Source organism: Brassica napus, chromosome A3, assembly GCF_020379485.1.
Source record: "Brassica napus cultivar Da-Ae chromosome A3, Da-Ae, whole genome shotgun sequence".
Classification (NCBI taxonomy): Eukaryota; Viridiplantae; Streptophyta; class Magnoliopsida; order Brassicales; family Brassicaceae; genus Brassica; species Brassica napus.
In genome coordinates, this window is record NC_063436.1 from 30,866,020 (window position 1) to 30,928,811 (window position 62,792).

The window sequence follows — 62,792 nt, forward strand, 5'->3', positions numbered from 1 at the left end:
GGGATGTTAGCCCTTGATGAATAATTTTTTTTTTTGTGTGTGTGTGGACTCCTAGCAAACTTATCTATTACAATACTAATCGTATTCGGATTCCACATGGGCTTCCCGAAGCCAGGAAACAGGTCAGTTTACGGCCATTACTCTCAGAGCCGTGCCTGACATTTGTAAGATTAGAAGCAAGTAAAAAAAAATTTGGCCCTATAAACATTTTTTTTTACAAAAAAAATCAAAAATTTTATGATATACCGAAGTTCCGGCACCTTGCATATTCTACCCTTACATGTTTTACCACCTAAGCTAATAGATTCTTAACTGAATTGGCCCCTAAATTTTGTTTTAACTAGACAGGCCCTCAAGCTAATGCTTGATCAGCCTCCATTGAGGCACGGCCCTGATTACTCTGATCAAAAACTTGGTCGGAAACGATCGGTGGTTTAGTCTACGTACTCATTTTAATACATGAAACTTAAAGATATATATAACCTATGTTACATGGAAACGGAAGCGGGTACGTGGAAGCGGAAGCATAAGGAAGCGCAGAAGCGAGATTTTTTAAAATATTTAGAAGCGGGTACGTGTTGGAAGCGTATATCCATATATAAATAAAAATATATATATATTAATTTTTAAAAAAATTAGGACTAAAAATTATATGATTTAAATTTGAAATAATGCATTTATTTATTTATAATAATTTTGAAATAATTTTATATTAAAACTGTAAAAATACACATAAATGAAGTTTACAAAAAATATTATATTAATTATTTTTAATACTTCATAAATAATTGACACAATATATTTCAATATGTACTATATCTTTAATAAAAAATCTCAATGCATAAAGATAATTTATAGTATTATTTTTAATATTTGTATATTAATAACTCAATATTCATTACTATTAATTTTTTTATTTTCTATAGATTAAAACTATGGTTTTATATTTTATTGATATACATTGCATTTTTTTTTAAAACGGAAGCGTGATTCCAAAACGGAATCGCAAGCTTCCAACAAGTTTTTAAAGAGAATATTTTAGAAACGTTTTGGAAGCGAGATTCCGCAAGCTTCCACAAGGTTCCGATTCCGATTCCGGTTCCGAAGCGGAAAGCGGACGTCCGATGAAGCTTCCGTGCAACGTAGTATATAACACTAATGATTAAGAGTTATTTTATCTGATTTAAGCTTTAATTTTGCAACACCTATTAATACAACAAAACACCTCTACCAATATTCCTAGCAAACCATTCTCAAGGTCTATCAACCAAACGAACAAATATCAGCGTAGCTGTCAAATATCTTTAGATGAATGACTTCTGTTATATACATATTTACATGTCGATGAGATTTCTTCTAAAGCAAGTTGATTTATGAAAATCCAAATTCCTTTTTTTGTTTCCAAAATTTCTTGCATATCAGTTTTTATCCTATATTCACACAAAAAAGCACACGTTAACACATGGAGGTGATTGGTTGAGCTTTATTACTCTACTTTAGCTTTATTTATTTTTAAATCACTAAATTTTATCAATCATGTTGTAGTTTTATTTTTAAAAATTAAAGTATACATCAAGTTTTTATTTAGTTTTATCAATCATGCTTTAGCTTTATTTTTAAAGCTACATAAAAAAAATAAAACAAAACTTTTTCTTATGTATTTTAGACAAAAATACTACATCATCTTTTTATAAGCTGTAGAATCTGTAAAATGAAAAAAATATCTATAATATCAAATAAATTATATAATCATAATAAAACTTTTATAAATATTTTAATTTTGAATGTGAGTTTTTTTAAGTATTAAGATATTTAAATAATATAAATATTATTAACATATCACATTTTAAATTACAATAAATTTTGATAATTTATAAAAAATATTAATATAAATTATTTTATTTATATATACAACACAAATTTCATATATTTTATTTTGAAATATCTACAGCATATAACTTACAGTTATAACAAATTTAACTACATCAAAAGTCTATGTAGAAAAGTCTACAGTAACAACTTTACATCTACAACTAATTTATCTACAGCTAAACATTTACGGCTAAATTTTTAAAACCACAGTCGAACCAATCATCACCATTAATATACTATTTTCAGCATTATATATTGAGATTGGTATTTACAAAATTTCTAGTTTATATATCGAAAATGAATCCATTCGTTAAGTCTCTTCAGAAAGTTTGCAACGACAACTAAAAAAGTGCGATTAGAAATTACGCTATGCGTGTTTTGATTTCCTTCAATGTTAATCGATTTTGGGGGCAAAGATAATACTCCTTTACACAACTTGGGGTTGCTAGTAAAAGTTTTGTCTTTAACCGTGTTTACTTACACTAATGATATGCATACACTAATTAGATCACTGATTAATTAATAATATAGTGTAGTTAAGTATTTGCAATTAGAGATTAACGTCCCATATACATATTGTTAGTTTTATATTAATGTCAATGTATCACCACACAGGAGCGGATCTACGTGTTAGATACGGGGGCACGTGCCCCCTGCTCTTTTAGACAGTTGACTTAGGTATTAGGATAGCACTTGTTTTGTGTGGAACATTTGGTAAAGTGCCCCTGTCTAAATTAGGGCTGGGCAAATAAACCGAACCCGAAAATCCGAACCGAACCCGATCCGATAAAAATGAATCCGAACCGATCCAAACCCGACATAAATACCGAATGGATCCTGTTTTTTGGTATATTGGGTTATAAGTATTATCCGAACCGAACCCGGACCTAAATGGATATCCGATAGAACCCGAAACATTTATAATAACAAAAAGAACTTCTACCAAATATAATCTTAATTCTTAATATGTATCTAAAATACTGTAAGATATTATTGAACTTCTAAAATAATTATCTATTACATGAAGGTTGATGGTAGAATGTAGCGGTTGAAGCCTAAAGTTTTTTTTATTTTGGTTTTGTTTTCATTGAATAGTGTTTCTCATTTCATGAGAACTTAGTTTTTGTTTTATGATTTCATTTATCTAGTTTTCTTTCTATCATTAACTATGTTTATCTTTTGCTTGATTTTGAATGATCACGTTTGATGTTTTTATTTATTTTTGAATCGATTTTACTTATGTTTTGGCTATTAAAATATGTACAAATCATGTATTTTAAATCCGAAGAACCGATTTTATTTATGTTTTAGTTACAAAATAGGTACAAATCATGTATTTTTAAACCGAAGAACCGATTGAGACCCGAACCCGAAAGTACAATGGGTTATACCGGTTCTTTGAAGATTTACTAACCCCGACCCGAATCCGATATAAACCGAACCGGTCCCGAACCGAACTTTTATATAACCCGAATGGGGTTGATTTTGATAAACCCGAAAAACCAAAACCCGAATGGATAAAACCGGAATCCGATTGGGATCCCGAATGCCCACGCCTAGTCTAAATCATTCGTTTCAGGGTTTGAACTCCTGTATCCTATCTTTCCTGCTTTTTGTTTTAATATTAATTGATATACTTTTTATTGTTAACATACCCTTTTCATTTGTGTATTTCTCGTTGCGTAGTTATTGCTATTATATTTTCCTTTTTACATTTTATTTCTTTTCCTGAAGCACATTCTAAGAGCTTGATTGGTTTCCCCGCTACCACCCGCAAACGCAGCTTTTACGGTTGGTAGCGGTTGACAGCGTTTCGAAACAATCATCCAAACCGTTACAAATCGCTTCAAACCGCTCCGAACCTCTTAAAATCAAAAGCTGGTTCCAGCTAGCGTTTGCGGTTGCGGGCGGTTGCGGGAGGATAATTTTTTTTTCTTTTTCTTTAAAAACCATATAAATACAAAATTAAAAATATTCAATAAATTTTTTAAAATGGAATTATAAAAATACTAAAATATATCTATTATATTTTAATTAATATTATAAAATTTTAAAATAAAAATATTTTCTATAATTTTAAAAATTTTAAACTATAACTTTGAAAATATAATTTACATATTTATTATAATATTATGATTTTTGATATTTTTATAATTATCTAAAATGTAAATATTGTTAATTAATTATTTAACCGCTGCTGTATTTGGTAGTTAACCAGTCATAATTATCCCGCAAACGCACCAATTTTTAACCGCAGAACCAGTCGTACAAATCTCTTAAAACCGCTAGAAACCGCAACCACCCGCATCCGCAAACGCCCGCAGTCGCAATCGCAACCGCTGCGTTTGAACCAGTCAGACCCTAAGTCCATTATTTTCACGGTAGATATTCATTGTTTCTAGTAAACAAATAAAACTCATTAATTATAAATAGTTAACAGAAAAATTAAAATAGTAAATAATACATTATTTTTATTTAATATTGTAAAGTTTAGTTCTTTATAATATAATGACCGAAAGAAGCTACTATTTATTTTAACATATTATTATATATATAACATAAATTTAAAGATTTATGTATTTTAATTTAATTTTAACTGTAAAGTTTTCTAATAATTTCATTAGAAATTTTCATGTGTAAAAAATAAATATTGCATATTATTTTTTGTAGCTTATAGTAAATTATGTTTTTTGATTAACATTTCATAGCATATATATTTAATAAATTTTTATTTTATTTTATATTATTAAATATATTTAATATGTGCCCCGTCGAATAGTTTTTCTGGCTCCGCACCACACATACTTAAATCTGTTAAAATTCATATTAATTGTTAATATAGGAACAACTGACGCATTGTATGTCTAAATATAATATACCCCGTGGTGGAGTGTCGCAAATGTCGTGTTTAGTGTTGCTTTCTCCATTTTTAATGATTCCTTCGTGCAATATTAATATTGCATATCTAGCTAATAACAAAAGTTGAGATACAAATACTTTAATGGTAACTATTAGAGTTATATGTATATACCGGTTTAGTGTAACTCGGTATGGTTGGTTTAGTTTCCTTTAGCTTAAACCGACTATATATATAGACATGTATGTACATTGTAACGGATTAAGATGATCAATAATATCATTCATTTTCCTAAAGCAATCTTGCTTCTCTCGTCATCATCTTCCTCTTGATCGAGCTGTAAATCGTCTAATATGGTATCAGAGCTACTCTGATTCTCGTTCTTCCGCTTCGTTTCTTCATCTTCTCAACTCTGATCAGCTCTTATTCATCGATCATGAGCGTTTTCTTTCATCCTTCACTCATCGAAGTTTTCACGATTCTTCTTCGACAAGTTCTTGCGATCTATCGTTTCGGCGTTTTCCTCCTTTCTTTGATCCGTTGGTGAATCGCTTGCGCTTTGGATTGACGATTTTCCACTTTTGCCATGAATCCTCAAGATTCTGAAGCTTCGATTCCTGGAATGGCTCTGCCGTCGCTCTCCGATCCAAACTCCAATCCTCTTTTCGTTCATCATGCCGATCATGCTGGTATCTCCCTTGTTTCTGAGAAACTTGTTGGAATTGGAAATTTCAATAGCTGGCGTAGATCGATGCTTATGGCGTTAGGTGCTCGCAATAAGGCTGTGTTTGTTACTGGTGTGTTTCCGGATTTGGATGCGAATCATCCTGATTATGGTTCTTGGTCACGCTGTAACAACATTGTGAGTACTTGGATTGTGAACTCTGTTGACAAGTCGATTGCGAAAAGTATAATGTACTTGGAGACGGCGAAGCAGATGTGGCTGGATCTTCATGATCAATTCAAACAGAGTGATGGACCAAGGACTGCTGAAATTAAACAGCAGATATATTCGGAGATTCAAGGTTCACACACTGTGAGTGTCTACTACACCCGTCTTAAGCAACTATGGGAGGAGCTTAAGAATCATGATGCTCCCTACACGTGTTGCTGTGGCCAGTTGGATTGTGCGAGCCATAAACAGCTAGCTCAACGGGATGAACAAGATCATATTCTCAAATTTCTTATGGGCTTGAATGACACCTTCACGGCTACTCGGGGACAGATATTGATGATGGAGCCTAAACCATCTATCTCGAAGGTTTTCAACTTGATCTCACAAGAAGAACGTCAACGATCTATGAAGTCTGCAAGCAATGTGACTTTCCAGACTAGTCATGCTGATTCATCTCTGGAGCCGGTGGTTGCAGCTTACTCTGGAGGATACAATAAGCAGCGACCTCGTCCCATTTGTTCTCATTGTGGTCTCTCTGGTCATACTGTGAGCCGCTGTTACAAATTACACGGTTATCCTCAAGGATATAAGCCTCCCAACTCGGCGACCAAGCCACAAGACATGTCTTCTACCAGGTCTACCTCGCAGCAACAACATGGGTCTAAGGCTTCCACTGTGGCCAATATTACACATGAACCTGGAGGTATTACCATGCATGATCATCAGGGTACTCGCTTGGGGACAGTCACACTGGATCAGGTTCAGAAACTTCTGAATATTCTCAATACCAACTCTGGTAGTTCTGAGACCAACTATTCTCAGATTGCGGGAAGTGTACTTAAACTCTCTGATGGATCGGTCTCGACTTTTAAACCTCAACCTCATATTGTTCCTATCACCACTGATCATGCATCTTCATCTGGTAAACTTCTTACACATACACATTTTATTTCTGCGGGAATGAAGAATGGCCTTACTTTTTCGTCTCAATCTTGGGTGATAGATACAGGGGCAAGTTGCCATGTTTGTTCTGATTTGACTCTGTTTTCTAGCACTACAATGATTTCGAATACGGTTGTTACTTTGCCTGATGGTTCTCGCATTCCTGTATCTCTCTCTGGCACAATCATTCTTTCATCTCAGTTGATTTTAAAGACTGTACTTTTCATTCCGGGTTTCAAATTTAATCTTTTGAGCATTAGTGCTCTGACCAAAGATACTTCAATCTCGGTTTTATTCTCTTCTGATGCTTGCTACATTCTTCCTTTTAATCCCCTTGATTACATTCAGGAGCATACTCCGGATTACATGATTGAGAAGGGTAACCTCCACCAAGATCTCTATATCCTGGATCCTGATGCTCCTGAACTACATTCCACTGCTCATGTGCATCATATTTCTCAAGTTTCATCTGAAGTTTGGCATCAAAGATTAGGACATCCATCACCACACAAGATTCATATTCTTTCAAAAGATTTGGACATTTCTAAAGATAATATTGTTCATGATCACCTTTGTAAAATTTGTCCTCTTGCAAAACAAAAGCGTTTATCATTTTTCTCTTCGAATAATATGTCTCCTTTGGCTTTTGATTTGATACATCTTGACATATGGGGTCCTTTTCATGTTCCAACAGTTGAAGGTTATAAATATTTCTTGACGATTGTGGATGATTGCACTAGAGTTACATGGTTATATCTTCTTAAAGATAAGAGTTCGGTTTCTAAAGTCTTTCCTGAATTTCTTACACATGTTGAAAATCAATATAAGATTTCAGTTAAAGCAATTAGAACAGATAATGCTCCTGAACTTGCTTTCACATCTTTACTTCTTTCAAAAGGAATTATCCATTACTTTTCTTGTGCTTATACTCCTCAACAGAACTCTGTTGTGGAGAGAAAGCATCAACACATTTTGAATGTCGCTAGATCTTTACTTTTTCAATCAAATATTCCTATTGAATATTGGGGTGATTGCATTCAAACTGCTGTTTACCTTATTAATAGAACTCCTACGCCTCTCTTGAACAACAAAACTCCTTTTGAGCTTCTCACAAATAAACGTCCTAGTTATAAACACCTTCGTGTCTTTGGATGTCTTTGTTTCACTTCAACATTGTTAAAAGATAGAGATAAGTTCTCTCCTAGAGCATCCCCATGTGTGTTTCTTGGTTATCCACAAGGTTACAAAGGGTATAAGGTTCTTGATCTTGATACTAACTCGGTTTCTATATCACGAAATGTTGTTTTTCATGAAACTTGTTTTCCCTTTTCAGAACGTCTTGATAAACACTCAAATGATGAAATCTTTGGTCAACATGTTTTACCTATGCCTGTTCCTGATTCTCCATTTCCGGCTTTCTTTGATATAGGACAAAATACTTCCTCAGATTTTACATCATTTAGTGAATCTGATCCTGTTCCTGTTCCGTCTGCATCTCATGTTCCTATTGCTTCTGATCATAATTCTGATCCAATTCCTTGCAATAGAACTAGGCGCCAAACCAAAGTTCCTTCATACCTAGATCAATATCACTGTTATCTTCTGAACAAAACTGCATTTCCTTCTCATTCTAATCATACAACATCATACCCTATCTCTGCATTCTTGTCATATGATAATGTTGCATCTGAACATAGAGATTTTCTCATCAATATCACGACTGTCATTGCTCCCAAAACATATCAAGAGGCGATCCTTCGTGATGAGTTTAAGTTGTCCATGAAATCTGAAATGAATTCTTTGGAGGAGACTGGTACTTGGTCCATCTGTGAACTGTCTCCTGGTAAACACCCTGTTGGTTGTAAGTGGATCAATACTTACAAGTTTAATCCAGATGGAACAGTGGAACGACCGAAGTCTCGTCTTGTTGCTAAGGGTTACACTCAGTTAGAAGGTTTGGATTACTTGGATACTTTCTCGCCAGTGGCTAAGCTTGGTACTTTGCGTCTCTTACTAGCTCTAACTGCTGCGAAGAATTGGTCAACAGCACAACTTGATATCAGTAATGCCTTCCTCAATGGCGATTTGGACGAAGAGATTTACATGACTATTCCACAAGGCTACACTGAGTTGACAGGTCGTGCTTATCCTCCAAACTCAGTCTGTCGTCTACACAAGTCTCTTTACGGACTCAAACAAGCATCACGACAGTGGAATCAGAAGCTATCTCTTACCATTACTACTGCAGGTTTTAAGCAAGCGTCTTCAGATCATTCTCTTTTCATCAAGAGCTCTGGTTCACTTTTCATTGCCGCTCTCGTCTACGTCGATGATATCTTGATTGTTGGCAATGATAATGATGAGATTGACTCATTCAAGAAGGCTTTGCAGAGTGCTTTCAAGCTTCGAGATCTTGGCCCTGCCAAATATTTTTTGGGCTTTGAGATCGCTCGTAATGAAACTGGTATCTCCATTAATCAGAGGAAATACACTCTTGAACTACTTCAAGATGCTGGTTACCTTGGATGCAAGCCTGTTTCAGTTCCTATGGAACCAAACTTGAAGCTATCTGATTCTCCTACTTCTGGTGATCTTCTTACGGACGCATCTGTTTATCGGAAGATTGTTGGGAAGCTCCTTTACCTCACGCATACTCGTCCTGACATCACATATGCTGTTCACAAACTTAGTCAGTTTATGTCAGCTCCGCGTAATGATCACTTGAAGGCGGCTCAGCGTGTGTTGCGTTACCTGAAGAATGATCCTGCTCAAGGACTATTTTACTCTGCTTCTTCAGAAACTACTTTGACAGCTTTTTGTGATGCTGACTGGGGTGCTTGCCTTGACTCACGACGCTCAACGACAGGCTATTGTATATTCTTGGGTGACTCCTTGATTTCTTGGCGTGCAAAGAAACAGCAGACTGTCTCAAGAAGTAGCTCTGAAGCTGAGTACCGGTCAATGGCAGACACGACGTGTGAGCTTATTTGGTTGGACTATCTGTTGCGTGATCTTCACTGTTCTCTTACAGGTCCCGCTAAGCTGTTTTGTGACAATCAATCAGCATTGCATATCGCCTCCAATCCGGTTTATCATGAACGGACTAAGCATATTGAGCTGGATTGTCACGTTGTCCGGGAGAAATTGAAGAGTGGTTTTCTGAAAACAATGCATGTGAAGTCTGAGCATCAGCTAGCTGACGTCCTTACCAAAGCTGTCCAGCCTGCAATATTCCAGCGTTTGATACTCAAGATGGGACTACATCATTTGTTTGTTCCATCTTGAAGGGGGGGTATTAGAGTTATATGTATATACCGGTTTAGTGTAACTCGGTATGGTTGGTTTAGTTTCCTTTAGCTTAAACCGACTATATATATAGACATGTATGTACATTGTAACGGATTAAGATGATCAATAATATCATTCATTTTCCTAAAGCAATCTTGCTTCTCTCGTCATCATCTTCCTCTTGATCGAGCTGTAAATCGTCTAATAGTAACTAAATTTTTGCTTAGGATCATACCAGAGGCATTTATTTTAAAAAGACTTTAGAATAAATATAGCATATTTATTTTAAATCCTGGTGCAAACCGTAAACACTACAAAAAAAAGACTAGTTTACATCATTTATTTTATATATTTGCATTAGTTATAAATGATGTAAAAAACTTTTACATCAGTTAAATAAATGACTCTGAAAGTGGTGATGCAAATAATTTACATCATTTTAATCAAAACTGATGTAATAAAATTATATATTTACATCAATTATTTTAAATGATTTTAAAATGTATCATTTGTAAGAAAATGATGTTAACTTTAAGATCAGTTATGCGAAATGATTTTAGTATTAGTGTCAATTAGAAAAACTGATTTGAATTGTTAAATCATTTATTATAAACTGATGTAACTGTAACATCAATTCTTAGAAATGATATTAGTAATTGTATCATTTATAACAAGCGATTTTAAATAATATATCATTTTAAACAATTGATGTTAACCTTAAATCATTTTTTTAAAAGTGATTTTAATAATTATATCATTTAAAGCAAGTGATTTAAAGTATTATTATCATTTTACGTATTGATGTTAAATTTATATCAGTTTTAAGAAGTGATTTTTATAATTGTATCATTTACAATTTAGTGATTTAAATTTCTATCATCATTTGTATATAATTGATGCTAAATCTATATCAGTTTTCATAAATGATTATAATATATTTCACTTATATATAAATGATACAAATATTATTTTTATTTACATTTTTATAATTTAAAATATATATAAAAATGCAGGAAAATTAATTAAATGAATAAAACCTGATTTAGATAATAAATAAAGTATTAGAAATCAAATCAACTAATCCATCATGCAAATTCATAAAAATAAAATAAACTGAAAGTTACTGAAACTATTATTAAACTAATGTTGATGAAGATCACTGCCATTGCTTCCAACGTCTGAGTCTTAGTCTCTAACAGCATCATCACTCCGTTCCTGAAATAGAATTATACAACAAATCAGTTAATATTTTGAATAATTATTTATTATAAAACTAAAATTAATTATAATTTACCTGATTTGGATTTGGTGGAGATGGTACGTTGGCAAAAGCTGGGTTTGGTATGTTAACAAAAGCTACAGCAAAACTTGAAGCCCATACTCTTGCCTAAATAATTAGTTCAGCATATATTAGTTTACATATATCAAAAGTATAAAAATACAATTAACTTATAAAATATATTATTACCTGTTCACCAGTTGAAGTACCAATTACTTGTTGGATGAATGTAGTCATTCCCTTGACTTGATCTGATAATTCTTTCACTTGTGACTTCAGGTCAATAACCATTTCTGAATTCTCTATCTCTTGTCTCGTAACAGGTGAATGGTTCACTAATTTTGAAGGTGTAGGTCCACGACCAACACACCGTACTCGTCCTGGACGCTCTGGACCAAAAACTTGTGCATATTCATCATCCAAACTAGCAATAGCATTGTTTGTCACATGTGACTTTTGGCCCAACAACGTCGTAAGTTTTTCCTAAACCACAAATGAAGAATAAATATCAAGTAGAATTAACATACAAACCTATGATAATATTGACTGAAACTAACCGCCCGTGTTTTTGCTTCTTCACATACAAAGCTTCCATTAGGTTTTGTACGAGTCTCGATAAAAAACTCTGCTCGACATGGTCGTTTTCCAGTCTTGATTGTCTTTGTAACATGCATAAATATATATAATATTAGTATAGTAAAGTAGTTTATATCAATATATAATAAACTAACTTTACATTACTTACAATATCATTTCTTTTCCTTGAAAAACTTTTTCTTCCACATACATGAGGCATGATATTTTTCTTTTGGCTTTCTGTATTCCTCTCTTGCATTTTCTGTAATCTCACATACAAAAATATTGCTTGTATTTGATATAGAACTATGTATAAATATCTAACAAATAAAACTGTACCTTCCACTTTTCAGTGAATCTCATGTGAACGAAATGACCCCATTGATTTTCAGGAACATTTTCTGGTCGATTGAGCAATGTCTCACTTAGACTGTCTCGCTTGTATTCTTTCCAAAGACGTAGTTTGACATCTTTGCATCTGCTACCTAATGCACTCATCACAAACACTTTTCTTGTCGCTGGATCATCAAACCAGAATTTGGACTGAAATAATAAAAAAAAAAACAAACCATGTTCATCATACGAATATATTATCTTACATCTCAAAGTTAAAAATTTATAAAGAGATTAAATGTTATGTATTACCTGTATTACTTCCCAGACTTTATTTTTTATGTGAGGATTAACCATTCTCCAGTCACTGTAGTTAATGGGTAGCAAATTCACATCATTGCTTAGTTGACCTAACCATGACCCTAGTAGACCTCCCGACTCTCCGATTGGCTGGCCACTAACTTCGTCAAAATGAACAATCACTTTGTTATTTTGTGTTTTCAGGTTAGCTTCTCTTTCTGTTGCCCAAAATTTGAAACCATTGACATTGTAAGCTGTGTACTTTAAAACTTTCTCAGACGGACCCATAGCCAAGCATCGTAAATCGTCAGTTATCCCATCTATCTCATTAGTCTGTACTTTCTGTCTGATCCATTCTGAAAAATTAATATGAACTTCTCGGTCAATGTCGATAGCACGATTCCTCCTGCCCTGATGAGATTGTTTTGTCAACAATTCATTTTTGTATTTCCTATACAAACAGTTAAAAAACATGTACATTAGGACGTCAAGAAAAAATAACTAAAATAATTATAGAACCTTACTCTCTTAAGTGATCAAGAAGTTGACAGTTGACTAATATATGTCGATGTGCTTGCTGCCTCTCTACATGATTAAGAGAATAAACTTGACCTGCTCCAACAAATCTTCCATGGTTTGGAAAAATATGTGGAAGTTCTGAATTTGTTCTTATACTAATCTCAACTGGAGGTTGATCATCAACGCGTCCAATCCGATTAAATCGTGTCTCTATATCATTTAGATACATTGAGCAAAATGTTATACACTCATCAGCTAAATATTGCTCACTTATAGAACCTTCAGGCTTGGCACGATTTCGAACATATGATTTGAAGTATCCTAGAGTCCTGTAAATAACTGAATCATGTAAGTTTCCAGTTTTGTGTATATACATATACAGACATATACATAATAAAAAAAACGCACCTCTCAATCGGATACATCCAACGAAACGGAACTGGTCCACCAAGTTTTGCTTCTTCTGTCAGATGTACTATTAAATGTACCATCACTGTGAAAAACGATGGAGGAAAAAACATCTCCAGACGACATAAAGTCATAACAGTACGATCTTGTAATTTATCAAGCTCATCTATATCAAGAACTTTTGCAGATATATCTCTAAAAAATTGGCAAAGCTCGACAATGGCTGATGACACATCTGTAGGGAGCAGATTCCGAATTGCGACTGATAATAAATCTCTCATTATCACGTGACAGTCGTGGCTTTTTAAACCTGATAGCTTTCGACTGTTAACATCAACACAACTTGACAAGTTAGAAGCATAACCATCTGGCAGTTTAACATTCTTTAAGACACTTAAGAAAATGTCTTTCCCATGATTGTTAAGAGAAAAACATGCAGCTTGATATTTTTCATTATCATCAGGCCACAAGTCAGAACGTATATTTAGCTCACGAAGATCTTTTCTGGCATTCAGATTATCTTTCGATTTTGTTTTGTCATCCAACAATGTGTAGACTAAATTATCAAACACATTCTTCTCTATATGCATGACATCCAAATTATGTCGCAACATTGTAAATTCCCAATAAGGCAGCTCAAAAAATATGCTTTTTTTCTTCCACTGCTGAGTACTAGATCCTCCGGCATCACTTCTGTCTCTCTTTCTTCCAACTACCACAGACTTATCTTTTTTACCAAGAGTAACATTAACTTGCTCTAATTGATGAATAATTGTGGAACCTGTCAATTTGGCTGGTGGAGATCTGGTTTCTAATTTTCCATCAAAATCTGTTCGATTCTGCCGAAAGCCATGATCTAGAGGAAGAAAACGACGATGACCAATAAAACAATTTTTTTTCCATGTCGTAAACGTTGTCCGATTCCATCAAAGTTACAGGTTGGGCAAGCTGATGCTGTATACGTATTCCAACCCGACAAATTTCCTAAACCCGGAAAATCGCTTACTGTCCACATGATGGCTGCTCGCATGTCAAATGTTTGTTTTGTGGAAGCATCTAGCGTTTTAATACCATCAGACCATAGCTCCTTCAGATCTTTGATAAGTGGCTGCAAGTAAACATCAATATCATTACCAGGCATGTGTTTTCCGGGGATAACCATCGAGAGAATCATTGACGTCTGCTTCATTGACATCCACGGTGGAAAGTTATAAGGAAATAATATCACTGGCCAGATGCTATAACTACTACTCATTGTACCAAATGGGTTAAAACCATCAGTCGCCAACCCTAGTCTGACATTTCTTGGATCAGATGCAAAGTCAGGATATTTCTTATCAAACTCCTTCCAAGCCCTTCCGTCTCTTGGATGTCGTAGTTTACCATCATTGTTAGTAGCAGATCCATGCCATCTCATGTGGGCAGCAGTTTTTGATGACATAAATAAACGCTGTAACCGTGGCTTCAGGGGAAAGTAAAGCAAAATTTTTGCAGGAGATCTCTTCTTTTTTTTTCCTGATCCAGATACTTCTGTGCTCTTTGTATCTTTCCAACGAGAGGCCTCACAGACTTTACAAACTTCCCTTTCTGCATCAGCTTCCCAATATAACATACAATCGTTTGGACATGCATGAATTGACTCATAAGTCATTCCTAATTTGCGAATAACCTTTTTCATGTCATTAAATGAATCTGGCAATTTGGCATGTGAAAATGCTTCTTTCATCAAATCAAGCACCATGGATATCCCCTTGTCACTAATGCCACACATACATTTTATATGGTATAACTTCAGAATAAAGGACAACTTCGTGAATTTATCGCATCCAGGATATAGCTCTTGATTGTAGTCAGCAAACATCTCATCAAAACCTTCTCTTTTTTTAGAATTTCCACTTGAAGCTGATGGTCTATCAGTGTCCATAGGTTGCCCAGGAGACCCTTCTTCATGTTCCTCATTCATATTTGCACTAATATCTGGAAAAATATCATCCAAGAGGTTGAAAGTTGAATCTAGTTCAACATGAGCACTATCAGAAGGTACTCTTGCATTTTCCGTGACACACATATCTTCTCCGTGTACTATCCAACTCGTGTAAGAACTTAAAAAGCCATGACAAATCAAATCACCTTCGATATCTTCCCTTGTCTTAGATTTGGCTAGAGAACAACGAGTACATGGACATTTTACCATGGGTGCATTAGATTTACCAAATGCAAAATCCAAGAAATTTTTCACTCCTAATCTGTAATCTTGCGATAAACGTGATTTGTTTATCCATGATTTATCCATTAGAACCTGAAAAAAACAGACTTTCACAATTAGTAGACTTTTAGAAATTCACAACAAACAATTGAACTTCAAAACCCAACAAACTTCATATCAGTAAGTAATGGGAGAACAGTATAAATAAATTACCTCAATTGTATGCAACGTCTGATTTTCTGAGATGCTCACTATTGAGTTTTGAAACCAAAAGAGAAAACAATCTTTGCCAGAGAAAGAGATATATATTAAGACTCTTTTAATTGTTAAGAGGAAAAAAAAAACAGGATTGATTAAATTTACAAGAAACTTACTTTCTTTTGTTATTCAAACTTTTTTTCAAAAGCTAATGGAAGGTGATGATGCTGTGATCGTGAATGACGTTAACGTAACGAAGCAAACTTTTTCTGATTAGGAGAGAACGCCAAATTTTTTTTTTGTTGTATATTCTATACTTTCATAAAGATAAATATCAACTTAAATCTCTTATTATCTTTCTACTATAAAATATTTATCAAAGTATATCAACATAAAATATAATTATGATAAAAAGTTATATATATATCCATATTTAAATATGTGATGAAAATTAGTTTTTTAATATCAAATATTTTAACTGATACAAATTAGGATAAAATAGTATCATTTATATTTAATTGATGTAAAAGAAAGAGATAGTTACATCATTTTCTTATAATTGAAGTTAATACTAATAATTATTTTTTCGAAAATATATATATAATTAGAATCACTTTTTAAATGATGTAAAATTTGTAACATTTGCATAAATGATTTTAATCCAGAATAAAATTACATCATTTATATAAATGATATAACTTAATAATTTAGCATCAGTTTTATTAAAGTGACGCTAATCAAGATGAATTATATCAGTTAGTCAAAGTGATGTTAAATTTGTTAAAAATGACATCAGTTGTTAGAACTGATACTAAATTATCTATATTTTGTATCATTTACAAATAAATGATTGAAAACTGTATCATTTAATTTTGTGATACAATTTAAGTGATACAATTCACATCTTTTTTTGTAGTGAAATCATATAAAATAACGTTTTACTGACGTAGAAGTTATAACAGATGTTGAATATACTGGGTCGTGTTTCCAAAAAAAAAAAGAATATACTGGGTCGAAAACAAAAAGTTTGTTGAAATCAAAACAGACTTTTATAACATCATTTTATCGTTTTATTCATGCTTTAAAACCACACCAATAATTGGAAAAAATAATCATAAATAATAAAAATATATACAAAGATAAGAGCAATTATCTCAAATAGTTTTTTTTTTAAGTTTTTGTCACAAAAAATAGCTTACGAAAATGACCAAAATAATCTTTTTTATTTTAAAATTTTTTATTTTATTTTTTAAAATTCTATCCCCAAAACCATACCCTTTAACTCTAAACCCTAAGTCTTGATTAGTTAACTCTAGGATAAAAATATACTTTTATCTTTTAATAAAAATTTTTTTGATCATTTTTTTTATTCAGAGCTATTTTGTGACAAAAACATAAAAATGGTTATCCTAGGAATTTCTCAATATTATATATTCTAGAAGATGTAGAAACATAAAATTTCAAGATTTTAGAGGAGGATTTGAGATATTATTTTTTTGAAAAACAAAACGATTCATTCAATAGAAATCAGTTCACCACAACGATGAAGTAGAGAGTGGCCTTTGCCAAATAGTCCGCCACCAAGTTTTGATTCCTAAGGATAAACGAGAAAAAAAAAAGTCGAAAAAAAAATGATAGATATTAACGTCCATGAAAACTCCAAAGAGTACAGCTAACCGAATTTAACATATGCTTTTCTGGTTTTCCTTTTCTATAGCTTATGTTTAGAGAAGCTTGAGAAACCGGTTCTACATTTTGTCAGTCTCTTATTTTATTATTATTATTTTTTTTTTTAAAGAATTTTAAATTTATTCATATCAAAAAAAACTTCTTTACAAAAAGAGATCTGCTATACTTTTTGTAATCTATGATAAGAAACTCAAATTTTTTTTTGTCAATCTCTTAATAATACAAGTTTTTTTTACTTTTTATTAAAAATTTAATTATATATTTAAATTATATTAAATTTTTATTATATTATATCTGATAGATTATGTTTGAGAGATCCATCATTGAAAATGCTTTTGATACTTTATATATAGAAGTTTTAGATACACATATTATTAATAATACAAGATAGGCATGGATCAGCAAATGACACTAGTGTTGTCCGTGACATTATTAATATATAAGTATATAACCCACAATTTCTTTATGTTGAATGCATCTTTCCCACTAAAAGACTAATATTGCGCTAATTAGTCCTTTACGTATATGGTCGAATCTTGTTGTTCAAAAAAAAAAAGTCCTTACGTATGGTCTACTTCTGACTGGTTTAAGATAAGGTAGGATGATTGGATGAAAATTTAGGACCACTAGATTCATCACAGCTAGTCGTTTAAGATTAACCTGAAAACTATACGTGAAAACTGCAGTACGTAGTGTATTTATAATGCAGGACCAATCTAAGGTAAATATGTGTCTCAAATTTTGCTCTAAATCAGACGTCAGAATTTTTATAGTGTTTCTTTTTGTTCTTTTTGTCATAAGACTTAAGAATTTTTTTTTTTTAACTTGCACTATATTTCATCAAATGTAATAGATCTCTGCATTCAATTACAAAAAGAATAAAAAGTCTTAGTTAGTAGAACTAAAAGATGAATAAACATGTTACTAGTTTTGTTTTAGGTTGCATGGAAATAGAAACGGATACTCTTTTTCGAAACGTAGAAACGTGATTTTTGATTTTTTATGCTTTGGAAACGTTTTAGAAACGTCTATAAATATATATATATATATATATATATATATATAACTGATTAATATTTGCATTCATTTTTATTATGTTTACTATATCTTATAATACAAATAAACAAATATCCATTATATTTAATCATACGAAAAAATAAGTCATTATTAAACATCAAAATCATATAAAAATTTAAAATAACAAAAACCCAATACTTAAATATTAAATAGTTTAACTAAAATAAAAATCATAACAACAAATCATAACTAATTGGAAAGTTTTAGCGTTTCCAAAACAAAAATGCGAGTTTTCAGAACAGAAACGCGAGTTTCCAAAATAGAAACGCAAGTTTCCACTAAGTTTCTAAACTGAGATTTTTAAGAAACGAGTTTCCAATGCGTTTTCGCGAGTTTTCGAAAGATTCCGATTCCGAAATGTGAAACGTACCTTCAGCCGAGTTTTCATGCATCATAGATTTTTTTAGATACAGAATTGCCTCAGAATCTTGAAAACTGGCCGCATTTACATCTTTGCACTGACATAACGTTTACTTTCCATTAATGAACTGGATACAAATTCCCCTCATGGTTACTAATTTGGGCATTAATATATGTGGATACAAAAGTCCAGCTAAGAAGAAAAGAGCGATTGGAACACTGAAAACTAACTCGATTATAGGGTATAGTAGTTGGAAGATTAACATAGTCTCCACTCTTCACATTTAGATCATGAAAAACCCAGTCTCCACTCTTCACATTAAGATCATGAAAAACCCACCGAGTATCAAAGGATATATATATGTATATCAGGTTTAAAAAAAAAGTTGTCGATAGCCCATTTTCCCGGAGAGAAAATATGAATGCCTCGATAGCTAGCGCAAATCGAACCCATGTAACTTCCCGTATTGGGATCTTAGCTCTCTAAAGTAATCACCACTGGGCCAGCCTAAGCTGGTTGTATATCAGGTTTAACTGGTGCAATAAAATGAAATATCCATTATTGAAGGCCTTTGTCACACACAATCCAGACTTCAGGTATTTCAAAAAACACATTAGACACAAACTATTGAGTATTGATCAGAATTTTTGTGCATCAACCTATTGAATCAAACTCTTATCTCAAACTCAAACTCTTATTGATAATCACACAATGCTTTAGAAAATATCTCAAAACTAAAGCCTCACACACTCTTAGGTTATGCTACACATTAGCACCCTATATATATATCTCTCAATTTCCTAAACTCATTAGGAAAATACATATTAATGGAAAACTCCCAAATAAACTAACTTCCTTTTCCTAAGCTCATTAGGAATGGATTGCTTGACTCTCAAGCTAATTCAAGTTTGAATCAACATTCTCCCCCTCAAACTTGAAAACCTCTTTTGACACATCTTGAATCCCAATCAACTCTCTCATCTCTTTGAACTTTATTCTTCCCAGTGCTTTAGTAAGTATATCCGCCTTTTGCTTGACTCCGGCAACATGTTCCACGCTTACAAAACCCTTTTCGACGCATTCACGTATAAAGTGAAACCGTGTGTGGATGTGTTTACTACGGCCATGAAACACTGGATTCTTAGACAACGCTATCGCTGATTTGTTATCTATGCGCAGCACCACCTTTTCACTTGACTGTCCAAACACTTCACCGAGCAAATCCTTCAACCATATCGCTTGCTTGGAGGCTTCCGTTGCAGCCATAAACTCGGCTTCACACGAGGATAAGGCCACAATTTCTTGCTTTTGAGAGCACCATGTGATCGGGTTCCCGCCAAGGTAGAATATATGCCCCGTGGTGCTCTTGCCGTCATCCGGATCAACGTTGTAGCTGCTATCACTATAACCGATCAAACCTTCTCGCCCTTCAGCTACGAACTTGAGACCGTATGATAGAGTTCCTTGTAGATAGCGTAGTACTTGCTTTAACGCTGCTTTATGAGACTCCTTTGGGTTGTGCATGTACCTACTTAGTACACCAACACTACATGCAAGATCAGGCCGTGTGTGAATCAGATAACGTAAACAACCAATGTTTCTTCGATAATCCACTTCATCAATGCTAACTTCTTCTTCTGCCTTGCATAGTTTTACACCAGCGTCCATAGGTATGTGTACCGCATTACAATCCTTAAGACCGGCCTCTTCGACGATCCTAGCAGCATATTTCTCTTGACTTAGTACTATGCACCCTTCTCTTTGTGTGACTTCTATCCCAAGGTAATAACTTAACTTACCAAGATCAGACATATCAAACCTTGCGGCCATATCTTGTTTAAAACTTACTATCATCTCCTTATTCGAACCAGTCACGAGTAAGTCATCCACGTAAACAGCCACGATCAAGAAATATCCTTGTTCTTCCTTTCGATACAACGATGGTTCTTTAAGGCACCGTTTGAACCTTAACTCGTGAAGTATGGTGTTGAGCTTCTCGTTCCATGCCCTCGGGGCTTGTCGTAGCCCGTAGAGCGCCTTATGTAGCTTGTAGACCTTTGTTTCTCTTCCTTTCATTACAAATCCCTCAGGCTGTGATACGTAGACTTCTTCTTTAAGATCGCCATGCAAGAAAGTTGTTTTGACGTCTAGATGATGCAACTCCCATCCTCGAGAAGCTGCTATCCCAATGATCAGACGCACGGTCTCTATCCGTGCAACTGGAGCGAAAACTTCATCAAAATAAATCCCATGCCTCTGTATGTAACCTTTGGCAACAAGTCTTGCTTTGTACTTGTTAATGCTTCCATCGGAGTTTCGTTTTACTTTGAAGACCCACTTCAATCCAATCGCTTTGCAGTTGTGTGGTAGATCAACTAAGGTCCACGTCTCATTCTTTACTATGGATCTTATCTCGTCCTCACAAGCATCTCTCCATACCTTAAGCTCCCTTGCCTCCTCGTAGTTCCATGGTTCTTCATTCATTAACATCAGAAGATGCTCATACTCGAGTTCACATAACGTCTCATACATCTCATCTTCTTCTACCAATAGCTCATAGTCTTCGAGGTAGCTAGGTATCTTGGTCACGCGTGAAGAACGTCTCAGTTCTATCACCTCTTCTCCGTCCCTCTCTGCTTCGCGAGTCGTATCACTTTCTTCAGTCTTAACATCAATTCCCGTAGTGGCTACTGAGGTCTCTTGATTGCTCATACTTTTGAAGCCAAAGTCTATCATGTCAGACTCATCTTTGCCATTCTCAGACGTTTCTAGCCACCTTCCCTTCTGTGTCTCATCGAACACTACGTCTCTACTAACCACAATACTTTTAGTCATCGGATTAACCAAACGATAAGCCTTTGTTCCGGGCTCAGTTCCAAGGTGGACCAGAGCTCTAGATCGATCATCTAGCTTCCTCAAGTGCGCCGAGTCAACCTTTACATAGCCAACACACCCGAACACCCTTATGTGTGCAATGTTTGGTTTCTTTCCCTTGAAGCTCTCGTATGGTGTTTGTAGTACCAGAGTCCTTGTTGCTAACCTGTTGATGAGATAGGTTGCATGTCTCACTGCTTCTCCCCACATAAAATTCGGGACATCCATATGTTTTAGAATACTCCGTGTCATCTCCATCAACGTTCTGTTTCTTCTTTCTACAACACCGTTTTGTTGTGGTGAATATGGAGCTGTTAAGTGTCGTTTGATTCCTGAGGTCTCGCAATAGAGGTTGAATTCTGTCGAAGTGAACTCTCCTCCTCTATCTGTGCGCAGTGTTTTGATCTTTGTTCCCTTCTCTTGCTCCACCAGAGCTTTAAACCTCTTAAATTTTTCAAAAGCTTCACTCTTTTGTTTCATTAGAATGGTCCACATATACCTTGAATAATCGTCAATCAAGACAAACACGTATCTGTTACCTCCTGCTGTAGATGGTGATATAGGACCACATAAGTCGCCATGTACTAACTCCAGGACCTCAGTTGCACGGTATAAACTTTCTTTTGGAAAAGATTTTCGTATTTGCTTCCCACGCAAGCAAGCTTCACATGTCTCCTTCTCGATAACGAAGCGCGGCATTCCTAGCACTAGGCGCTTATCAACCATGACCTTCAAGTTGCTTAGACCTACATGTTCTAAGCGAGAATGCCACTTTGATGATTCTCGGTGTAGTAGTTGAAGACACTTAGTGCTTTCTACCTCCATAACCACTTTGTATAGACGGTTTGGTGATCTTTTTGCTTTCACCAGCAGATTTTTATCGCGATCATACAGGTAAAGATAATCTCCTTTCATATTTATCTCACATCCCGACTCTGTAGCCTGTCCAAGACTTAAGATGTTGCTTCGGAGGTCAGGAATATAGTAGACATCAGATAGTAGTTTCTTCTCACCGCTTGATGTCTGAAAGAGGATTGATCCTTTTCCTTTTATATCTATTCGAGAGTCGTCTCCAAATCTCACTTTTCCGGTTACGCTATCATCAATCTTAGAGAAATACTCGAGGTTCCCGGTCATGTGGTTGCTAGCTCCATTGTCTAAGTACCACAGGTTGTCTCCGACTGTAGTGAAGAGTTGCTTTGGCAGAATGTTCTTCTCGTTGAGGTACACAACCTCATTAACCATTAATTCATCCGCTTCATGTGTGGTTTCTCCTTCACTTTCTTGTACTTCTTGGAGCTTAAGTAACCGGTCAGGACAATTCTGCGCGAAGTGTCCCATCTTGTCACACCTGAAACATACTACCCTCGATGCATCTCTCTCTTGTGGTCGTTGATAGCCTCCACTCTGTTGATATCCATATCTCCCGCGGCCTCTACCTCGGTATCCAAAACGACCTCCTCTGCCTCTTCCTCTTGTTGGATCATACCTCTCTTGTGTATGTGAATCTGCGTTAGCATACATAAGTTTACTTTGACCTTGATCCTCTTGTTTCTCATCTTCTTCATCGGTAATCCTTTCTTCATATGCTTTTAATCTTCCCACGATATCCTCAAACCCTGTTTTATTAAGATCAAGAACCTGCTCCAACGCGGCGATAATATGTATATATTTCTTTCTTGGTAGACTATGAAGGAATTTCTTTACTATCTTCGGTTCATCGATAATTTCTCCTAATGCTGCTGACTTTGATGATAATTCAGAGATTCTTCCAACAAAGCTATCGATCGTCTCGCTTTCCTTCATCTTTAGCCGATTAAAATCAGCTGTTAAGGTCTGTAGACGTGCTTCTCTCACACGATCAGCTCCCATATGTCTCATCTTTATAGCCTCCCATATTGCCTTTGCGGTATCGAGGTTTCCTACTTGTAGTATTAGTGTTTCTGGTATAGATTGAAATAGCAACGCTTTTGCTAAATCATTCTTCTCACCATCCTCTTCTCCTGGATCAATAGCCTCCCAGGCTTTATGAACCTTCAATGCTGCCTTCATGCGCATTGTCCATACCGTGTAGTTAGTATCGTTAAGCAACGGACACTGTATGGACGTAGAGCCCCCGCTCTTGTGGTTCGTATTGATCGTTGATGCAACAATATCTCCCATGGCTTAAGTAAGATTCAATAAGAGCTCTGATACCAATTGTTGGGATTGTTAAACCCCATGTCCAACTCTCTATTATCCGATTAGTACGATATTGTCCACTTTGGGCCTAATTGGCAAGCCCGCATGGATTTACTTTTGGTTTCCATCCCAAAAGGCCTCGTACTATTAGAGTTGGACATCTCTTTATATATTAGACACTCCTTGTCTAATTCTCCAATGTGGGACTTAGTTTGTTATATCACATTCTTCCCTTCAAACTAAGGATCACATTCATCTCGTGTCCCACAACTGACTTCCAGAATCTTCTGACTTGATTTCTGCCACACACCTCTCATTCCTAACTCATAGGATACCCATTCATCACTCATTCATCATTCAAAGGGTATTTAGGTCTTTCTTGCAGATTTCTCGTCAACCTGGCTCTGATACCAATTATTGAATCAAACTCTTATCTCAAACTCAAACTCTTATTGATAATCACACAATGCTTTAGAAAATATCTCAAAACTAAAGCCTCACACACTCTTAGGTTATGCTACACATTAGCACCCTATATATATATCTCTCAATTTCCTAAACTCATTAGGAAAATACATATTAATGGAAAACTCCCAAATAAACTAACTTCCTTTTCCTAAGCTCATTAGGAATGGATTGCTTGACTCTCAAGCTAATTCAAGTTTGAATCAACACAACCGAAGGGTCCAAGCTCCCTGGAAATTCCAGAAAGTACATTGCTCCTTAGCTAACTTGCAAAAAGACTTCTTAAAACCTGGATATATCAATCAAGTTGTTAAACTGAGTCCGATAGCCAGACCAAAACCAAACCAACTCTTTGCATGAAATATCTTTTTTTTTGGAACGTTCATGAAATATTTCTAAGTGTCTAAAATTGACAATAAACCAGATGTTATGGACCACTAAAGCTATTTTTGATTATTAATTTTTTTATAACGCTGATTTATTAGGACATTACATTTATGAGAAAAATTACATAGACGATTCGACAACCGACAATACTATTTGTCTTATGAAGATCTAAATCTTTCTTCTGTAGCCTGCATTAATAAATCGTTTTCTCCGGAACTTGAAAACTGGATTTCCTGTAATCTGCAAAAAATTGCATAGTCGAACCCCAGACCTAGGTGTACAAACCTTTAAACCTTAATCAATAGGCTACAGTGCTTCCACGATTATTATTAAAATTTTAATCTTTATTTTCAAAAGTAAAACATTAACGACTTTAATGGTGGACTTGAAGGCACGATATTATTCGCAGTTGATGTAAGGAAATTGATTCGAAATACATATTTGTTCAAATCGATGAAAGGCTTATTTGACAATTCGTATTTTCCATGTAGGAACAAACTAAGAAATAACATTTTTCGTTCAACTATAAATAAAAACATAGAACGTTTCAGTCGACTGTTTAATCTCCAACCACAATTTTCACCAAATAATATAAAACTTAAGCTTTGTATATGATCTAACTAGGGTCGGCCCGCCCTACGGGCGGAATATTAGTTATATTTTTATTTTATCGTGAATCTTTGATTTTAGATACCATTGTTTATATGGTAAATTAACTCTTAGATTTTGCTAATTGTCTTAACTTTTTGGTATTTTTTATTTCTAATTCAATAAGCATTGATTTATCATGGTTGGCAGATATATTAATTAATTAATTAATATGAGTGTGATATAATTTACTTAATGAAATATATATTTTAATGAATCACATTTTTTTTAAATATGTTTTGAGAGATAGAAACAGTCCTGAAAAAATATTTGTACGACTCCGTTTTCTTATTAATTGTAACAACGTATTCACAACAATTTACTTTCATAAAATTTTCACAACAATTTCAACAATTTATTTTTGAAATTATATGATGTCTAGTTATTATAATATTATAATATATTTTTTAGATACTCTCAATGTTTATTTCACTTTAATAAAAATAAGTAAAATAATATTTTTAAAACACTACGGTCTAATCACGTTATAAATATTAAGTAAAATGAACTTACTTCTGTCTCTTAGATTTGTTCATGAAATAAACTGTTTTTTTTTTTCTTTTTCTTTATACAGTTTTTCTTAAAATTAATGATTTAGACGATGCAAAAGAAATAACTTATTCATTTTAACTAAAATTATTTCAAAATAGAAAATCTGAAACTGGTGGAATTTTTTTTGTATCCCACTAAACTGATTTACTGTATATAATACTGGTGAATTTTTTTGTAAGCACAATTTGAATTAGAGAAGAAGTGATCTGTTAACATATTTTAAAAGGCTTGCAGGTCACGTGTGCAGAGGATGCATGGTCATGTTTCCAAATTTATAAGCACTTCAGTTATTTTCTCAGCTATACATCTGCCTGCAGTTTCACTAATGCTCAACCAAACACATTAACAAATTTGAACGATAAAGAAGAAATTCATGAAGAATCATGAGACATATTTTTGTAACAGAAGGAATGCTCTGCTCAAGATGAATGTACCAGAATCATCAGTCACCAACACCATCCAAGAATCATACGGCTGCGGAAGAGGAAAAGATTCAAATAGTTCTTACTTATAAAAAGTACAAAAAGAACATTCCAGGGTTATTGTTCGTGTAGACAATGAGATGTATCCCAAAAATTGAAGAAACTGCAAGAGTAGATGATTAGATAAGATCATGAGTTATACATACAGTTGAGAAACATGTAGTGGAAGATTGCAGGAGATATACAGAAGCTCATCTTTCAAAACCTTAAAACATTACAAAAGATGCAGATTTGTGACTTACCGAGACCAAGAATTGTAAAGAGGTAAGCATAAGGATTGAAACTGTGATAAGCGCCACCCTTCTGCAATAAAGAAGATGACCTGTTACACTGTTTTCAAGATTTAACATAAGGATTCGTAACAGATGGGTTGTTCTTACACGGAATTGAGAACGTCTCTTATGTCATTGGAGCTATAGAAGAATTCAGTATCTCTCCAATCTGCTCGATTTCAGTTTGGACATTTGCAGGTAGAGACACCTGAAGAACCTCCAAATGCTTTGCTGAAGCAAGTTGCTCTGAAATAGCTTTAAGCTGAGAAACCGTGCTATCCGCTTGTCATATGACATTTGCTAAATTTAACCGCAGAGCTGAAGAGAAATCAAACTGAAATCAAGAAAAGAAAACAAAAACTGTAAAAATGTTGAAACTTATTGATCATTTCTCAGATTTTTTTTTTTATTTTGGAATCAAACTTGGGGTTTATCATTTTCATGAAAATTAACAAAAAGAGAATGTAGGTGAAGAAGAAATAGATAAAATGTCGAAGTTTCACTTTGCTTTCCCAGAAAAAAAAAGCCTACTCAAGAACCAAAAAGTAGAAGAAAGAAAGTTAACCTGTGGGAGGCTGAGTAGGTGCGAGTTGGTGACTACGAAGTAAGCTGTGCGGCTTCTTTGTGGATATAGAGCGGATCTAGATAGCATGCTTCTGAGAGGATTGGATTGAACTGATGAAAGAGTTACCTATTTATACTTGAAGATTCACGCAATAGAAGTAATGGGGATGCATTCAATGACAGATCGTGTTGAGAAGTGGAAAGTTGTTGTTAATGATGGCGTGAATTCAACCGACTTTGATCGTGTTGAGAAGTGGAAAGTTGTTGTTAATGATGGCGTGAATTCAACCGACTTGCTGTAACGTATCCAAATTTTTCTGACGGCAGTAGAGAGAATTCAATAAAATACCGGTTTGCGTTCAATTAGGGTACGCTGGTACTCAATCGACTAACAGAACACGACTGTGAATCCATGGCGGTAGCATGACCATGATTAGGACGACGGTGAGAACCTTGACTTCGAGACCATAAGAGAGACAACTTTAGGTTTAGAGATGCAAGGCCCAATACATTTTCTATTCAGGCCCTTTAAGCATATAGAAAACGTGCCATAAAACGTGAATTAAAAAGCCCATCAGAAGAGGAATAAATGAAACGGTGAGTTTCAGTCGTCTGGGACAGGTGTCGCGCGTATAGCATTTGAATATGTGACCTGTCAGCTGATGTGGATAGCCTGGGAGGGATACAAACCCTTCTTTATATATAAAGATTTGCATTTTGAGAACCAACGGATTTGGACTAGTGATACTTGAGGGATAATTCTAATACGATGAACCGCAGTTCGATTTTCGTTGGCGACCAGATAATTTAACATTGCACTCTTATGATCCGTAGAATAGTCAGATGATCTTGGTTGCCGGACACTGTGGTTAATTCAAAAAAAATTGCATTTTGAGACATGACATAAAATATGTAACATTTCATAGTCCGATGTACTAAATATATACTTTTTAATCTAGCTTATTAGAGAAAATAATATAAAATAGTTATTTGTAACAAAAACACACTTTGATTGGCCATTTAATTTTCAAATTTAAGTTTGAATTGTAGTTTCCTTGATTATAGTTTTCTTTTCTTGGTCAGCATCATCCGTTACTCTCAAAAGAAATTTGTATCCTGCACTTATTTCCCATTACATTTCCCAACCTTCTAAATACAAGGTCATAACCAAAATATTATAAAATCCTAAAGCAAATCAAAAGTATTATTGGGAAGCAAGACCTATAACTAATAGGAAGAGATGACGACGTGGCCGGCTAAATCTTCTCTGCCACAGACGGTAAGTCCAGTCTACTTTGTGCAGAGCCCACCGAACACAGAAGTAGACAAGATATCAACCGGATCGGGTCTTAGCCCCTTCGGATCACCCGTTAACCGACAGGGCCAGGTCAGTCACTACAACCATGAGTCTGTGGCCGAGTCACCTTCGACTCTACGGTTCTCAGGACCATTGAGAAACGGATACAGCAGTCTCCAAGTGCATGATCATGACCATCCAATCGACGAGGATGATGACGATTACGATGAAGTAGACGGTTCGGATGAGAAAAGAGGAAGGAGAACGAGGTTTTACACTTGCTTGTTGTTTACGTTTGTGCTGGCCTTCACTATCTTCTGTCTCATTTTGTGGGGAGTTTCCAAATCTTTCTCACCTATTGTCACTTTGAAGGTAATTCATAGAGCTTTGACTGTTCCGGACATAAGTTTTGCTCTTGTGAAAAATGATCAATTCTCTAGAGATAAAATATTCTCTGTTTCCGTAATTATAATTTTGTGGAGTGTGAAAGCGAAATTAGTTTTACGTTTTGATTGTGTTTCTATTAACATGTAGTATAACTTCCAAAAAATGAATTAAAAACATAAAAACAAACACAATCAGATAACCAAATGACAATGATGCCACAAATACTGTATTTTGTGGAGTTTGAAAATTTAATATCAAGAATTAATAAATAAAATTACGGAAAAATGAATATGTAATACATATTTCTAAGTATTATCAAAGTATCATAATGTTAAAAAGTATTATACAAAGAATAAGTATTATTCACTCACAGGCCGTTTGTATATATGTTTACTTTAACAAATCATATTGTGTGAAATTAAATTTCTTTCACAAACTGTAATTAAAAAAGTGTTGGTAATGTTTTCTGTACATTCAGGGGATGGTAATCGAGAGCTTGAACGTGCAATCCGGGAACGACGCATCGGGAGTGCTCACAGATATGCTCACTCTAAATTCAACGGTCACGATGTTATACAAAAACCCTGCGACTTTCTTCACAGTCCATGTCACCTCCTCTCCCTTCCAGCTCAGCTATTCCCAACTCATCCTCGCCTCCGGCCAGGTAAACAATTTCACATCTTATTGCTTAAACTGGTCGGTTATATGATTTATGAACTAATTTAGTTTTTTTTTTGGTTGTGAGAAAAAATAGATGGAAAAGTTCTCTCAGCGAAGGAAGACCGAGAGAATCATTGAGACCAAAGTAATAGGCATTCAAATTCCTTTGTACGGAGGCGTACCGGCTCTATACGCGCAAAGAGCTAAACCGGACCGAGTTGTTTTGCCTTTGAATTTAACTTTTACGTTGCTATCACGAGCCTATGTTCTCGGCCGATTAGTCAAGACTAAGTTCTACACGAGCATCAGATGCAGCATCACTTTCCATGGCGATAAACTTGGCAAGAAAATTGATTTCTTGAAGTCTTGCTCTGATCATTGATAGAAAATCAGCAGCGAAATCAGTTCTTTATGTTTATTAGGGATGATTAAATTATTTTGATGAGATATATACATGTGAAGGTTTGATCAATATAAATAGGGTTGTAATTAATTTCTTTATACTACTATATTTGATCGCTAATCATTATTTCCTTACCGAGCAAGTCACCCCTGAGGTTAACGCATCACTCGTACGTCCGGTCTCAGACTCTGAGATTAGGAAAGCTATAGATGAGATAAACCCTGAGAAAGCGCCCGGACCGGACGGGTTAACAGGGACCTTTTATCAAGCTTTTGGAGATATTGTGGCAGAGGACGTGATACATACAGTTAAAGGCTTCTTCGAATCGGGGGCGTTTGATAATCGCCTAAATCAAACTAATATATGTTTGATCTCAAAGACTGATCGACCAAGAGAGATGACAGAATTTCGCCCTATCAGTTTATGCAATGTAAGTTACAAAATCATCTCCAAGATTATGTGCAAACGTTTGAAGAAATTCCTCCCGAAATTAATTTCAGAGACTCAATCAGCCTTTGTGGCTAGACGGCTGATTTCGGATAACATTCCTGGTAGCTCAAGAGATTTTCCATGCTATGAGAACAAATCCGATCTGCAAATCGAAATTTGTAGCCATTAAGACGGATATGAGCAAGGCATATGATCGAGTGGAATGGAACTTTCTAGAAGCTCTAATGCTAAAGATGGGTTTTGCGGCTCAATGGGTTGCACGGATCAAATGGTGTATAACCTCAGTATCCTACCAAATCCTCGTGAACGGGGAACCAAAGGGTGATATAAAACCATCAAGAGGTCTGCGCCAAGGTGATCCCATATCCCCGTTCCTCTTTATAATCCTCACTGAGGCTCTTGTCTCACAGATAAAAGGCGCGGAGACCGAAGGCAGGTTAACAGGACTAAAAGTTGCTCAAGCCAGTCCATCGGTTTCCCATCTTTTATTTGCTGACGACAGCTTATTCTTCTGTAAAGCGGATGTCCAGCAGTGTGCTGAGTTGATGAGTATCATCAATAATTATGGAATAGCTTCTGGCCAACAACTCAATACCTCCAAATCATCTATCCTTTTCGGCAGTAAAGTCCCAAGCGACGTAAAACAAGCGATCAAAACAGCGGTTGGGATTCACATAGAAGGCGGGATGGGTACCTACCTAGGACTACCAGAAAAGATATGCGGCTCGAAACGACAAGTGTTTGCGTTTATCAGGGACCGGCTTAACAATCGGATAAACTCATGGACTGCAAAATTCTTGTCAAAAGGTGGTAAGGAGATTCTGATCAAGTCAGTAGCACAAGCACTGCCCACCTATGTGATGTCTTGCTTCCTTTTACCCCAAGAGATCTTGAACAAACTAAAGAGTGCGATTGCAAAGTTCTGGTGGAGCACTAAACAGAATAATAAGGGTCTACACTGGATGGCCTGGGATAAAGTTTGCAAACCAGCAGAGAAAGGTGGCTTGGGCTTTAGAGATTTAAAAAATTTTAATCTCGCATTACTTGCGAAGCAATTATGGCGACTACTTCACCATCCGGAATCCCTCCTTGCTCGAGTACTCAAGGGTAGGTACTTCAGATTCACGAACCCTATGGAGATCACTAGCTCAAACTCTCCTTCGTATGGATGGAAGAGCATGTTGGCCGCTAGGGAGCTCCTAAAGAATGGATTGCGATGGACGATTGGAGCAGGATTTAATACTTGAGTCTGGTTTGATCCCTGGCTCCCGATGCAAGTACCTAGGCTTACCAAAGATAATGGAACATGGAGAGACCCAAAGTTGTACGTTAATCATCTTATTGATCATAATACTGGAGAATGGAAGATGGAGCTGATTCGAAATATTTGTGACCCTGGAGAAGTGAACCTCATACAAAGTATCAAACCTAGTCGAAACTTTAAACCGGACGGGTTCTGCTGGGTACATACTAACTCGGGCTTGTACACTGTCAAGACGGGTTATGAACTAGCGATGAGACTACAAGAGCAAAGCGAAGATCAGCAAGTCCCCGAGCCGAGTATTAATCCCTTATTAACTAAGGTGTGGAATCTAAAAGCTCCCCGAAAGATCAAACACTTTCTTTGGCAATGTCTCATGGGGTGCATCGCGGTTTGTAGTAGATTAACTGATCGCCATTGTGGCAATGACCGATCATGTCCGAGATGTGGCACCGGAGAAGAGTCAGTAAACCACTTGCTTTTTGAATGCCCCCCAGCCCTGCAGACATGGGCCCTGTCGAATATCCCATCGAATCCGGGACAATTCCCGAGTATGTCAGTCTTTGAGAATTTCGATTTCCTCTTGTGCAGAGCCCCGGCGAGAGGTGTTTCGGCGCAGAGGCTAGACAAGTTTCCATGGATCATGTGGTACCAATGGAAAGCGTGGAACGACAAAGTGTTCAATGGAGTAGAGGTGACGCCCATGGAGATACTACAAAAGGCTACTCGTGAACGCGATGAATGGATAGTGGCACAACAGGCGCTAAAGGTTACCCCGACACAGAAGCACACACACAACAACGACCAGGAGGAGAGGAGTAGGTTGCACATGCCGAGATGTCAAGTGGATGCATCTTGGGCAACCAACCAATCTACTTTTGGAGGTGGCTTTATCATGGAGCTACAAGATGGGACCGCAATGACTGGTTCCTTGGGGGGGAAACAAGTCCTTACCCCCCTTCATGCAGAGATGAACTCGTTAATATGGGCCATGCGGTCGTCTCTGCACTTGAGGCACGTTTCTATGCATTTCGAGTCAGATTGCCTTCAAATGGTAAAGCTGATCGAAGAAGAAGAATTTTGGCCATCATTGGCTTCTGAATGGGAAGATTTCTTTCATACTCGTTCTTTGTTTACGTCTTTTTCTTTATCTTTTATCCCTCGGAATTGTAATGCTCAAGCTGATCTCCTTGCAAAGGGAGCTCGTGCGAAAGCTTCTGAATTCTCCCATGTAAACCTTTTGCTTCCACAGGGGTTAGCTTTCCAGCCTAACCCATTTGAGCTGGTTTAATAAAATATGGTGTTCGATGTCAAAAAAAAAAATCATTATTTCCTTTTTGAGAAAAATCTTTGAATAATCATAATTACAAAATTCAATTATTTCCGTTAATTTTTATCCATAAAATATAATGATTTTGTTATCTTTTCGTGTAAATAAAAGAGTTGAAATGTTGGTGGAGATTCAATACGCTGCCGTTTTCTTAATCTCCATGCCTAGTGGTCATTAGGTTCCTAATTGAACATCCTGTGACAGAATACTTCAGGGATTGAAGAAGTTTGCATGTAAACCCTTATCAGCCAAGCGCAGAGCCGAGGCAACCACAAACAAAACGCTGAAAGACGCCCCTATGCTTCCCACCGATACGTTGAACCACCACATCAGGCTTTCCCTTTGGGGCTGTTTAATAGAGATCCACATGAAACACGGGTACGTAAACGTAACCAGCAAGCCTATAGCTCCAATAAGAACCGCAAGATAAGGCAAGAACGTGAATCCAACGGCTACAAAGAAACAAACCAAACACAAGAACACACGAAACATCATCCGGACAAAGACGGAGCAAGGCTTGTGTCTCTTGGTCGTGTACACCATCTCTGCGTTGTCACAAGCTGGCATTAAGTTTATCGGATATGAACATAAGCAGTTGATGATGAACGTGATGTGTATGAAACAAGCAGCTCGTTTTGAGTAGTCTTGTTCGTAAAGTTCCAAGTAGTTTCCTATTGGACCACCTGTGGCCGGTATCTATCATATATAAGAATTAATATTAAAGTTCAAACACATAAAAGCAATAATAATAATATATACCAGTGTTGGATTTTGACATACCTTGTCACCATATGCCCAATATACAACAATGGCTACTAGAAACATACAAACTGCAATGAACACATGAGAGATCACCACAGCTCTCCACATTGTCTTTCTCGAAGGATTTTTTGAATCGGAAGGAAGAGTACCCTACAAAAATATCACAAGAAACCTTGTCAATACTATCATAATTAAAGTTGTATATTTTTTTTTGACAACCCTAATTAAAGTTGTATATATAAGTTTTAAAATGCTATTTTTCTTAGTATTATCTTAAGACCTGTATCTCGAGGATGAGGTTGTTCCCGCGAAATGATATAGCTATCAATCCAATGGCGTTAAAAATGGTATCGAAACTTGTATCCTTTGTAGCATAAGAGATATTGTTTTGATTCGTATGCGGAATACTAGCTAAAGGTAAACTCCAGATTGCGGTGCAGTATGCTATGGCCATAACACCACCGATCAGCGAGAGTCCAAAAAGAGAATTTAGATTTGGAAACTGACACATGACCACCGCGAGGCAGCTGAAGATCACGAAGCATTGCAAGGTAGTAAGTGGCACTTTGCCATCTTCAGACATAATGTGTACAAGTTGTTTTATTGTTTTTCCACCGGTTATAACCAGAATCGAACAAGCTCCTCCTGAGAGATACATCACAGGGAATATTCCAAGAAGTTTCCCCAGCTTCACACCTATTATATTGTTATCGTGACATAACGTTAAAATTGTTGCATGACAAAAAACGTTAAAGTTCGAAAGAATTTAGTATTTACCGAATGAAGCAATTGCGAGTCTCAAGTATCTGCTGAAACGTATTCCGTGTACGGCTTCGTGGAGATGAACAAGAAGCCATATCGTGTAAAGCTTCCATGCAAATCCAACCGTTAAAATTATCACTCCCCATACCCTGGAAAAAAAACTTTCTAATTATGGTAAGAATTGAAAGAGAAGATAATGAAAAGATAGAAAGTTTTATTTGAAATGAGATTTTACCATCCTAGTGCTGCGAAAGCTGCAGGAAGAAGAAGAACTTGTAAACCAAGTCCCGAGCAGAAAAGATGAAACGTTGCCGTATAAACATTCCCTTTTCTTGATTCTGTGATCGGCAGCCACTCTTCTAACGGAATCCGCCCACCATCTCCGTCGGAGGTTGGCTGTGGATCCTTGGAGAGTGTTTGTGACATAAATGAAGGAGAACCACCACGTTCTTGTGATTCTAAATCAAATAATGTGGCCAATGCTTTTTTTGACATTGTATAAAAGATTTAGAACCCTTTTTGTTTCTCTCTCTCTCTCTCTCTCTCGAGGATTCAACGTACAGCCACAAATTGAATGAGCTATGCTTTCTTCCTCTCCAATCACTGGATTATATAGTTAAATTATCGGGAACGTGCGTAATTGGGAAGCTGCGTTATTAAATTTACTTGGGAATATTTTATAGAGGTCATTAAAATTTCGTATCTCTTAAGTACATTTTCATTATTGTATATATATTTTTCTTAGGTCGAGCTCTATATAATCAAATCAGTGATACCTAAAAAATATTGGTGCACATGATATCTATAAGTGATAACACATTATCATTAATTCATCATAATTATATACAATATGTTGAGTGTGGGCGAGTTGAAGCAAGAAATCAATTATAAACACTGGGAGTGATAAGATAATGACATAAGAATAATGACGTAATCAGTTATGTCACTTTAAAATACTGAAAAGCGAGACCCACGCCACGTGTATAAATCGAAGTCTTCTGATTTTCTTGGGTGGTGGCTTTATAACTCAAGTGGGTCTGGTCGGGTGCAAAAGTTTCTAATCTGGTTTGCGTTTAGATTGCTGACCTTCTAGTCAAACAAGCGTCAATATTGAGCCGAACTTCCTTCATTGTCTCTTTGGTTACACGATTTAAATGTTTAATACATCCAATTGCTTTTCACTCTACTTTTTATATAAAGGGTCGGCATCTAGTCATATACTTTTACAACATTTAAGTGAGAATTAAAATTGCACATTAATTATGTGAACTAAAGATTTAAAAGTAGTTTTAACTTTTAAGTCTAGTTGGTCACTAATTAAATGAGGATAATTGCATTTTTACTATCGGTATTGACAAGTTAGGCTTGGTAGGAAGCACGTATCTTGCTTTTTGGGCGTATATCCGTATATGTGATCAGTTATCTGTATTAAATGCCCTATTGGGAAGATTAATGAAATGCTAGATTTTTTGAAAAAAAAGGTTATCTGTATTAAAGCTAGAGCAAATTTGGATAAATACCTCATAATAAGATTTTATATTGATAAATACACCATCACTTAATTTTTTTTGAAACTACACTTTCTACTAAGAGAATTGACTAAATTATCCTTATCAAATGTTTTAAACTATCTTAATATTCAAATTAAAAAAATATAAATGAAAACTTGATTGACCACCAAATTATGATTCTGATTTGCTGAGTTCGAATCTAACCAGACAAAATAATATAATTCACAAAACTCAGGATAAAGAATCGAGTGCTAATAATATGATGAATAGTGTGTCATTGTTATTCTCATATCACAACTTTGGCAGGAAAAACATGCAACACTTCAGCTTAGAATTTGAGGAGCTCACGAGAGGTTTAGCAACGGGACTCGTCCCCTTCCCTGTGACTTTCTTTAAGCCATATTATAGAAAAATGTTAAAATGATGTTGAATATTAAAACCTCTAAATGACTAATGATCAAAACACACATAAGATAATGTTGGGATTGTGAAATCCCAAGTCCAACTCTATATTATTCGATTAGTACGATATTATCCACTTTGGGCCTTAGAGGCAGACCCGCATGGGTTCACTTTTGGTTTCCTTTCCAAAAGGCCTCGTATTATTAGAGTTGGACATCTCTTTATATATTAAATACTCTCTATCTAATTCTCCAATGTGGGACTTGGATTGACATCTCTCATTCTCTCCCTCAAGCCAATGACCACACACCTTGTGTCCTTTCCTCTAGCGAATCATCTCGGTGCCTTATCGCATCTTCGACATTTGACACCCTTAGTCGCAAGATTACTTTGAGTTGCTTTGAGGATACTCTTCCCACAATTTCAGGATCTTCTGACTAATCTCTACTGAACCTCTCTTTCCACCTTGAAGGGTCCCATTCCTATTCGAAGGGTATTTTGGTCTTCTTGCAGATTTCTCGTCAACCTGGCTCTGATACCAATTGTTGGGATTGTAAAATCTCATGTCCAACTCTATATTATCCGATTAGTACGATATTGTCCACTTTGGGCCTTAGAAGCAGACCCACATAGATTTACTTTTAGTTTATTTCCCAAAAGGCTTCGCACTATTAGAGTTGGACATCTCTTTATATATTAGATACTTTCTATCTAATTCTCCAATATGCGACTTGGATTGACATCTCTCAGATAAATGTGATGGGTGAATTGAGAAGGCCATTTTAAATTATCCACGTGTATAATTTAAAGGCATGTCGTCATCTTCTTCCAAGATCAGAGTTTGTGTTCGGTTTAAAAATTTACAGGTACCGTATCACTTGACGATGTTTTATAAAACACCAAGTGACACCACTTTTGTTTGAACAAAAAAATGGTGAATTCTGCTTTGGTCTGATTAGATATCAGAATCAGATTTGGGCAAACAAATCGACACATTAATTGCTCCATCATCTTTCTTTTTTTTATAACTTAATTGCTCCATAATCTTGGTGTCTCCACTCGAAAAACAAGCTAAAGTTACTAAGCTCAACAAGGGACACCAATTTAAAGCCAAACTATCACATAAACCTTCCCAAATCGTTTCCAAAGCCATCTCCAAAACATCTCTAGTATGTGAGACAGCTGCTAGTAGACGTACCCATGCTTTACAGCCCACATGTAGTCATATTATTAATTAAACTAAATCAATCAAATTGTTTATGGTTATTATTAAACCGGATAGTTTGAAAAGATGTAGTGAATTGTATGATATATAAAACTTTAAATTTTGATTGTAAGAAAATATTTGAAGAGATTTTTATCCAGTTATTCATTTAATCATATTAGATTATATATGTTTATTTTGAAGATAATAGCAATAACAATATTCCCAAATTCAAGTTATGTTTATTAGAATATAATATCTATGTTAAATTAGGGTAAATATGTCTTATCACATATAAAAAGAGTTAGTTTTAAAAAATAAAAAATTAAGGTGTATTTTTCAAAATTTTAAACACAAATAGAGTATTTTTCAAATAATCCCAATAAGCTAACCTAATACTCCTAGTTGGTATCTGAATATCCATTAAACTTGAGATATTTAATCAGATTTCTATGTAAATATTAAAATAGTGAAAATGTGATGTAACTTTTAACCAAATAGAATTTGCAATATGTTTTTCCAAACTCACTCTCCAGTTTCTACTCCATGCATAAAAACTTTTTATTTTGAAAATTAATTTTTTATTTCTTTCTTAATAATTTCGTTTTCTGTATCTACACAAAAGACTGACTTTTTAAAATGCTGCAATTTAGATAAATAGAAATATACTAAAATGTAAAATTTACGTATACTCAAATGATAACTACGTTCAATCTGGATATAATATTTATAGCCTATTCGAGGAATATTTTTTCTTCAGTTTACAATAACTGTCCATGATTCTAAAATACTCCTTATTTCTTATTAAGTTGTTTTCTCTGATAAAAATTAATTAATTAAGTTGTTTCATCGTGATTATCAACGTATTGAAAATTCATAACTAAACGTATCTTTTATTTTCGTATCTTACTGGAGGAAATGAAAGCAAAATATAAAAATATTTGTTGTGGTTCATAAATTGTGAGCCCACGTGAATGCTCGCGATTTAAGTAATTTTGGGTAATTATCACATGCAGATGATTAGTACCTTAAAGAGGGTTAGTCTCTTAACAAGTGATCTATAAGTATGACGCTTTATGATTGATCTCGTCTTTTTAGATTTCGATCGTTTGACTTGAGTCGAGATTTCCTCCAAACTTGGTCATTAATTCTGAATACCGGACGAGCTCAATGTAAACATCTACAAATACATAACTTTTTTTCTTCAGAGTTCAAATGAAGGGACATACATTATACATATGATAAAGTTAAGCTTGATAACGACATGACTTAATGGATTTAGCTACACACATAAATATTAATTATTTATACTAACCTCATTTCTTTTTAAACAAAGTCTCACCAGACAACTTTCTCAAAAAAAAAAGTTTCACCAGACAGACGCTTTATGTAGTGATAGTCCACGTGGATCGATCCTGCCTCGGATTGAAATTAATGTTTTGTCTTGTGGCATTTATGAACGGAAAGATGTGTCGCAAATATTGTCATTTTCAAAAATAATTTGCTGAACTGTATTTCTCTTAGAGCATCCCCAAAAACATCTCAAAAAAAAAAACTCTATTTTAAAGTTTCTAAAATTCTATATTTGAAGTTCAAAGGTGTTATTCTCCAAAAGCAAAACTTCAAATTTAATTTCAAAACTATTTATCTTTTATAATATAGTCATTATATTTATCATAACTAATTTGAATTCATAATATTTTTATAAATAACTAGCACATATATAAACATATTACAGCAATATTAATTAATAAAATTTAAAAATTTAAATTTAAAATTTAGAATTTAAATATAATATTTAAATAAAAATAGCTTAATTAATATTAAACTTCAAAAAAATACTATATTATTCCATAAAATAATTTTCTACTTGTGCATTTCGAAGTAAAAATAGTTATCCTCATTTATACTTTGTAGATTACGAGCTAAAATTTGTTGAAATTAGGAGATATTAATATGTGTAAATACATTAGATCAGAACAAAAAAGTAAAAGAGAAACATAAAATATTGCTAAAAGACTAATTTCATTTCATGATATTAATACTCGTGAATATACTCGATATGAACAAGAAAGAAGAGAAATTTACCTTCAAAGACACATTTTGAGTTTTCAATTACCTATTAAGACACTTTGAGTTTGGAAGACACTTTCCCAAGTCATTTTGTCTAATTTGCCCTTGAATTATAGAAACATTTTTTTTATTTTGCATCCATAACTTAAAATTCTCAGATCCCCTTTCTCTTAACCTAATTCCAAACACAACTTTCAGATTCATCTATCATCTTTGACAATTACATTTGAACTAGAGCACCATCGTCTTCTCCATCACTTTCAGAGACAGTTTGCTTTTCCGAGACCGTTGTGTTCATTAGAGGTCGGCGTGTTCTTCCTACACAGTCATCTTCTTGCTGGATCTTCCTAACACCAAAACCCAATCTTTCTGGCTCTTCTATCTAACATCCAAGACCAAACACGAGTCTCGCTGTCTCCTCCATCTGATATCCATTGTTTGTTGTTTCTGAGATTATTAGGGCGTGGCTACGTATCTGTGGACACACAAGCACATGTGGGGGGGGTTTTGGTTGTGGATGCAATGTTGGGTAAGGACACAAATGTGTGGATACGTATTGTTGGATACATGAACTGTGGTTGGGTTATATTTTGAGGATTTGGTGGATACTTAGTCGTGGATACGCAATTTCCATGTCTATGTCGTCACTGACCACACCATCATTGTCCACATCTCTCTGTGTCTCCATATAATGTTACAATTTTTCAATTTTTATCCTGAATTATACAACATGTACGCACTCCCCTATCTATGCTTTCTTATCTACACTTTCCCAAATCATAAACCCCAATCCACATAACCCATATCCACACATCCATTGACCACCTTTGATTTCTCTACGCTTTCCCTGCACTGTTAGAATCAAAATCTAGAAAACCAAAAACAAACTCAAAAAAACATTTGAAAGATTCACACACTTTCCTAAAGAGCTTTAAGTTCGTTGAAGAAGAAAAAAAGAAAGTTAGTATTACTTTTTTTTTTTTAACTCAAATCTTGATGAGTCACTATCAACAATTTAAGTTTTTGTACTGTCGTTTTCTCATCCATTAGATATGGTTTATTAGCATCTCATCCAAAGGCTTAAAATAGACTCACTAACCGATAAACCTACTTTCTCAAACAAATAAGTGACTATATATTTAGTTTTTTTCTTCTTTCATTCTAAACCAAACATCCTTGCTTGTTTCTCCAACAAAGGACTTTTTCGTCCACAACAGTGGCATCCGTACACAAAAAGTGTGTCAAATACTGAATGTGTCTTTATAGGTAAACAAAAGACAGAATGTGTCTTTATGTGTAACTCTCTCATTTTGAAGGTTCTCGATCAAACTTATCTAACTATTATTTTTGTTTTAATATTTCAATTTGTGTAATAGTTATGTTTGCGTGTAATTTTTTAAATTTTTTTTGTTAAGTTTTTTTTTGTATATTATTGTTGTCTAAATCTAGTTTAAAATATTTTTAATCTTATTTTAAAGTTTTATTTAATTTTATGTGTAAAACTTAAATTCTGTAAACAAAATTTAAAATATTTAAGAGATATAATTTTTTAAGAATCAAAACAATAAACAAAAAATATTATGAATCATAAAGGTGATGTGTGATTGTAAGGATCAAAATGCAAATAAAACTATGAATTTGAAGTTTTGAGTAGTGAAACTTCAAATATAGAGTTTTACTGCTCAAAACTTTAAATTTGAAGTTTTGAAGTTCTTTTTCGGAGAGTAAAAAACTTCATATTTAGAGTTATAGAGTGTCTTTTGGAGATGATCTTATAGATTTGAATAAATGATACAAATGGTTTTATCCGATTTTGGGACGCTAAGCTCAAGTCAAAGACATGGTTGGTTTGCGATATATCGTGTGTTTGATGGTATAAGTCAGCTTTGGCATTACAAGATTTTAGATGTCGGTCGATGTACTAGTTGGAAGTACTTTTGACTCGTCATTTTTCTTCTAAAGCGAAGTTGAGTTTAAAAAAAAAATGAAATATGAATTCAACAACAATACAACTAGTGTGTAATGCAAAAAAGAAAGAATAAAACAAGACAACTAGTGGTTGTCGACGCTTTACTCTGAGGAGCCAAAGTTCCAAAAGCAGCAGTAGCCAATAAGTAAAGCAGTCCTCAATGGACACAAGTATCGCTATGTCGGATCACACCAACTACATTCCAAAAAAAAATATTTATAATGTTATCCAAAACTCAATAAAATTATGGAATAAATAAAAGTTTATATGAACGCTTCTGCCATAACACTTCAGCTTCAGAAGAAGTCAAAGATAAATTAGGGTTTCTTCTGCTGATTCTAGCTGCTTTTACCAATTTTCAGTTCTCCCTTGGCAGCCTAAAAATCTCAGAACTCACAAGGAATGTCTTAAGATCAGTACTTCTAAGCCGCAACTGTATGTTATATTTCATAAAGAAATCTGTTTGTTCACTTAGCTTGGTCTATATTCGTTAGTCCTCAAACCCAGAGCTTTGCAAACTCTCGATAATACTTAGAACCACAAGCCCAAGCCCATCGGAGCTGACTCCAAAGTTAACTAACAAGAATTTGTCTCTTTCTTAAATGAATGAACGTTAAGAGAGCTGAGTAAGTTTAGGGTTTCGTATCTTATCGATTATCCCTACAATCACCTATCTTAATGCATAAACAATAAGGAAAAAGTGATATGGACCTCACAGAGAAAGCAACCGCACGAGTGACTCTGCACTTTAAGACTCTTACATACATCACTACAAGAAAACATCGGTATTCTGACGGACGTTCCGACGGAAAATGAATTCCTCGGAATATACCGAGGAGTTTCCGAGAAAATTCCGAGGAAACACAAAATTTGGTTTCCTCGGAATTTCCTCGGAATATACCGACGGAATTCCGAGGAAAATTCATTCCGTCGGAATATTTCGACGGAATACCGAGGAAAATTGTATTCCTCGGAAAAAACCGATGAATTCCGAGGAAATATTATAGACGTTAGAGAGCCGTTGGAGAGCCGTTGGGGGATTTTAAAAATTCCGAAGAAATTCCGACGAACTAGCCGTTTGCATCGGAATTCCGTCGGAATTTCCTCGGTCTGTCGGCAGGATTTCAACTATAAATACAAGCACCCCTCTTCCTATTCATTCACTCCATATCTTCATCCTCCCTCTCACTCTCTTTACACACGAATTTGATTCATAAAAAACATGTCTTCTTCAAATTATTTTCGTTCTTGGATCGATCGACCTCATTTGGATCCGAACACGAGATTGCTTACGGAAGAATACCAACAAGGTATAACCGAATTCATGGGGTTAGTTCACCGACAACCGGAAGCAAAAACATGTATGTTAAGATGTCCTTGCTCTAATTGTAAAAATAAAAAAGTTATTAAACAGTGGGATGTTTGGACTCATCTATATTTGAGTGGGTTTACACGAAGTTACAAAATTTGGTATCATCATGGAGAAACTGATTATGAACATGGTAGTACTAGCGAACCTCAGCCAGAGGTTAGATTAGAAGATCCAATTAGAACGGATGTAGATTACGGTGTAGGTACTGAGCAGATGGTAAATGATCATTTTAGAGGGGAAGATTTACCCAATGCCGAAGCTAGGAGATTTTATGATATGTTGGATGCTGGAAAGCAACCATTGTACGAAGGTTGCAGAGATGGTCATTCAGCTTTATCATCTGCTACAAGATTGATGGGCATTAAGACGGATTATAATTTGGCTGAAGACTGTGTGGATGCGATTGCTGATTATGTAAAAGGTATTCTACCCAAAGATAATGTAGCTCCTGGCTCATACTACGAGGTTCAGAAACTCGTTGCTGGTCTTGGTTTATCGTATCAGGTAATAGATGTATGCAGAGACAACTGCATGATTTATTGGAGGGCGGATGAACAGCGGGTTTCATGCAAATTTTGTGGGAAGCCTCGTTATAAAGATACGAGTGGAAGAGTTCCAGTACCATATAAAAGGATGTGGTATTTGCCTTTGACGGAAAGGTTGCAGAGGCTGTATCTGTCTGAACGCACAGCGCAACCAATGAGATGGCATGCGGAGCACTCAACAGATGGTGAGATCAGACATCCTTCAGATGCAAAAGCGTGGAAGCATTTCCAATCAAAGTATCCCGACTTTGCGTATGAGAGAAGAAATGTCTACCTTGGATTATGTACTGATGGTTTCAGCCCGTTTGGCAAGAGTGGAAGACAGCATTCTCTATGGCCAGTCATTCTTACACCATACAACCTACCCCCAAACTTGTGCTTGCGACGAGAATTTTTGTTTCTCTCGATTCTCGTTCCCGGACCAGAGCATCCTAAGAGATCACTTGATGTGTTTCTTCAGCCACTAATATATGAGTTGCAACAACTATGGGCTCAAGGTGCTGAAACATACGATGTTTCGTATAAAGAAAACTTTCAAATGCGGGCAGTACTAATGTGGACAATAAGTGATTTTCCAGCATATGGTCTGTTATCTGGATGGACAACGCATGGAAGGCTATCATGTCCATATTGTCAAGATAACACTGATGCTTTCCAACTAAAACACGGAAGGAAAACGTGTTGGTTTGACTGTCACAGGAGATTTCTACCACCAGATCATCCATATCGTAGAAGTAGGAATTTGTTTACGAAGAACAAGAGGGTGTTTGACAGTCCACCTCCGGAAATTCGTGGGAAAGATTTGAAGACACAACTTAGAGATTTTGGTGCAGAAAGGACGCCAGACGTCAGTGGACATGAGCATTTTCCGGTAGATGGTGTTGGAAACCTACATAACTGGCACAAAAAAGTATTTTTTGGGATCTGCCATACTGGGAGGATCATCTACTAAGGCATAATTTAGATGTCATGCATATTGAGAAGAACTTTTTTGACAATCTCATGAACACGATCCTTAATGTTCAAGGTAAAACAAAGGATAATTTGAAGTCAAGACTGGATTTAGTCGATATATGTGCTCGTTCAGAACTTCATGTTGATGAGAGTGGTAGGGCTCATTTTCCCATATACCGACTTGATGCAGCGGGAAAGGATGCGTTCTTTGATTGGATTTCAAACGATGTGGAATTTCCAGACGGTTACGCATCTAATTTGCGTAACTGTATCGACAGAAAGGAAGAAAAGTTTACTGGCTTGAAAAGCCATGATTGCCATGTAATGATGCAGCGCCTCCTTCCGTTTGCCTTCAAGGAACTATTACCACGAAATGTTCATGAAGCAATTGCAGGGATAAGTGGTTTCTTCCGCGATTTATGCACAAGATCAGTGACTCTTGAAGGTATTAAAAATTTGAAGACTAACATAGCTGTGATTCAGTGCAACCTTGAGAAGATATTTCCTCCCTCATTTTTTGATGTTATGGAGCATCTTGTTATTCACCTGGTAAGAGAATTGGAACTTGGTGGTCCTGTGCAGTATAGATGGATGTATCTGTATGAGCGGTATATGTTCCATTTGAAGAAGATGGTGAAAAATTTAAGTAGGGTGGAAGGGTCTATAGTCGCACAGATGATCAATGAAGAAACTTCAAACTTTGCCGAGTACTACTTTCCAGCAGAAGTTCAGACCAAAAACAGAAGATTTGCTCGGCATGATGATAGAGGCGAACGAGCAACATATCATTGGAAGGTTCCAGACATTTTCACAGACGTTGGACGACTTAGCGGAAAACCAAAGGACCGTCGACTTACTGATCAGGAGCGCAGTCATTTGCAAACATATTTACTCACCAACTGCGAAGATGTTCTTCAATATGAAAGGATTTTCATGGCAGAAAAGCGGTTCGAATATAGATACGCCACAGAGGACGAACTAAAAGAAATGAAGCAGAGAGAATTTGGTGGATGGATGTTTACTTATGTGAGTGATGGTTTGGCCAGAGGTGAAACTATTTTTAAAACTATTTTTTGTAATTATTAAACTGTTTTTGGGGTTTATTAAAACTATTTTTTTAATTTTTAAACTATTTTTTATTTATTAAAACTTTTTTTGTTAATTATTAAACTATTTATATTTTTGTGATTAAAAACTATTTTTAATTAAAACTATTTTCTTTTTAATTTACAGGTCTAATGATGATCAGATCCGGCCTCGCCAGCGTCGTAGCCGGGGTGGTATGGGGAGCCAGTCTCGGGGTTCGTCCAGCCATGTTCAGGATTCCGTTTCGCCCCACAGCTCCTACCATACATCTCCCTCTCCATTACCCGCTCCTGCTGCTCCCGCTCCCGCTGCTACACCCGCTCCTGCTCCTACGGGTCCTCCGGGAGTGATGAGTGTTGCGGAGTTGGTTCGACAGCCCGGTCGTGACCATCTTCCCTATCTCACTGAGTATCCACATGGACATGGTCAAACATGGTAATTAAACTTTTATTTTTTTTCCTTAAAATTTGATTGATTATTAATAATTTGTTCTTTTTATTAGGTTCAACCGATCCGGGAACGGGATCGGCGCATGGATCAACCGTATGATGTACTCTGCCCTCGACAAGGGACATCCGACTTTCACTCACTTCCCTCTCGAGAAGCAGCATCTGTGGTTTCGTCAGTTTGCGGTAAGTATTCAAATTTTTTACTTATATTTTTTATTTATTAAAACTATTTTTTGTGATTATTAAACTATTTTCTATATTTATTAAACATTTTAAATATTTTTAAAACTATTTTTTTAATTATTAAACTATTTTTATTTATTAAAACTTTTTTTTTGTAATTATTAAACTATTTTCTATATTTATTAAACTATTTTTTATTTATTAAAACTTTTTTTGTAATTATTAAACTATTTATATTTTTGTGCTTTAAAACTATTTTTAAACTATTTCAGCAAGAATTCAACTGGAATTCCGATGATACGCTCTCTATCTATAACCATTTTGTCCATAAAGTTATGGACAACTATGGAAAGCAGATGTACGAGTGGAAGAAGAAGTGGGAAGTAAACAAGGTAGTTTTTAATTTATTAACAATTTTTAATTTATTAAACTATTTTTTAAATTATTAAACTTTTTTTTTTAAATTAAAAGGTCCCAAAGTCGATGAACGACACGGTCTGGAAGGAGTTGTGTGAGCATTGGGATAAGGAAGAGACGAAAGAAACTTCTTCCACCAACTCCAACAACCGCAGGAGCGACCGTAAAGGGAAGGGCATCTACAAGCATAACTTGGGTGCCCAATCTATTGCCACTCTCGCGGATCGCATGGTAAGTTCAACCGCTTTTTCTTCAATTATTTAAGTTTCAGAATTTTATTTTTTATGCATTTTTTCAAATTTCTAATGTTTGTTTAATTTATTTTTTTTCAAGGCGGAAGAAAATGAGGGCGACCCGGTTGATGATCTCGCCCTAATGAAAAGGGCGTATACCAACAAGAAGACCGGTCAGATTGATGATGGTCTTGTGAGGGACGTGGTCGACCTGGTCCAAACTCAGGTGTACGACGAAGTGTCTCAGCTTCAAACCGATGATGACGATTCGACGGCTTCGACCAACTTGTCCCGGGTTCGAATCAACGAAATCGTTGAATCGGTAAGTTTTTTTTTTTAAAGTTCAATTTATTTATTTCTTGATTTTTATTTTATCATCAATTTATATTATCTAAATTTGGTTATTTATATTTCAGTCGGTTCCAAAGAAGAAGGGACGTTTGGTCGGTTTGGGTCGCGCTCCCGGTCGGCTGCTCCTTCTTCTGCACCACCGCCATATGTTGATCCAGAAGTTCTTACGGCTCAGCTGAAGGACAAGGATGATCGGATATCTGCGTTGGAGACCCAGATGGCAGCTCAACAGGCGGGCTATGAGACCTAGAAGAGGCTGAACGAGCAGATGATGGAGATGATGAAGAGGATGTACCCGAACGAGGTGTTCCCGAACATTCAAGACCCGTAGTTTTTTTTTTTTTACCAAAAACTCGGAATGTTTTATTTAACTTTGAATATTATCTACTATGTTTTATTTTATGTTTTATTCAATTTTAATTTTAAATTTTTGAATTTAAATTTAAAAAATTTTAATTTTTTAAAAAAAAAATTTTTTTTTTTAAAAATAATTTTTTTCGAAATTCCGAGGGAATGGAGTTCCTCGGAAAATTCCGAGGAACTTTCTTCCCTCGAAAAATTCCGAGGAACTTAACGTTCGTCGGAATTTTCCGAGGGAGTGTAGTCCCTCGGAATTTTCCGACGGATTGGCGTTCCTCGGAATTTTCCGAGGGAAAGGCGTTCCTCGGAAAATTCCGAGGAACATATGTTCCTCGGAATTTTCCGATAAACATTTCGAGGAATATTTCGTCGAAACTTCCGAGGATTGGACCATCGGAATTCCCTCGGTATATTCCGAGGAACCTTCCGACGAACTTTGTGTCCTCAGAATTTCCTCGGAATTTTGTTTCCTCGGAATTCCGTTGGAAATTTCCGACGGAATTCCGAGGAAGTATGAATTTCCGAGGAGATATTTCCGAGGACTTTTTTCGTCGGTATGTCCTCGGAATAGCGTTATTCCAACGACATACCGACGATTTTTTCCCTCAGTATCCCGATGTTTTCTTGTAGTGCATGAACGATAGAGCCTCTCTGATCATGCTAGATAAACTAGACATCTATTCACATTCATCAAAGCCTGAGTCGACATGATGCTCATATAAAATGAAAAAAGTAAAACGCAACTCTCTCTTAACTCTTAAAATGGAACACCTCATGCATATTTTTTTTTTAATTATTATTATTACCGATGTTTATGCATTGATGTGCACGAGTGATTCTATACCTTATTGGTTTTGTTTAAAGAAAATCCAGTAAGGCTTGTCTCCTTGGAGTTGATGATACCAGCACAATTCATGCATATATTCACTCTCAAAACCTCACGTCCAACCAATAAATATTAGCACATTACAGTTCATGACACAACTACAAGATCTTTAAAAAATACTTGAAAGAGATCAAACTCTGTAGTGTAGGAGGCAGACAAGATTTTCAACAACCTTCAAAAAGATTAAGATAAGCTGGTGCACATGAATGTATCCGCGAGTGGTGCTGATACCATATGCCTCGAGGAGACAAAACCTGCTGTCTTACCATTACAATCTTTTTTTTTTTTTTTTTTTTTTTTTTTGTCAACAGTTTCATTTCATACTCAACTCAAACTAGAGTATTTAAACAACAAAGTTTGGGTACTAAACCCTTTGCAAAGGCAACAGCTAAACAAATTGCTTTGCATAAATTAGAACAACAAGATAAAGGAGTGAAGAGAGTGACAAGGTTTTCAAAGATGAAGAAACCTGTGATCTCATTCAAATCCATCCCTAAGCGTAGGGCAAAACAGGGGACAATTGAGTCCGAAAGACACGGGAGACTTGAGAGTCCAATTGATGTTGCAGATGGAGAAGCTGAAGAGCCTAATAGCTGTGAGCAGGACCACCATAGCCAAGTAGACCAGTCTGATACAATAGAATCCATAGCCACAAAGACACAATTCCATGTAGCAGCCTCGCAATGAGGTAATAAAGTGGTACTACAAAGAGTAACTTCCTCATACAGAGGTAAAACGAACTTCACCCTGAAACTCCAAGGGTGTGTAACATCCTCAAAACGAGGGAAAGAGTCATTCCAGAACATCATAACATCTTGCGACAGCTTGAAGGAAAGAAAACTGGGTCCATCAACGTGTGACCAAGGTTTCCCTGTGAAAAAATGCTTTGGCTGAGACCTGCACATAACAGTAAAGAGATACCCTCCAAAAGCTTGCGCTAAGGTAATAAAAGCTGCCTTTAGAAAGCAATTCACCGTCAATATTTCATCCTTCAAAGCCCAGTCCTCAAGACTTTGAAAAGATGAGCAATGTAAGGAGATACACTTGCAATCAGCAGAGACAAAATTTATCAGCTTGGACACCAGGGAATAACGGAAGACGGAGTACCTCCCCGTAATGGTGAGAGTGCGGATAAGAGAAACTTCAGCCAGTGGAAGAAGCAGCAGAAGAGGCTGAGTGGATATCACATCCACGTCATAGCAGAGATCCCATGGCATAAAAGCTTCAGATTCTGGAGGGACCGGAGGAACTATCGGAAAGGCCCTGTTGAAATCCAGATCTTCATTCTGGTGGAGGAGCTTGTTGTGCGGCTGTCTTGGACTCCGTGCGGTGGAAGAGAGTTCTCTACTCGTGGATACACCAGGAGCAACACCACTCGTGGTACCCAACACCATGGTTGAGGCAGGGGATTCCAGATCTAAGACTTGAAGAACGAAGGTGAAGGTCGCATCTGGAGGGTTTGGCGGCTCTGGTGGCTCTGTGAGAATGAGAGATTCAAACGGTATCGGAGGAATCGTGAATGGTGGTGGATCTGGTGGAGGTCGTGACCGCAGCGGAGGAGGAGCTTTACCCTTTGAAGCCATGGAAGAGGAGACCGAGCTTCTTCAGGAGGAGGAAGACTGAGCGCCGGATTTGGATCGGAGGAGGGCCATCAAACGGAGGCGCCTAGGGACGCGGGCCTGGGAGCTTTTTTCCAATATTTCTGCAAACTCTTTATTTACCATTACAATCTTTTTATAAAATAATTTCATGTGATCAAATCAGAATCAAGATTTGAACTACCTAAAGATTCCTCATGTCTCTCTTCCTTATTGTTATATATATGTGTATTGACAATAGAGCCAATGGAAAGACAGAACAAACACCAAAGCATTTTCTACATCTCAAAACAAAAAAAAATGGCTGTTTCTTTTCATGCTCGTTCTCACAGCGTCCCCTCTTTACAACACCCACAAGCTGCTTACGTCGATGAGCAGTTGACAAGATTGAGATCTTCTGAGGCAGTCTCTTCATCTTCCAGCTCTTCTATTTACCAAAGACTAAGCGACCTTCAAGATTTATATGATTCTCTTGACAAGATGATTCGCCTATCTATCACCAACCAGGGTTTATCTCAAGATCAGATTGAGAAGCTTCTTGATGGATCTCTCATGATCTTGGATTTGTGCAACCTCGCCAAGGACGCTTTGTCGCAGATGAAAGAACGCCTCAAAGAGATCCAATCTATTCTACGGAGAAAGCGTGGTGACTTATCCGCAGAGGTCAAGAAATACTTAGTCACAAGAAAGTCTCTCAAGAAGTCATTCCAAAAAGTACTCAAGAACTTGAGAGTGGGACAGAACAAAGAGACCACGGATAAGTCATTGGTTGTGTTTGGAGAGACAGAAGGTGTAACGATTGCTCTGTTCGATTCTCTGTTTAGCTTCATGTCCGGATCAAAGGCTTGTGGAAAATGGTCATTGGTCTCAAAGATCATGAGCCAGAACAAAGATACATGTGAAGCTGAAGCAAACGAATTCACAAGAGTGGATTATGTGTTTCAATCTGAGAAGTTATTGAAGATGGAAGATGTGCAGATGCTAGAGTCATGCATTCAAGATCTTGAAGATGGAATTGAGTCAGTCTCAAAGTCAATGATCAAATACAGAGTCTCACTTCTTAACATCTTATAGGTCGTTGCGCCTATAAAGTTTTGTACGGAAATGGAAATGTTAATATACATGTAAATGAGAATAGAAACAAACAATATTTTGGTCATATAACCTTTGCTACTGTCTATCTATACTGTTCATATTTGTTTTTGTCTAAATCTTTACTCATTAAAGAACCTTCAAGAAACAAGTCAACGAGCAAGTACAAAAATCTTTGCAAAGGATGCCGTCTGATCTGATGAGTAAAACTAGAGATGGCAAACGAGCCCACCCGCAACCAAATGGCCCGCCCCGCCACGGGCTCAAGTTCAGTCGGGTCACAGCGGGCTGGCCCGCCGCGGGATGCGGTATCGAGAAGCAATGTCCAATCCCGCCCCGCCTAGTGCACAGGTCTTTGCGGGTAGGCCCGCGGGTCACCATCCAGAAGTTGAACGTCTCATTTGATGCTTAACTATAGCTTTTGAGTCAATGCTTCTCGATACAGTCATACAGATCAACAAAAGAAGTATATGAACCTCTATCATACGTTTCATCTCTACGTATCTTACATAACATTACTCTTGTGTTCAATACAAACATATTGAACCTTATCGGGAAAACATTATTCTTGTGTTGAATGGCATGTAGTATCAACAAGAAACTAAAACAGAAATAATCTTTGATGCGTATGCACTGATGTGTATGCATAAGAATGACATTAAGTAACAACACCAAATCTAAGTAATCATATCCAAGTAATGTAAATGAACACCCAAACAAAATCCAAACAATGTAACGTGGCCTCGGTAAAAACCTTATCGAGAAAACCCATTGGGACAAAACCCGACAAGGGAAAAAGAGCGCCACAAAATCCATAATGCGAATAAAAAAAAAACACCAGATCAAAATAAAAATCAAGTTTCTTCTTCTTCAACTTCAACTATCTCTTCTTCACCATCCATTTCATCTTCTGTAGATATTAAAAATCGAAGTTAATTAAATTTAAAGAACATGACACCCTAAAATATATAACAAAGTGAATAATTTACCATGTTCATAAGCTTCGAATCCTTTTAGCCAATTCCTACTACATATCAGAGCCTGCACATTTTTGGGAAGTAGACGGCTCCTGTATTTGTTCAGAACTCTCGAACCGATGCTAAAGGAGGATTCTGAAGCCACTGTTGTGATCGGAATGCTAAGCAGATCACAAGCCATTGCTGGCAAATCACCAAACCTGTGAGTATTATCTTTCAAACTAAACAATCAAGAGCAAGCAACCATATCATATGTAAGAGACGATCAAGAACAAGCAACCATCCACGCATAGACGATCAAGTACTAGTAAGTAGTAACCTATTACCTAAATTCTATCAGCTATAAGAACAGAAGAACACAACAACACAAGAAACAAAAAGATCTATGTACTAGTAACCTATTACCTAAATTCTATCAGCTATAAGAACACAAGAACACAACAACACAAGAAACAAAGAGATCTATGTACTAGTAACCAAGTATCTAAATTCTATCAGCTCTTATCATAAGAACTGGAGACGACATAAAAAAAAATAGAACAGAGACTAACCTGAGGTCCTTTGCCTTATAGATCGGAATGCAAGTGTGAAGTGTCCTTTGCATTCTCATATCGTTCTCCTCCTTGATCATAATACAATCCCCCACTCACCACATGTCATTATAAAGAAAAAGTTTTAGAAAATAGATGACTAAAATCACTTGAGTTTATATGATAAGGACATTAAGAAACAACAGGCCGAACATACTTCTGATTTCAATATCAAGACCGAACAGAGCGAAAACAGAGTATAAAAACAAACATCAATATTCTTTGTTCACGCAGACATCGCAAAAGATGAGAACAAACAACAATATTCTTGTTCACGCAAACATCGCAAAAGAAGCTCCATATATTCTCGATAAGAAGCTGTTTGATAAGAGATAACAATGAGACAGGACAACTTACACGATTGGTCATTGTGTAGCCGGTTGATTAGAGACAAAACAGACCCAATATCTTGTTCTTCTTTCACTGAAGATCATGTAATCCACAATAAAGAATTAGGGAATGAATTTTTATCTGTCCTTACAAATTAAATCACGGTAATGAGCAAAAGAACATGTAATCGAAAACTTTATCCTTACCTGAATGCATTGATGTTCATCAGCAACATCAAAAGGCCCTTAGTTCTTGAATCGTGGCTCAAAAGAAAAGAATTAAGCTGAAACAGCGAAGAGATGAGAGATGGATCAAACGAGAAGATGAAGAACATGCATAGAGAAGTGGAGCTTAGTGACGGATCAAAGAAGAGGAGAAGCCATTTCTCTCATGGTGAGAGCTAGAAGAGATCGGCTTTCCAATCGCCATCTCTCTCACCGATCGAGCTGGAGGAGATCGTCTTTGGCGGAGCCCCGCGCGTCCCGCGGTACACATCGAGCCAATCCCGCGTCTGGCCCAAAACCGCACAAGCCTTACCCGCAAGGCCCGCTTAAAATTCGGGCCTGTGTCTTAGAACCCAATCCCGACCCGAAGCAAGTTCACACGGGCCTGGCCCGCGGGCAGGTTCTTCTTTTGCCATCTCTAAGTAAAACCCATTGACCACTAAGCGTGATCAGACCATAGGACTTGTTAGTTGTTACTTTCACCACAAGAAACTGGACATACTTGAATTTTCTTCTGGTTGTATGGTCTATTTTCTAAAGTGTTACTATTAAGATATTATGCGATTCTTTCTCTATTAATAAATTCCACAAGAAACTCCTTTATATAACTTTGTACTTTTCTTTGTTTATTTATATGTACCCTGTAGTGCTCTGTCTTATATTGTTACTCTGTTTTGCTCGGTTTAGTATTGTTGCTCTGTTTTGGTTCGTTAGTTTTAACCCTAGCGTAATTATTTTCTGGACTTTGTCTGGAAACACAATCAAAGTCTGGATAAAGTACTAAAGTTGTAAACGCTTAAGCCTCCTTCCTTCTATCTTCCCAAATAAACAACCATAAATAAAATAATTGAATGTGCAAGAGTTTACTCTGCTTCTTATTGTCCTTTTTTTAAAGGAAACATCCAGCAAGGCTTATTTTTTTTTTGGCATCAAAGTAAATGTTATTAAAACTCAAACTGGTTCGTTTAGGTCTGCTGCATGAGCGAGCCCTTGATGAACCTTAATATTTACATTCGCAAATCGTAAAGCACGTGATCGTCCTTCCTTAGCTAGGGAGTCCGCACTGAGGTTTAGAGAACGAGATATATAAGAAAACTCAAGCTTTTGAAAGCATGTAGCAGTAGCTTTTATGTCTTCTATTTCGTGCGCCATTGAGGGCCATTCATCCTCATATAGGATGATGTTTACCAGCTGTTGGCAGTCAGATTCAAATCTTACTCGGTGGAATCCGCGATTCTTTACCTCTTTCATAGCCCAGCTTAGGCTCTTTGCTTCGGCATGAAGTGGTGCTTGTGCTCGAGGGCAGCACCTCTGTCCTTCCAAAATGATCTCCTCGTTTGCAATTAACACGAAGCCTAGCCCCATCCATTCTTCCTTAGCCGACCAGGATCCATACACTTGACAGGTCCAGATGTCTGCCGAAGACATTCCAGTAGTTTGATTTCTTTGTGTCGTCGTTGTTGTCGCGTCCGGTTCTTCCATTGGTTCTCCTAGCTGAGCTATGCTCCATGCTGTGGCTTCTTGAGTAGCTAGCTGGAGTGTATCACCTGGTGATATGTCTTTGCCGTTAAAGCACTTATCATTTCTCGCCTTCCATATGTACCATAGTAGTCAGGGAAACATCGAGAAAGTCTCAGAAAGGCTAGAGTTTATGGACACTTGCTGAAGGAGATGGTCGAAATTCACAAACAGAGACGAGCACGGGAAGAGCCCCGGAGGTGAAGGGATAGCAGACAGCGCCCAGCATTGTAGAGCTGGTGGACATTCAAAAAGGATGTGATTGATGTTCTCCACTGCTGCTCCGCATCGCTGACATGTTGTGTCTGTACCACAGTGTCTTTCCACAAGCTTGCTTGCCGAAGCCACAAAGCTCGATAAAGCTAGCCATAGAAAGTGTTTTATCTTCCTCGCAGTCTTCAGTTTCCATACCTTCGATTTTAAATCCCTTATGCTTGGCTCGAGAACCTGGCTATCACTCTGATTTTTCCTTTGTGCCACTGCAACTTCGTATCCAGTTTTCACAGTATAATTCCCGGATAATGTATGCTTCCAGACATAGCCATCATGACGTCCTGTTTTGCTTATTTTTAATTCGAGTATCCTTGGGATATCTTCTGCACGAATCACCTCGGAAATGAAAGCCTCATCCCACTGCTTAGTTTCAAAATTTATAAGGTGGTGCACTCTTAGGTCCGGATCATAGTCCAAACGAGCTGGATGTGCCGGTCTAGCCGGGGAGCCTGGAATCCAGACGTCCTCCCATACCATTGTCCTTGCTCCCGTTCCAATTGTTCTGCATAGGCTTCCTTCCAGCACATGCTTAGCCGCCATCAAACTGCGCCAGCCATAGGATGGGTTATGGGTTTTCCCTGTTCTCAGTGGGTTTGAATGCCGGTAGTATCGCCCTTTGAGGACGCGCGCCAGGAGAGAATGAGGATATACCAGTAGGCGCCATACCTGCTTTGCTAACAGTGCAAGATTGAAATCTCGAAAATCTCTGAAGCCAAAGCCCCTTTCATCCATTGGAACACATATCTTATCCCAAACCACCCAATGTAGGCCTCTATTATTTTCTTTTGTACTCCACCAGAATCTCGCCACAGCGGCGGACAGTTTTTTACAAATTCCTTGTGGCACTAGATAGCATGACATCACGTAGGTCGGTGTAGCTTGTGCTACAGACTTTATCTGCACCTCTTTCCCTCCCCGTGAAAGTAGTTTACCCGACCAGTTGTTGATGTTTCCATTCATCCTCTCTTGAACGAACGAGAATACTTGGTTCTTCGAGCCACATATCTTTTCGGGCATCCCAAGATACATTCCCCTTCCCCCTTCTCTTGTTATTCAAAGTGATCTTTTCCGACCTTGTTTAGAGGACGCTACGACCTTAGAACCGAAAAGATATGTAGGTAAAAGACTTAGTAAAATACAAATAGAGATAAAAGAATTTTATAACTTCCAATTTACTTATAATTTAGGATTTTCTCGACTTGATTTCTCAATTATGTTGTGTATAAGTTTCATTGAAATTTTGAAAAACAAATATACGTTTTTATGTCTAACAACCCCGCGCTTGTGCGAGGACTAAGCCCCTAGTTTTTTAGAATAATCATCTTTTAATAGTATAAACATACATATTTTCCGGTTAAAAAAATTATAAACTTTTATTTTACATCAATTTTTGTGCTTGAGATTATATTTAATTTAATTATAAATTTAAAAATATCATTTGATCATTACATCTTTAGAATCTATACTATCACAGTAGAACCTCTATAAATTAATAATGTTGGGACTTTGAAATTTTATAAATTTGTAGAGATATTAATTTACAAAAGTTTCCTGATTTAGATTTTTTATTTTAAGATGTATTTATTCTAAGATAAGAAAAATATTTGAATTTAGTGTATGGACATTAATTGTTAGTTTTTTTTTAATTTGACATTTATATTAATTATATTATATTATTTGGTGCATATAATATACATTGCACAAAACTTAAATGTGACTTTAAATATAATATTACTAAATGTCATTAAAATATATTAAGTGTTAAGAAAATATAAAGATAATATCATTGTGAATATAAAACAAACAATATAATAATAGGTTCTTATTTATGTAAATTTATTTATACTTATAAATTATTAACATTTATTCAAGAAAAGAAAGAAAAAAGCTTTTGGGGGTAGTTTAATTAACTACTCACTACTTCTTGAGTTCATCTCTCCTTTGTATTCGTGTAACAATTTGTTAATTATTAGTATTGGAGTAATAATAGGTACACACATTCTATCTTTTATTGTAGCCGGTAACAATTATTTCCCCATTTGAGAGACTGGTTGAGCTTACATATGGATCTGAATATTAAACTAGGGTGAAATTCCACGTAACTTTATTTTACACCATAGTTTAATTAATTCTTGGTTATTATGCATAGAAAGGCAGATAGAACAAGTGGATACCCTTTTCTTTGTTAACTGCAATTTATGGAATGAGTGACATGATTCTGATCTCCAATTTTGCATAGTGAAGAAGATGCTATCTATAAATCACGACTTGAAAAAGTGTATAATAGATAAGTTACAAGATAAACTCCATCATTTTAGCAAATACATTAAGCGGTAACGAGTTAACAAATAATTAATTAGTGGGAAAGGAGAAAAAGAAAGAACCCGAAGATCTCAAAATGACGTCGTTAAGACATGGACTCACTTGAGTCATTGCGAACAGTCAGTCAATTGACTCTGGCTACATCATCTTCTTCTCTCTGACTCTCAAGTCAGAAGCATCAACAACAAGAAGACCAAGCGTGTCGTGTCGGATTGCCTCCTTTCCCCTCAAACCCACACTCTCTAGGGTTCGATCTCCCTCCCTCTCAGTCATGAATTCTCCTCTCCTCTTAGACACACCCAAAAGACTATTCACGCTATTAAGCTCCCTTGTGCGTGGGTAATAATGACATGTGCCTTCTCTCCAAATGGTCAGACAGCTGCGTGTGGTGGGGTTAGACAGTTTTTTGTTTTATCTTCAGTCTCAGCTCAACCGCGGACAAGGACATAAGAATGCATCAGTGGCCACAGGGCTTATGTTTCGTGCTTTCAGTATGTCCCAAATGTGGATGCTCCTCTAATCACCAGCTCAGGTGAGCAAACATGTGTCATGTGGGATGTACCACTGGTCTCAAAACTTCTGTTTCTGGCGGTAAGTTTCAGTCTGGACATACAGTGCAGGTTGTATTGGATTTGGGGATGTCAGCAGATGTGAAGTGCCTTGTGTACATGAATTTGGGATTCAAACCTAAAGGTTAATGTCTTTGAATGAGATAGAGATCACATAACATGTGGCTTTTTGTATGTGTTTTTATTGAATTACACAGATATGGACGTTTGGAGGGCACATGAGGTCATGAAACTTGTCAATCTCCGGGCAGCAAGAGGATCGGCATGAGGATCAGAATATTATCAATGAATATTGTCATAAGGCAGGTAGTATTGTCATTTATCGAATAGTCTTTGTAAGATCTTATCGGAGACAGTGAGACACCAACTGGTGTCTTATAGTGAAGGAAACATGTCTTCCATGTCGATTATCTACAATCCAAGGATTCAAGCATCATTGGATATGGCTTGTTTAGACTTTGCCAAGACCTATACACCTCTCATCTTTGCCTCATTCTCTGCTTTGCTTGGTGGTATTGCTACTGTTTCCATGTATGTTTATGAGTCGTGTGAGGAAAATAAGAAGTTTGGCTATGTCAATGATAGAATTGATGTGATTAAAAAGAATGTGGATAAGCAAAATAAGTTGTTGACAGAGCTGGATACTATTGTTTTTGAGAAACGAGACGACTTAGAGGTGAAGAAAGAGCTTGCTGGTATGAAGGAAGAAATGATGAAGAAAATAGCTTTGGTTTATGTGGAATTGAAGAAGGAGATTGAGGTGCTTAAAGTGAAGAAGGACAAGGACAAGGGAAAGTGAAATTTCAGTGTTTTGTAATAAGTTGGAGAAACTGATATATCAACTCCTTTTAATTATCTTAATAATGGCTTGTAAACTTCTCGGGTTTGTTCCCGGTTTGGGTGATACTTTTGTTATGAGGCAAGCAATTTCAAGACTTAACTTTTTGATTCTGTGACTGAATCTCTGTTTCACGAGATAGTAGCCAACGTCTAAAACTCTGATCGATCCACCTCTCACGTATCTACAAACACCAAAGAGTCTAAGAACAAGACCAGGAACAAACAAGAGTTTTCTTAGTGTTCCTAAAGATTCTCAGTATATTCAGGCACACTCAAATGCATTCTCTCTAACGAATTGATTAGAGAATTCACATTGAGAGGGTGAATAAACAAGCACGGTAACCCTCTTCTCCAAGTCACCTCACTTTCTATTAAGTTCTCTCATAATCCTAGATAGCAGAAACCGTTGGGAGAGAGATTGGAGAAGATTTGAAGATGTTTAAAGCCACATTTAAGTTCTGTGCAATGTATATTATATATACCAAATAATATAATAAAATTGATATAAATGTCAAATCTAAAAAAAACTAACAATTAATGTTTATACACTAAATTCAAATATTTTTCTTATCTTGGAATAAATACATCTTAAAATAAAAATCTAAATCAGATTTTTTTTTGTAAATTAATATCTCTACAAATTAATAAAATTTCAAAGTTCCAACATTATTAATTTATAGAGATTCTACTGTAATATTATAGATTCTAAAGATCTAATGATCAAAAAGATATTTCTAAATTTATAATTAAATTAAATATAATTTCAAGCACATAAATTGATGTAAAAATAAAAGTTGATAATTTTGTTTTTAAAATACAATCGACGGGAATATATATATATATATATATATATATATATATATATATATATATATATATATATATATATATATATATATATATATATATTTATACTATTAAATAATATGAACAAATTATTGGACCTATTTATTAGAAACTTAACATATCTTTTTATATATTATATTTGTCTTATTAAAACAAGATCTTTCAATATTAATTTCTATCTATTCACCAATTAATAGTCAAAAGGATATTAACAATATTTAAGAATCATTTCTCACATATATATATTTTCAATAACAACAACTACGTCATGTAACCTGCATTGTTTCAAAATACCAATAAACAAAACATCAATACTATTAAAAAGAATAACTTTTTATCTATTTGTAAATAGTCTAGGTGAACAGTACAAAACATATAAAACTAATTAATCTCACACTATAAAAAATCATGGATTCTTCTAGCAAACATCCTCGATTCTTCTCTAGTTATTGTTCTTGCAGCCAGAATCCAGAACAAAAATTAGAGGAGAATCCATAATATTTGCTAGAAGAATCTAACATGTTTGATAGTGTGAGATTAATTAGTTGTATATGCTTTGTACTGTTCATCTTATAAAATATAGAAGAATATTCTATAAGTTAGTAGGTATTATTTTTAACTTTCCCTAATATTAGTTTAAATAGTTTTATGAATTTTATTTAAAGATCTCACTTAAATAAGTTTGCTACATGAATATTCTCTAACTTCATATGCATTTTTCAAATTTATTCAGTTCTCATATGTTGATATCACTTTTATATGTCAAAATGGCATAATATAATGTACTTATATTATGTGATTCAATATTTTGAAACAATATAGGCTACATAACGTGGCTGTTGTTAATGAAAAAATAATATATAAATATATGAGAGAGATGATACGTAAATGTTGTTAACTAGGTGATTTTGCCGTGTTCATGTACGGTTATAAATATTTCTAAAGTAAATATACTATAATAATTGATTGATATTTACTTTTAATTTTAAATTAATTTATAATTTGTATGCATCATTTATATTTATAATATTATATTATTTTAATAATACATATTATTGGTAATTTGGATTAGATGCATACAAATTATTGGTAATACATATATGTTAATAAAGCCACTTTATTGGTAATACATTATATTACTTTAATAATACATATTATTGGTAATAGATATATGTTATATATATATATATATACCTAATCGGTTTTGTTGACTTCACAATAGATTTAGTTATCATTTGGATAATTTGGATTACATCTCTGAATTCAACTATAATATTTCTTATTCTAAATATATTAAAATTTTGATTAGTTTTTTTTTTTTGCATTTAGGTGGTTGTTGTCTTAGATATGTAAATATATTTTATGAAGATTATTTATAACGAAATATTGTGATTAGAATAAAATAAAAAAATAAACTAAATTGTCTGATTCTAAATTACATAAATTAATATAATGATAATATTCTGAAATCTCATGCATATATATAAATATAAGAAAATAACTAAATTGTTACAGTTGGTTAATATTTTATTTTCATTTTAATATATTTTGAGTTGTCCCATGATTTATTTTATATTCTTATCGTAGCTAAATCTATGATTTTAGATATAAACTAGATTAGTCGAGTCACTCATGTTGTGAGTATATTGAGTTACATATATTCTTTCAAATTCAAAATGAAGTATAATTGTATTTATTATAATTAATTCAAATAAAATCAATTTTATTTATCGTTTAAATGTGCATGTATTTTCATAATATTTATCAAATTATATGTTGATGTTTTTAAGAAAATATTATAAAATAAAGAGATTCTCAATAGGAAGTTACATACATAAGTAGGTGATACATTTTTGGAAGCTCATGACAGATATTAATATTTACAATAATTAAAATATTTTATAAATTCTAAATAACTTTATGCCTTTGATTTATTGAATGGAAACTGAAATTTATTTTAAATAGTTTTAGAAAATGAGAATTCAGATTTGTTTTGGTATTTTGATTATGATTATATTAAGTTCCACAAACATAAAAAACATAAAATTTAAAAGAAAAATTAATATTAAGAAAACAAATAACTTGGGAAATTGTCACAAATAACACATTCATAGTATCACTTTTCATGTTTACACTAACCACTTTTACAATCACTTTGAATGAAGAGTAAAAGATAATTATACTCTTAGGGTTAACTAATCTAGACTTAGGGTTTAGAGTTGAGGGGTGGGGTAGGGTTTTTAGAATGTGAAATTTAGGATTTTAATAAATATATAAATAAATACTTAAAAAATATATATAAATTTTTTAAAAAAAATTGTACATAATAATTTTCGTTTTTCAAAAAGAAATTTGAAAAAAAAATAAAAAAAAATCGAAAAAAAAATTTCAAAAAAACAATTTATAAGAAAATTCGAATTTGAAAAAGTATAATTCGAAAACATAATTTATTTTTTGATTTTTTTGATTTTTTTGATTTTTTTGATTTTTTTGATTTTTTTTTATTTTTTTTTAAATTTTTTATTTTTTTGTCTAAATAATGATTTATTATATATATAAATAACAAGGGCGTAAGAATCTTTTGCCACTTAAAGAAGAAGATATTTTTGAAATGTTTTTTTAGTAATGGTAAAAATGAAAAGTGGTACCATAAAAGTGGTAAACATGTAATTTCTCCATTAAAAAAAACCACCCACATTATAGAAAAAAACAAAACTGTATCATCAATAAAACATGAGTTATATTAAGATTTAGGCCAAATAGACATAAACCGGACTGAAAATCTTAAAAGATAAAATCAATTAAGCAAGATGTAAGTAAATGTTTCATTTAGATCTTTAGATGAGATTTTGAAAGCAAGTTAGACCTACTCAAAAAAAAATGAAAATGTAAATTCTATTATAAAAAAAATATCTCATCAGGGAAGAAAAATGAAAGAAGTTCTGTAATACTTTTTTTAGTTCTCTTTTGGCCACAGGTTGCATACAACATTTATCGACCACTAGGCAATAGCTAGTGAAGTTCCTAATTTTCACTCTTTGTAGTCTGTGTAATGGTAGCTTTAGTTCCGTATTTTTCTTG

The 62,792-nt window shown here is 35.3% G+C and overlaps 4 protein-coding genes across 4 annotated transcripts; 2 read left to right on the forward strand and 2 right to left on the reverse strand.

Moving 5' to 3' along the window:
- Positions 1 to 27,995: 27,995 nt before the first annotated feature.
- Positions 27,996 to 30,088, forward strand: LOC111214735. Its single transcript, XM_022717768.2, has 3 exons — positions 27,996 to 28,894; positions 29,388 to 29,573; positions 29,664 to 30,088. Exons 1-3 carry the CDS (start codon positions 28,466 to 28,468, stop codon positions 29,949 to 29,951), a joined length of 903 nt encoding a protein of 300 aa, XP_022573489.1. The 5' UTR covers positions 27,996 to 28,465; the 3' UTR covers positions 29,952 to 30,088.
- A 2,938-nt stretch (positions 30,089 to 33,026) lies between these two features.
- Positions 33,027 to 35,117, reverse strand: LOC111207507 (lysine histidine transporter-like 7). Its single transcript, XM_048776953.1, has 5 exons — positions 34,773 to 35,117; positions 34,553 to 34,686; positions 34,056 to 34,471; positions 33,794 to 33,925; positions 33,027 to 33,709 (listed from the first exon to the last, which is right to left on the reverse strand). Exons 1-5 carry the CDS (start codon positions 35,030 to 35,032, stop codon positions 33,224 to 33,226), a joined length of 1,428 nt encoding a protein of 475 aa, XP_048632910.1. The 5' UTR covers positions 35,033 to 35,117; the 3' UTR covers positions 33,027 to 33,223.
- Positions 35,118 to 50,376: 15,259 nt separating this feature from the next.
- LOC106351934 lies at positions 50,377 to 51,851 on the forward strand. The gene has a single exon (XM_013791648.3). The coding sequence runs from the start codon at positions 50,377 to 50,379 to the stop codon at positions 51,202 to 51,204; it is 828 nt and encodes a 275-aa protein (XP_013647102.2). The 3' UTR covers positions 51,205 to 51,851.
- Positions 51,852 to 54,294: 2,443 nt separating this feature from the next.
- LOC106350462 lies at positions 54,295 to 54,825 on the reverse strand. The gene has a single exon (XM_013790344.2). The coding sequence runs from the start codon at positions 54,823 to 54,825 to the stop codon at positions 54,295 to 54,297; it is 531 nt and encodes a 176-aa protein (XP_013645798.2).
- Between the last annotated feature and the right edge of the window lie 7,967 nt (positions 54,826 to 62,792).

Excerpts from the sequence above, each read along its gene's own strand:
- LOC111207507 (XM_048776953.1), bottom strand. The coding sequence starts at position 35,032 with ATGTCAAAAAAAGCATTGGCCACATTATTTGATTTAGAATCACAAGAA. Across the intron at positions 34,472-34,552 it reads ACTCGCAATTGCTTCATTCG|GTGTGAAGCTGGGGAAACTT; the intron begins GTAAATACTAAA and ends ACAATATAATAG. Across the intron at positions 33,710-33,793 it reads ATTGGGCATATGGTGACAAG|ATACCGGCCACAGGTGGTCC; the intron begins GTATGTCAAAAT and ends TATATATGATAG.
- LOC106350462 (XM_013790344.2), bottom strand. The coding sequence starts at position 54,825 with ATGGAAGAACCGGACGCGACAACAACGACGACACAAAGAAATCAAACT.
- LOC106351934 (XM_013791648.3), top strand. The coding sequence starts at position 50,377 with ATGGAAAGACAGAACAAACACCAAAGCATTTTCTACATCTCAAAACAA.
- LOC111214735 (XM_022717768.2), top strand. The coding sequence starts at position 28,466 with ATGACGACGTGGCCGGCTAAATCTTCTCTGCCACAGACGGTAAGTCCA. Across the intron at positions 28,895-29,387 it reads CACCTATTGTCACTTTGAAG|GGGATGGTAATCGAGAGCTT; the intron begins GTAATTCATAGA and ends CTGTACATTCAG. Across the intron at positions 29,574-29,663 it reads TCATCCTCGCCTCCGGCCAG|ATGGAAAAGTTCTCTCAGCG; the intron begins GTAAACAATTTC and ends GAGAAAAAATAG.